This window comes from Anoplophora glabripennis, unplaced genomic scaffold (genome assembly GCF_000390285.2).
Source record: "Anoplophora glabripennis isolate ALB-LARVAE unplaced genomic scaffold, Agla_2.0 scaffold162, whole genome shotgun sequence".
NCBI lineage: Eukaryota > Metazoa > Arthropoda > Insecta > Coleoptera > Cerambycidae > Anoplophora > Anoplophora glabripennis.
In genome coordinates, this window is record NW_019416272.1 from 899,089 (window position 1) to 968,528 (window position 69,440).

At 31.2% G+C, this 69,440-nt stretch overlaps 3 protein-coding genes across 4 annotated transcripts; all 3 read left to right on the forward strand.

Annotated features, from left to right (window-relative positions):
- Positions 1–6,688: 6,688 nt before the first annotated feature.
- On the forward strand, positions 6,689–45,426 carry LOC108908675 (influenza virus NS1A-binding protein). 2 transcript variants are annotated; one of them, XM_018712789.1, is made up of 10 exons: positions 6,689–6,808; positions 7,125–7,158; positions 37,242–37,408; positions 38,033–38,236; positions 38,292–38,468; positions 38,525–39,033; positions 39,096–39,253; positions 40,682–41,053; positions 41,233–41,577; positions 45,103–45,426. In XM_018712789.1, the coding sequence occupies exons 2-10, from the start codon at positions 7,137–7,139 to the stop codon at positions 45,339–45,341; spliced, it is 2,193 nt and encodes a 730-aa protein (XP_018568305.1). In that variant the 5' UTR covers positions 6,689–6,808; positions 7,125–7,136; the 3' UTR covers positions 45,342–45,426. The 2 variants fall into 2 exon arrangements, with proteins under 2 accessions (XP_018568305.1, XP_018568306.1); XM_018712790.1 differs by lacking the exons at positions 6,689–6,808; positions 7,125–7,158 and adding an exon at positions 21,866–21,934.
- A 9,427-nt stretch (positions 45,427–54,853) lies between these two features.
- On the forward strand, positions 54,854–57,027 carry LOC108908666 (nuclear inhibitor of protein phosphatase 1). The gene is made up of 4 exons (XM_018712777.2): positions 54,854–54,974; positions 55,065–55,279; positions 55,338–55,555; positions 55,607–57,027. The coding sequence occupies exons 1-4, from the start codon at positions 54,946–54,948 to the stop codon at positions 56,168–56,170; spliced, it is 1,026 nt and encodes a 341-aa protein (XP_018568293.1). The 5' UTR covers positions 54,854–54,945; the 3' UTR covers positions 56,171–57,027.
- A 7,391-nt stretch (positions 57,028–64,418) lies between these two features.
- On the forward strand, positions 64,419–66,596 carry LOC108908667 (argininosuccinate synthase). Its single transcript, XM_018712778.1, has 5 exons — positions 64,419–64,640; positions 65,195–65,440; positions 65,561–65,965; positions 66,020–66,260; positions 66,348–66,596. The coding sequence occupies exons 1-5, from the start codon at positions 64,458–64,460 to the stop codon at positions 66,503–66,505; spliced, it is 1,233 nt and encodes a 410-aa protein (XP_018568294.1). The 5' UTR covers positions 64,419–64,457; the 3' UTR covers positions 66,506–66,596.
- Positions 66,597–69,440: the final 2,844 nt, after the last annotated feature.

Consider the following 69,440-nt stretch of genomic DNA (forward strand, 5'->3'; position numbering starts at 1 on the left):
GTATGTATTTCCATGAAAGACTTAGGTGTTATTGAATGGAATATATACATACAAAAACTATTGTACCTAAAGAAATATTTTATATTTTTCAATAGATTAGTGAAACAAGATTATTTTTTAATATTTGCAGCATTATCTAAATTATCCTTTCGTGGAAACAAGTAAAGAGTTAAGGATCACATTTTTCTTTAAAACGATTCCTAACTACGTTCTGACCCGTCAAAGATTGGTTGAGAAAATAGTTCTTGATCAGTTCAGTTTTGCAATTTCCTTATTGCTGCTTTACGTAGAATTTGAAGAAAAAAATAACCAGTCTGTAAAAAAAGTATAGTAACGTTTACAGACTTAAATGAGCCACATAAAATCAAAACTTTTGTGCATCTTAAGCTTTTGTTAGTAAAACAAACAAAGCTAAAATCTATTATTTTGCTACATTTAGTAATAATAAGGGCATGTAATTATAGAAAGATGGAATCCATCATCTGATCTCACATTCAAACAAAACTGAAAATTATTCTTCCCTATAGTTCGCTTTTAGCACTCAATGAAGATAAAATAAATTAGAAATGGTCCAAATCTGTAAAGCAGTGTTTTTCAAACGACAAGTCACTTTGCGACAGTTGAAAAAACACATAGCATTCATCATGTTTACAGGCCACGTGACCGCCGAACTTAGGCAACCAACATTGTAGTACTGTTAACGAAAAATCTCTAATTGGCGTCACTGATATTAATGATTCGTTTACAATGAACAATGTCAAACCGTTACGTCAACGCTCGTGATAATGCAATCGCTGATTGGTTGAACAGAATCTCGTGAGAAATTACACCAATCATAGCCGGTAAAACAAAATGTTGTATTTTACCTTGATCTTAATTTGATTTTAATAATTTTTAACTTTCCCGAAAATTAGTTGCCAACATGAAGGAAATAAAGTTACTGGTCATGTGGCTTGTAATCATTTATGAAGGCTCTAAATACTCCGACTTTTTTTTGTTTTCTTTACTGAAACCTTGTCAATACACCGCGCACACTTTGTATAATTCAAAATCGCTCTTTCGTTTTATTATTGTCAGTATAATAATTTTATGAAGATACTCATAGGAAGTATTACCGCAAAATTTCAGCGATCCACCTCAATATCCTCTCTGGATGTGTACTACTCATATATTTGATTAGATAGTAAGTTGTTAGTATGAGTATGAGTATGAGTATTTAATATATTCCATACATGCACATAAACCATACAGGGTATTCTGGGTTTTGCACAATAAACTTTACCTGGTAATGGAATTTTTTAAAATAAGAAAATAGCTTTATATAAAATAATTAGTCGATAAAGTTTCCGATATACAAGGCCTTGAATGTTATTTTAGACATAATGCTAATGCTAAATGCCTAAATATAAAGAACAAAATTTTACGCAACAAAATGATAACTGTAAAGTGGAACCATTTAAAAGCGAATAAATTTAGGAAACTTAACACAAATTTAGCCGTGTCTCTAGGTATGTAACATATTTTTCTTCAAAAATATTCAATACAAAACCTGTACAGACGCCACTGGCAAAAATAATAAAATTGTCTGTACATCAGAAAATGCATCTCGATGAATAGAAGGCGTGTACCAAATTTGAAAAAATATACCAGTTATCATAAAAAAATGTTTTTTCATAAAACTTTAACACCCTGTAGTTCAAAAGTTAAGACTTTTAGGACATATGTTCATATGAAGTTTTTTTCTTAAAATGGACCCAAGAATAACCTCGTTAAATATTAGCACGTTATTAAGAAACGCCCTGTATATTACTTTCTTATAATTGACGTCTAGATATTTGGAACTTTATGACTCCATGCTTTAATCATGGGAAAATTCGAGATCGATGATGTGATCAATCTCCGTTACCCAGTTCAAATCAATAACTTAATTGCTTTGAATTTTAATTAATGCTTATTTTTATAATATATTCTTGAGTTCAATCAACTTATTTCGTTTTACTTATAAAATTATTGTTATACTTTTGTTATTGAAATTTTAGTTATTATTTTCTTATGTATCAAACTGTTCAAGAATTATTATAAATTTCATAAACAATTATATTATTTACTACAGTCAATTACATATTAATTAACTATATTTCATAAAATCGTGCAATGGGCTTTTCGCTTTGTGGTCGCAACACTCGTAACTTGTAAAAACACTGTGCCATCTGTCAAATACACATTTCAAGTTGATTTTGTAAGAATTCAATACATATTAGAAAGGAGGGGGTCTACCCAAAACAGAAAAAATTGGCACGTGGTCTAAGAGACAAAACAGTTTGGGAATCTCTGATCCAGATGATTATTAAAATTTACACTATTTATACAGGGTTTACTTTAAATACAGAAACTGCACAACTAAATTCATTACCAAAAAATAAGTAAACTTTTTTCCTAGGGAACGTGGTATTCGAGATACAAGGTGTTCAAGTTTCCAAAAAATAAATATTTTTTTGTCATATATTCATAATGCGGCAAACGATTTGGATGAAATTTACTACAGCGTATTCACTTAATTAGACCTTTTATTTAATGTAACATTAACCTCGTGAAATTAACCAGTGGCGTGCCGCTAGTCGCTGAAGATGTCGCTTTGTTTTCCCAAGAAAAAAATACGCTACTGGTGGTTTTTTGTAGAAATAATGTTAAAAATTCAGGTAGGTACTGTTACGATAAATAAATGAAAAGTGTTTCTTGCTGGTTTTTAATAGTAGCAGCGGTTTTGGAGATAATTTACTTCTTTTCCGAAAATAATATGCAAATCTTAGTCTACTTATTCATACTTGTTTAAAATTCATCTGCAAAAATTGATTATTTTGTCTGTATTATCAGTTAGTAAGCTTTACGATGATCTCGTTGTATTTTCCAGAATACTTTTTGACTTTCCGCTATAAAAACCAATTTCTTAGGCATTTCGCAGCGCGTAGTTTGAACTAAAATAATTACCCGGGGAAAAAATTATATATTATTATATATAATTTTACGTAATAGTGTAATGCATATTTTATATTGTTATATAAATTATATAAATTATAGATGATTTTGTAATCATATATGTTTTTACATAAATATATAAATTTATTGTATTTATTTTTATTTGTAAATGCATACTTTTTGAAGATAGCTCAAAAAAATTTTTTCTCAAGCTCCGAATTTTGCCGCCTCTGGGAAGTTGCCGGCCTGGGCACTAGCCCCTAGTGCCTCTAGTGTAAATCCAGCGCTGCAAACATCTGCACATAATATAGTTCTCTGCTAATTAAACATCAGAAATATATTTAGAATATTGTCAATCTGTTTTTTACTAGGACTTTATGTTTGCAAATTCTGATTTTCAAGAATTGTTTGAGGTCATCAAAATAATTATTATTCTACCAGATAACTTTCTACATCACTCTTATGAAAAAAGGCGAATAATACTACATTGAATTCATGAGAATCGCCTACATGAACAAACAAGTTATTTTTAAATATGTGCATTTAAGTAAATAAGTGCAGCGGGTAGCTGGTAAAATTATTTTACCATCACAATGCAAAGACAAATTCATGTGGGTACTGGGTTTGATCATAATTTTGGAATAAAGTGTCCTGATACATATTTGGGTATCAGAAGAAACTGCTTATATTTTTAAATATAAAATGAATTATTTTTGAGTAAAATTATTGAAACATTTATTTTTAATGTCATCTATTTTTCTGTATATGTTCTTGAATTATCGAGAATCCACGACCTTGCTAAAATCAAGTTTAAAATTAACAATGCTTGTAAATAAAAATGTCTTGAATTAAATATATTTTCTATAATTTATATTTGTAGTGACTTTATACCTACTAAAGGTAAAGTTATCGTAGATAATAGAACTACTAAACTACACATAGATGTAGCATTAGACATTTAAATTTGACTTATCAAGGAAGACTTCTTAATTTAAATTCCTTTTGATTGCTACTAATAATGTCCGTAAACTGAAAAAAAATTCTTGAATTAAGAATTAATTATTTATATATACCTAGCCAAAGAAATTTATCTGTTATATTCATACGAGGACTGTTCAGAAAATAACCGAACTTTATTTTTTAACTTTATTATTAATTTTACACATTATTGGTCCTTGTCTCCTTCAAAGTACTCCCCCCCCCTTATTTTCACACTTTTCCTAGCGGTGTTTCAATTTCGCGAAGCAGTCCTGGATAGCTTTATTTGAAACGGCCTTTAACGTCTGTGACGAATTTGTTTTGATGTCGTCAAAAGTCAGAAAGCAGCACAGATTTTATTTTCGGAAATAAGAAAAAATCATAAGGAGTCAGGTCTGGCGAGTAAGGAGGACGAGGGAGGACAGTAATCGTACATTGGCGCACAACTGACAAATTGAGAAAGCTAAGTATGTGGACGCATTATCATGGTGCAAGAACCATGAGTTGTCTTGCCACAACTCTGGTCTCTCTTTGCGGATTTTTTCACGTAACCGTTGTAAAACGTCTTGACAGTACACGCATTAATGTTGAAAAAAAACATTGAGCATCACTTTGACATGGATCGAGACTGACATGCTTTCTTGGGGCGTGGAGATCTTTTGCCAATCCATTGTGATTATTGAACTTTTATCTAAACCCAGCTTTCATCTCCCGTTATGATCCTTTGAATGAATGTTTCATCGTCATTGGAATGTTCACGGAGTTGTCGACAAACGTCCACTCGATTTCCTTTCTGTTGGTCGGTCATCAAACGAGAAACAAATTTTGCTGCAACTCGATGCATGTTCAATTTTTCAGTCAAGGTTTCATAACCCAATTGAGGTGCTAACTTCTTCTGCCATTTCTCTGACAGTCACTCAGCGATTTACACACACCAGATATTTAACTTTCTGAACATGGGAGTCATCAGTTGAAGTCGAAGGTCTTTCTGGTCGAGGATCATCTTCAATTGACTGATGACCACTTTTAAATCGTGAAAACTATTCGTAACATTGCGCACGACCCAGAGCATCATCTCCGTAAGCTTGTTTCAAAAGTTGAATCGTTTCGGTGAAAGTTTTCCCCAGCTTCAAGCAAAATTTTACGTTGGATTGTTGTTTCAGAAAATCGCACGTTTCAAAAATTGTCACTAACACGTTGCACTCAAATAACAATATCACGAGATGTCAAGAATCCAAGAACATGTGGTTCCAGAGGAGGTTATGCGCAAAGCAATGCTGCCAACCGCATATCACTAAATATCTCCATTAGCGCGTAAATAAAAAAGTTTGGTTATTTTCTGAACAGACCCCATATATCATAATCTTGAAATAAGTAACTGACCTAAAAGTTTTTAATGTATTAATCATTTATTCTTAATTCAAGAAACTATATAATATGTTTCATGTAGATTCTCTAATTTCCGGATTATATTTAATAAATATAATACATTAAACTTATAATCTTTTGCATTGTTCTCCGCAATAACAGTTATTGTTGTATCCAGTGGCTATAAATTATGAAAATAATAATAGTTTTGTTAATTTGAAATGTAGGTTAAGCACATGTTTATCATTAATTGGTACTGGTACCATTATTATATAAGTATTTAACATTTATTTTTGTCATAAAATCTGATGGCAAAACCTCTAATTTACCACTGTTAATGTTGGCCATGAAATATTAATAGATCTCTTAGCACATTTGTAACAGAACTGAAAATATTTTTTGCAGTTAAAAGTAATAACTAGATATATAAACCAAATAACCAGATCAACTTGAGCATATTTTTAATTATATTTTTAATTAAAATTATTCGTTATTTTCTATATTTTGTTAAAAATTATAAAATAAATAATGAATGACGTGTTAAATAAAGATATGAATCTATGAATTCTATGTACATCAGAAATAATGTCTTAAAATGTTTCACTATCGAAATTAATAGCGTCGGTCGTTTAGGAAGTACCTACAAGAGGTAATTAATAATCAAGCTACCGTTAACGCATCTGCATTATTCAAATCACACCTGTGAAGTTCAAGTGAAACAAATAAATAAAACAGAAGTAAAATTCGTGATTTCTTCGGGGCATTAGGAAGTGGCCTTTATTATTATTGCCATTAGTTCATTACTTACCGTAACAACTGAACCGCTAACATATCCCAAAACATTATTTATTGTGAGAATAATTTACTCACCGCGCGTTAAAAAGTGTAGACTTTATAGAAAGAGGGATAGTTTGGGTACTCGCTCTCTCACTCGCTCTCTGTCCCTGTTATTGCCAATCATGTGCCTGCGCGAGAGAATAAGATTGTACCCAAACTATTTCTTTCTCTCTCTGTCACTCGACTACACTGGCGCCCATACCCCATAAGCGTGTTTCCTCCATGCTCTAAGGATGCACGCGTTAGACAATAAGTAGAAGTCCATACAGATGTCTTCATTATAATACTTAATAAATCGGTTATTTTTTATTTTAATTTTCATGAATAATACAAAAAATCTAATAATTAATATCTCTGTTAAAGGTCAGCATCCGAAAATGTTTAACAGTTGCACTATTGCGCCATCTACTATCCGATAGATAAACGAGAAAGCATTGGAGACGAATTGAATTAGAAAACTCGATTGTTCTGGAATAAGGTGGAAATTATAATCTGACTGCGCATGATCCATAAAAGCGGTTGTTTAATATGGCAGTTGAAGTGTACGACCACATTTCTCTTGTAAAAGCGCAATTTTTCACCACGTGTATGTTGTAACAGTGTATTTACAGTGAAAATCTGTGATTTTCCACCTTTTTTAATTGACCAGGTAAGCCGACTAGCTATTACTTCTGTACGACTGATATTTCTTTATTTCACAACAGTGCGTTTGCGGCAAATATTACCGTTTATGATATCGCTCACATGTCTAGCATCTAATTAAAAATATTTACTTTACCGGGAAACTAGACGTAACTGGTAATTTTAAAACAAATTTGTATTGATTTCCGGAAATATTACGCCTCACATTACTCGAACGGGTCAATATTGTCGGTTTACATTACGGGAAACGAGTTTTACTTTATTGTGCAACAGCCTGATGCGTTTGTTTACCTGAGATTTTTAATTCGGGTGTTATTTTTCAGAATTCCACATCAATGTCCGGGGCAGCCATGAACGGTAAGAAAACCCATTTTTCACTGTCATTGTTATATTGTTGTGAGGTTCTATAGAATTTCAAACTTGCTACCTAGGTGCCTAGTTATAAGAATCCTACTACAGATATTTTCAAAAGCAGGTATGCAGCTACCTTATGTTTTGAATCTAAATTATTATCAGAATTTCCCATACGGTTTGGACCAAAATGTAAGTTTTTGTCATGTCTAGAGAACTTGTCATAAAAATATGTCAGATTTCATACACATACAATTTTGTGTATGAACAAAATTAATGTCTAGTTTTAAGAGAAATTTTTATATACTGTCGGCCGGTATAAAAAGAAAGCTGAATTGTAACGTAACCGTAATAATCTGTAGTAATAAATATTAACTGCCAACCCATCACATAAGTGATGTATGCAAATAGTTCAACAAATAGTCACTTAAATGTACTACTCGTGTTTAAGAGGAAATTTAAGGAGAATGTAAGCATATCTACTGTTATAATCCTTTCTGAGAAAACTACTGTTTACAAAAGGTTTTTTCTGATAAAAATTAATTTCAATTATCAACGTTACAGATCAGTAAAATTGCCTGCTCATTTTTTAAAAATGTTACATCATACATTCTGCAAAAGCGAATTATTGCGGTTTCTGTGTATTATATGTATGTTATAAAAATCATATGGAAAGTATTCAACGGAACCCCATGATACAGCGTTTTCGTGTTTTTTTTTAATATTCAATCTTCAAAGTTTATTTTTGTAATCGTCTTCCGCTTTGGTTGATCTGATAAATCGTCGTGGTTCAGTAATAACCGCAATGACGTTCAGGGTAAATTTCAAGGCGTTGCAATTGCTATTATTTTTTGAAATTGTTCCAATGATTCATTTTTCCAAGGAATCCTAGTACTTTCAATAGTATCTCGAATGTCATAATGGTCTTTGTGGTTTCTTATTTGCAACAGACCAACTGACTGCTGATGATTTGCTATCTCTGCTAACTGTTCTAAATAATCCACTAGATCAGTATAAGAGTAGCCCCGGATCCTCATTTCAGTGTCACTCCATTGAGATTTGAAGTGTTAAGAGCAAAATTAAGAATGCTTAGCTTTTCATGAAATTGATAACGCAAACGGCGAAGCAAAAGGAAATTTAGACGCATCACGTCAGTATCCGGAAGAAACACTTACGAAAGCTTATAAGGCATGAAGATGGTAATGAATACCTACATTTAAATTATCATTTCGCATTGTTTGCGGATTTGAATTTCATTTCTGAGCACGTTCCCTATTATCTGTCATGATTTTTTAGTAGCTGCTAAGACATTAAGCTGAGACAGATCCCTGTCGGCATTTATTACTAATTTTACGTTAGAGCTGGAATTACTCATTAAACATTTGCAGTATCTAGAAATATTAAGATATAAATATATTCACGTGTTTCTGATAATGATTTAATTTAAAAATGAAACATGTTTACTAGTTAATTTTGATTTTGACTATAAACATATAAGTATTTCTATCATCATACATATTTAAGTATACATGTTATTTGCTCATATTAACGTTTAAACTTATTCCTATTGTGTTGAAACATACTGTATATTTACATCTGGGAATCGCAATATTCGTTTACATGCTTATGCTATCAAAATATTAAACATAAACATTATACGATTATACAATGTCTAGGATATACCTAGGTAGTTTTATAAAACGTAAACATCGTTCAAATATGCTGTAAACTTTTTTCCTTTCACCTGCGTAAATTATTTGTCAACGAACTCAATTCGTGTGAGAACGGAAAAATACGTTTTTTGAGATACGAACAATCTAGTTTATTATTGGCACTTCATTGTTTTGAAGAGATAAAATGTAAGTAATGTATTTATAAACACACCTTCTAAATATTATTGTTTTTAAACCACTGATCTACACAGAAAGCAAAACAAATCTCTTGTCGACAAATATTTTACATTATGTCAATACACCTAAAAATAATGGGTAGCAGCCGAAAACGTGATAGAGAATGAACATCAACGTTGTAATATTTCTGGTACGATTATTTAACATTTATTTATAAATAAAATGTAAAGGATCTTTGTTCGTCTTAAAATATTTGGATTTGATTTATTTTTATATTTCACAAATAAAAATAAATAAATATATATTTTAGTATATTAAATAATTTAATGAGATATAAACTAGCCTAACTAACAAGCCCCCGTTTTATGTAATAAGATATACAGGGTGTCCAAAGCATTGTGCATAATCTATTAGATATGGATAATTGGATAGGCCTTGTAAAAATAACGTCGCAAGTTTATTTTTATTAACTCTTTATTACCTTTTCAAGTTGGAAATTAAAAATTGATTTATTTTTCATTGTAACTTTTTTATTCTTCATTAAATTTTCGGGTAAAAAATGTTATTTGAAGCTATTTGTATTAATGTATCCAATTTACCTATAGCAACTTTGGCGGTCTGAGAGCAAAGCACCTTGACCCCCTAAATATTATAGACCTTTTTTAATTTTTGTCTTATTTTTAATGAAAAAGATATACTCAAAAAATTCATCTTCAATGTATATATATATGTTTATTGAATTGAACTCGTATGTGTCGTTAGACCCTGTTAAATCCACCTAGTTAATTAAAACAATGAACAACCAAATCTCCAAATGAATATTATACTTTAAAAAATTACAGTAATTGTTCAAAAACGTTTCCGTTTTGGTAAAATGTTGAAAATGAAGATAAAACTTAATATGACGCGAATTTATTATACCTGCAATCGCAAGTGTGAAAGAGCATGTCAGATGTATTTGTATGAATATCCTGAAAAAATAATAGATCGAAATTTGTTTAAATTTTGAGCATTCGAGAACCCTACAAATAACTATGAGCAAGGGGTTAAAACTCTTAATTTTTTATTGTAACGTGTGATGGTAATAGTTTAAATAACTAAGTGGATTTCACAACGTCTAACAATTGTACGATAATTCAATAAACATAGAAATAAAAAAAAATTTTGATTTTGCAACGATACGTTGAAGATGAATTTTTCGAGACAAAATGTCTGAATCTGACTCTAGATGAGACAGTACAATATCGGGGGTCATGAAGGCTTGCAAAAGATGTAATAAAATTTCAAAGGTCGTATTTAAAAAAATGAAGTTGATGATGGTCCTGGAGAGATGAAACGTTATATATAAAAATTGATTATGTCATTCGATAGATGGCAACAAGTTGCCATGAGAGTGTTCTTCTTTTTTCAATATCACCTCAAACAAGGCTGAAATGAAACAAAAACGGATTTCCAAAATTTCAGTTTTTTTTCAAGCTACTTGGTATCTCTTACCGTTTCCAAGATCCCTGTAGTGAGAAGCGAATTTGTAACAGCCTGTATATCCGACATATGCGAGGACATATCTTAATAATAATAAAAACCGTAAAAGAATAATGAGTTGTTTATTTAGCAAAATAAATGCATAGTGTCAAATGGGATTTGTTGCTACATACTTATTTTGCAGTATAAACGCTAATTATTGGTTTCGAAAATTGTTTCTTACATCGATATTAAAGAAGTACACTTTTTTTAGTTAAAAAAGTACGAACATTTTAGAGAGAACTATAAAAATTAGATAGGCGTATGTGTAGTTAGTAACCCCAATGTAGCTAATAAATTAAAGTAATTAGTATAATCTACCCTAAATAACATAGCTTTTACCCAAAAATTGTCCAAATTTAACAAGAAATAAAAAAGTTATAACGAAAAATCGATCTAATAAAAAAATGTATGAACTTGTGACGTTATTTTTAAGATGCCTGCCCAAATTCGAGAGATTGTCCAGGATTTTCGGGACGCCCTGTATGTGTATATAAAAAAATATATTTACCATTTTTTTAGAAACCTACTCGTATATTGAATTCTGCAGTCATCAAAATTATATTCATTAAAAGTAATACAATATTAAAAGTATACGTAAGTAAAAAAGTGTATCATGGGGTTATCATGGTGATTAAGTACTTCCTGTATAGTTAAAAATAATAGAAAACATTCATTTATTTCTAATATGTTAAAATGATTCTTATTTTTACTCTATACTTAAAATGTGCTCTTGTTTTTGGTTATGGGATGTACCTACTTTGCGGAGACTCATTTGAAAGTAATAAAAATCGTATGCTACACTATTTGTAGGGCGTACATTTTTTAGAGGTTATAAGGCTTTGACAGCCTGTTCTGATATTTAACACACTTGAAGTACCATGATTTTACGCGTTATTACTGTATTATACCTATGTACCAGTTATAAATCTTTCCGAAGTCAGTTGAACATGCAAAAAACGCCTGGCAATAAAATTTAATGAGTTTCGTAGGGGTCCCTAAAAAAGTTTTCTGTTAAAGGTAAAAAATTATAATAATTTGTATATAAGCTGTAGAAAATTTGGCCAACAACATATTTTAATTATTTATGTCCTCAAACAGTTTTATTATATTGGTGATAAATTTCGTTTTGTTCCGTTTCAAAAGGCCTCCAAAATGCCATGTTGTGATAATATTAGTAAACAAAATATCCCTCTTATTTCTCCCTTTCGCAATTGTAATATTAATGATTGAAGGTGCCTATAATAAATTAAAATTACCTGAATTACACCAAATTCCGCATTGCTGCACTGCACTGCTGGCCAATTTATCAACCACTTGTCAACTGCTGAGATTTATTGCTCAGTAGCCCACTGCAACTGTGTTTGTTTTCCTTTGCCCGCGCTCGCATTCTTCAACTGGACGTATACATTTCTACCATCTCCACGTTTAGTTCGACCAGACCTGTATATGGGTATGGCTAAATGAAATATGGGAAAAAGTTTTTCAAATATTTCAATGCCGAGTACATACTGTCAATCTGTTGGTTCTTCAATTGATATCGGAAAGACTTATACAGACTTAGGAAGGAATCTTTGACCAGTCCTTGAGGTCTGGAGGTTCCGATAGCGGTTTTGCCTCTGCAGATCCTAGACCTAGAACAACAGGGGTAAGTCAAAAATTTCCAGCTAAAAAGGGAAAGAGGGAAGTAAGTTTGTGACGGGTGGAAACCAAGTACATCATAGGCCACAGTACTGTATACCCGTAAAAAAACATGGTACTTTAAACTTGTATATTTTAGTTATCTGCCAAATCCGTTAAACTCTAACACGGCATTATTGTGCTTTTCAAGTTTCATAGTTAAAAAAGTGTAATTGGTAGTAGACCAACATATTGAAGAAACTGATGGCAGTAAAATAAATACAACAAATACAATAACAATACCTACAGTCCCATTCAAGTCACTGGTTACAGTCTATACGTAATTGGTAGTTAATTCTTATGATCTGGTTTGAAATACCATGGGTAATCAGCATATTTTTGCCTGTTGCAAAAATAGAATATAAAAATCATTCGTAAACTTACAAAGAGTGACCTATAAAATCAGTAATTGTAACTGTAGAAATATTAGTATAAAAATAATAAGCATAGTAACTTTGATCAAACATTTTAAGTTGTAAACGATATTGAAAAATTAAAAAAAGAGATATAACTGGATCCAATGGATTTGTGTATAACTGGTTTAGATTTTAAAAAGGTGCAGTGAAGTAGATTAGAGTGAGAGTCTTCGCCTAATTAAAATAAGAAACACTCCACGATGGAGGGCAGTGAACGTTTTGGTATTCCGATTTGTCACACTACGGTTGCAGCTTTGCACCAGATCTAACGATGATAGATACTGATGTTATGGATTTCTTTTTTTACTTTGTTGGCGCAAGATTGAAATTGGATTCGTCAAAGTACCTTCACAGTAACCTCTATTAAATTGCCACTATTAGAACTAAAATATAATAGAAAATATGATCAAATGTTTAACTGTTGATGAAAATCGTGTTAACAAATTTCTCGGACTTGTACTTAAATAAAATCCTATTTCACAATCATTTTGAACACCTGTGGAATTAAGTTCTGTTTTTGTTGCACAATTTGTAAAACCGCCAAAGTGTCTGGCATTCAGCTATAATAATTTTCGCGTTTCTAAAAGGCAATGAAAATCTAATAATATAACTATTAAGATAATACTTATTTATAGTTATGACAGGTAGATCTATAATACAAAGAGATTATTCCTTGCCATTTTAAACTAAAAAGTCTTAATACCAGGGTATAAAACCACAGATTTTTCCAATGCACTATGTTAAAAGTTAAAAAAATGATGTAGGTTGATGAAACTTGGGCTATTGGTTTAACTATAAGAAAAAATTCACGCATAGGATCTTTTTCTTTCGTGAAATTCCATGTTACATAAATATATAGTAATTATTAAATAAAGTCAATAAGTACCCAAATTACTTGACTTGGGGTGACATAGGCAGGATCCTCCATAGCAGAATCCTAGAAAAGGTAGCAAATTTTATTAAATAGGATTCTGCAATTCAAAAAAATATATATGCAATGATTCGTTAAATAAATTAATAAAATACCTTACTAGTTACTACTGCTCAAATCCAGAGCTGTCAGATATGTATTGAGTATATTCTTGTCTCGGACAAATTGAATCTAAATGCTCATTGAGTACTATTGTGGTAAATTAGCTGAGTTAAATTTAATGCATTTAACAACATCAGCTCTTGGCATGCGTTTCAGCATGTAAACGATCACCTGCCCGCGCTAATGAAGTTAACATTAAACAGACAAAATACAGGACGTTTCTAAAATAGATCCACAACACAGCAGGCTTCTCAAAATATTCATCAATCATTCCCTTACTGAGTTACGGTTAAAGCTATGCTAATTTGCTAATTCAATTAATTCTAATACTTTTCCTAAGATTTTCATGAAATGACGTCAGATATGCTCTTTGATACCAAATATCTTGGTACGATAAAGAAATAACTTCTTGGACATACAGGTCATTAATAAAAAAAAAATACGTACCTACCCAATATGTGATATATTGAAATCACTCAAATAAGTTAACACCTATTTATTGAGCTTATTCTTGTTTCTAACAACTGCAGCTTGATCAAATTCATATTGACATCAGATGGAGAAACATCGGTATGCAAAGCATTACACAGATGATACCTGCCCTACTATTAAGGTATCCTGTCTTTGTCACTCCTATAGCGGACTCTCTTCTTGATCTGAACGAACAAGATGAGTGGTCAAACTTGTACATATCTTTGGATAAAGATTATGATGAGATAGCTAGATCATTTTTGTATTTTAATAATTGCATTTATCAGCGACTTCCTTAAAAAATCCTTGCGCAATGATGTGGTAATAAATATTTTTCTAGCTTTTTGTAAGAAGAGATACTTATGTACTGATTCTAAAGCTGTTTTAATGTCTAGTAAAGTGACGTGTGTGATATAAGTAATTATTCCAAATCTACATTAACGTTTTTACATATTGTTATGTGCAAATTTTTCGCGTTTAGTTTAGTTAGTTAGTCTTAATGTTTGTTTCTATGTTTGCATCCTTTATCTTGTAATAATTTCTGTTAGAATATATACCCAGAATTTTTTCAGACAATACATTTCACAGGTGTTGGAAAATGTTCATGACAAATACCTATTGTGTACATTTCACAAAGGTATCTGTACCTTAATTAGCAACCAATCGATTTGCACGTATTACATATGTGATTGTAGTGATAATTAGTTCCATTCTATATTGAAGTTTTATTTCTTAGAAAAGTCTTGATGCTAATATTTATTAGGTGTATAATTTTCACCATGACATATAACTTTGTTGGAAAACAAATCACGTTCGTTCACATCCATGGTCTTGTTGCCTAAGGTATGCTATTTCACTGTATATTTTCCTGATGACATTTTCCACACAGCCTTCAATTGAAAACTCTGGTGTGCAAAAAGGGCTTAATTAAATTTTTTTGGAAAATTATATTTCTGCAAAAATTTCTAGATTTAAAAATGTAGTCTTCTGGAGCAAATATGAACATTAACATTAGAGGTTAAAATATACTTTTTTTCCCTTATTTTGATTGTATTGTCAGTTGAAAACTTGTATAATAGATACAATGAGGAGATATTGTTTCTAACTTGCTTAGATTTTTTTAAATGCAGGACAAAATATTGCATGTATAAACGCCCCCCTTAATAGAAGCTAAACTACTAATTTAAAAAAGTTTGAGGAAAAAAGTTCACATAAACGTATGTCGAAATATGCTTCGTTTCTAAGATACGGTGTTTAAATTTAAATATTTTATTTATTTTTATTAATAATTTTAAAGTTTGAAAGATATTGACTCGAAATTTGATAGTTGTATTTTATTTAGAAATATTGACAGCAACCTACAAGATAATAAAAACTAAAAATGCACGTGCAATAAAATATGTTTTTATTTTCTTCTTCAAAAACGGTGCATGCTACGAAAAAAACTGAAGGGACCAATTTCATTCAGAATTGATGACGGATTTCTAAAAAAAAATCAAAACGGGAAAAAGTCAGTGGCGTACCCTTTTTTATTAAAAAAGGTTGTGGCATTCTCACACGAACGCCACTGGTGCAGGTAGAAATATTCGGATCACCCAAAAAATGCACATTTATCCCCCCAAAGCGTTTTTTAAATTTCGAGTCAATATCTTTAAAACTCTGAAATAATTAATAAAAATAAATAAAAAACTAATAAATAAAAAATTAAACACGGAAACGAAGCATATTTCGACGTACGTTTATAACGGGTTATCCATTTTTCCTTGGGAAAGTAAAGTTTAAAAAAACACACTGAATATTTAAATTTCGGCGGTACTTTTATTTCACAATAAAGTTTGGGCTATGCCATTATGCGTGAAAAACAATATCATTCAAATATCCTCCACGGAACCGTTTGCAGGACTCAATCTTTTTGAGGTAATTTTCGAAGACTTTTTGACACAATTCGGGCAATAATTTGGCCATAACTTGACGTATCTCGTCCTGCAATTATTCCAAAGTTGTGGGATTGTTCGCATAACCACGGTCTTTCGCATAGCCTCACAAAAAGAAATCCAAAGGCGTTAAATCGTAGGATTTTGGTGGCCAAGCCACATCGCCGAATCTCTAAATTACGCGTCCTGGGAATTTCTCGCGCAATAGAGCCATAATTGGCCGCGTTGTGTGGCATGTGGACCCATTTTGTTGAAACCACATATCGTCCAGATGAAAATCTTCAATTTCAGGCTAAAAAAAGTCGATGATTATGGCCCCACAATATGCCGTATGACAGGCCCAAATGCTGAGCTCGACTTGAAGTTGAAAGATTCGGGTCATCGTTAACACTCTCATTCACAGCGGCTATGTTTTCGATTGAACGGGCAAAACGATGATGCACAGGTCTTACGATGTCTGTTACCCATCCAGTCTATTGCAATTTCCTCACTGTATTGGTGGTTGTTTGCTGGGATGGACGATTATGTCAATCATAATTTCCGCGTAATGCAGCCACCGAAGATCCACCATTTTCGTAGCATAATTTAATAATTTTAATACATTGTTCTTTCGTAAAACGTTCAACATTGTGAAATGGCAAACCTTTAACTAAACAAATACCAGTCTGGATGATAGTAACATTTGACAAATATCAATTGGCAGAGCTTTACTATCGCAAGCTGGAAATGGATAACCCTTTATGAACTTTTTTCACAAAATAACTTCGGCAACCACCCCTAAAATATTTCGCACTTATTTACAAACAACCTGTATATTTGCGCTTACAACAGGGTCTACAATAATTATTTTAGTTAACGTTTCGAAAAATCGAAATTTTTTCATTATTAAAATTTTAAAATTATCTTTTTTTAGGTTTTTGTTAGTTTAAATTTATTTTTCTGGGTTTTATAACTAGAAATACCATATTGTTCCCTGCCTCACGCATAGTATCTAACAAAAATGACAAAACTCCTTTACATGTTCTCACATACGGTCGTATCTAGCAAAAAGGACAACATTCTTTTACGTCATTATTGCTTGAGAAAAGGACAATATAATGTATGTGAAACCCAGCCAACTATGTGAACTAGCCGCTAAGGGGTGGTATGATGTCACAACAGGGGTTCTTTCAATAATTATTTTGAGAGAGAAATTGTTGATAAAAAATTCTGATTTTTTATACACCTGCTAATTACAGTGTGTACTTTCTAGATATGAATTTAAAAAAATATGCTAACCCGTTGTTATAGGTTCGGGTATAAAATAAGGGAAAATCGAATTTGGTATACAAGCTTGACCAATATTTGGGAGAAATTTTCCGACTCGATTTTTTTTTATTCAGATTCGTGAGATGTTCCTTAACATGAATCAAGATGATGCCGGTCGGAAATCTGGTGCCCATTTGTTTAAACAAACTTTTTTTAAGCAAATTATAAAAATTGGTTTTGTCACTCCGGTTTTTTGGCACATTATACATAAAAAAGTTCCCATGCACTCACTATGCCTCTAAAATTGGTAGTTTTAAAGTTATAAACAATTTAAGTTGCTAAAAATGCGAAAATGACGATTTTCAACGGCCGATTTCCGGGTTAAAAATTTTTATTTTTGATGTTGCCAGATACCTAAATTAAAGTTTAAACATCCCCCTACAAGATGCTGAAGAGTTTTTGGGAATCTCATTATTCTAAAGCCTTGTTTTTTAATTGTTGATAAAGCGCTATGAGCCGCGCGCGCGCCTCTCTCATACGCGAATTCGCTATTTCGTCTAGTATTCGATGCAAAGTAGAGCAAAAAGTGTCATCATTTTTAGGAGGCGTAAAATGAACCATTTCAAATTTAAAATGAAATTGAATGCAAAATCTAAAATACCGCTGCATACGCACTGTGTTCTGGTATTAGCTGTAGTCGCCCAGGTGCATCGTGTGTACGAAGTGGTCGGTTATACGTCAAATACTAACCTGGCGAGCTTGGTCGTAAATCACAGAACGACTCCAAAAAACAAGTAAACAGTGGCGCGTATAGAGGTAAAATGTAGTACATATGCGGAATTTAAAAAACAAATTGGATTTATAATAAATAACTTTTAAAATAAATGGTTTATGAGAATAAAGGAATTTTTGTAGGAACAAGGGTGCTAGACGTGAACTGATCCCTTCGTCCCTTCATAATGTATAAAGAAATTATTCATTTTCTAAAACCCTTAAGAGCGTATGGCACTGAATCCCTTGACAGGCAATGATTTATTACTTTGCATCGAATATGATCCTACTATAAGTATTATTTAAATAATTCTTGGGTAATATTTAAGTATTAAAATTTGTCTCACATACGATGCAGGCATATCTAAAGCACCACCCGCTTCCTGTGTTGCGTATCATATACTGTGTATTATCATATAAATACTTAAAAGTATGTACGAAAGTTCGCAATAAGTATACAGGGTGATTCAAAATTCAGTACAAAGAATTTAGTGGCTTATTTTTGAGGTCAAAATAAGTTTCCTATGAACGTGTCCACAAATGCTTAGTTTTAGATATAAAGTGTGTCAGTTTTTTATTTTTTTTTTTCGATTTTTAAGGAATATTTTCGAAATAGATTGGAATGTACGCATAAAACTTGGGGTACGAAGGTGTTTTAGGATGCTAAAAAAATATGTCATTGCTTTTGACGCTGCGACCTATAAGGGTACGCTTAACTTAAATTGGCCCTAACTTTTTTGCTACCCTGTACATTGACGTTTCATATTAGTTCGTTTATTCCCCTATCAATTTGCACACCATATTTTCAAATTTTACGGTGAAAAATTTTAAATTTTGGACTCAAGTTTATAGGAAAAAAGTCTTATTTTGACCTCAAAAATACGCCTATAGATATATTTTGATGAATCGCAGAAATTACAGAGTAACCCCAGCAATTTAAGATAAATTTTCTGGTCAATACACGAAAATTCTAGAAATGTTTATTCTCATTTTGAAATACGTTGCGGATTCTCAACTATTCGATCGATAATCGGTATTCAGGTACGAAGTATGAAGCCATAGATTATGTTGTATTATAAGTTAATTACGGAGTTCAGGGGCAATCGATCTCCAAAAAGGATCGGCGACTTTCTTTATCGTCGCCAACGCAAAATTGGTCCATTAATAATTTATTGTTATTTTCTATTGTTGCTGCGTTGTAGGTATCAGATTAGAATACGTGATTTAGAAACTAACGCTTTCATTTATTCTTTTGCATGTAGAAAATAATTTTGAAACTAGATTACGCCATATCTTTTGATATTTTGAGCATTAAACTTTATACAGGGTGTTCCAAAACAACAGATGGACATCATCTACACTGATTTCTCCAAAGCATTTGGCAGGTTTGATCTTGGTAAACTATTTTTACGTACATATGCTAAAATCTTATATTTACCATAGGATTCAATTTGTACAGTACCGTTGTACAAATTGGAGTTATTTAATCCAAGATCCGGTGTTCCGCAAGGTTCATTACTTGGTCCATTGCTTTTCACACTTTTCATTAACGATATCGCCCAAGTTCTTAATGTTCTTGCTATATGCGTACTACCTAAAACTACATATATAATCAATAGCAACAGCAACTGTAACAGAGTAACCAACTTTCCTTAAATGCTTTCAAATATAATGTTACGTCTTTTTTTCGTAAAAATAATCATTTGCCTCAGTACATTGTAAATAGCCATATACTTGATAGGCCAAAGTTTGTTTAGATCTCGGAGTTATTTTTGATCACAAATTGATTTTCACTGCCTAAACATAATAATGTAATATAGAAGAGTGAGTTTACAAGAGTTTGGGATTAATTTTATGCTCGATTTTATGTAATAGTAAGGGCTTCAAAATATATTTACAATAAGGATATTATTTAATATATTTCTTAGATCCAAACTGGAAAACGCATCGGTAATTTGGTCTCCAAATCATATAACATCTTTGGATCAGCTACAGAATCCCTAGAATGAATGCTTGGTCAAACAATTCATTTTTTGTCCCCTAGACTTGCATAAATATTTTACAATCGTCCTCCCTTGCATCAATTAAGCTAACATAGATCTGCTTGACATATTTAATTGCACACTTGCAAATATAAAGCGTACTTTTCTATTTCAATAATTTTGTTTTGTCTAACATTTTATATCTATTTTCTTTGTATATTAACATCGTTTTGTTTGTTATTTTGTACTATTTACATTTTTGTTTTAATTACTTTGACGTCGTTTTATCTGCTGTTAATTCTATACTATTACTGTTGTGCTGCTGTGTCACAAATTCATTTTTGTGTAAAAAACTTTGAATTTCCAAATTTAAAAAAAAAAATAGCCACAAAAAATTTTGGCAGAGCATCACGGACCTCCTTTTTACCCGCTTATGATAGTTTTTTTTTTATAATTTTGATAAATTTCATATTGGAAGACATAAACAGGTTAGGACTCCTGCAAAATTTCATTTATACATATATTATTATCTTTAAACGTTTCGAAAATATTAAAAAGATACCATTCCCAGAGTTCAACTGTGAACACTCTGTATATTGAAAACTAATCATTTTATACGAAATCTTCTTCATAAAATCTGCTTCGCCACCGCCTCTTAAAACATCTACATGTTGTTTTAGAACAAACTTTATAGCTCGCTTTATAGTACATTCATTTTTTTGAAACATTTTTAAAGGGTAACCTTATTATCTGGACGAATTATTTATTCAAATTTTTAAAAAATTAATTGCTTGAAACTTCCTTAATCTTAACGGTTTATTCCTAAGGAAGATAGTATTCAGTCATAACGTCATTAATTTAACCACGTATTTGGAAGGCCTAATAAAAACGGAAAATCGAAAGAAAAAAATTTTACTCGACCTTTTAAAAGATAATCAAATTACCCCTTAACTCCCGCTCACATTTCCTGTGCGGGAACGCCAGCGGACCACAGAGCGTACGAACGTTGAAGCGAAACGGCTGATTTCTCCAATCGTCTTGAATTTTGCAATTGGTTTCAAAATGAAAATGTACCGGATTCCTACTTTATTAAAAAAATGCAATGGACGGATGAGTGATGTTTTAGCCGCACTGACATTTTAAATAGGAAGGTACCATACTACTCTTTGAAAAGCAATAAGTCTCTAGTATACGTACTATAAACTGAATAATTAACTGAATTGATACTAAAAAATCATATTCAATAAAACGTTAACAATACCACTAAAAATACTAAATTGTAACCTACCCTAACATTCAAAAACAATTATTATCGAGATTATTATCCTTATACATACATTTATTTTTATTAACAAATAAATAACACTTGTTAGCGTAAATATGCCTTTAAATTTTTATTAATCGCGTATTCATATTCTATTCATTTTTTCCTATCTTCCCTTAAAGTTAATGACATTGTGACTGAATCACCCTGTATACTAAAAACTGTAACATTTTTTAAGAATGTAATCTACTATCCTATTTATTTACTATCAACTTCATTGAGTCTGAATCCAATCAAATTCAGTCATTAAATTGTTTAAAAATATATGTTTTCCATTCAACTATATTTCAGAACTGTGTCTATTGTATAATTTTGTTAGCATATTGGGAATCTTCATTATTATTATTTTTTATTTCTAATACAGAAAACACTTTTGGCTGGTACTTACAATTAGTAGATAATTAAAACTTATCACAGTCTCTGTCTTAACTTGTGATAATCTTACCATTTGTGATATCATTTATGACAACGCGTAATTATGCATACATAGACACACATTTGTGTGGTTAACTTTGTTGAAGAGAGAAATTAGCGTTATAACTGTTTTTATAGGTATGTGTTGTTATAAATTATACCTCTATTTATTAAAAAGATATTTTATATTTGTCGCATTGTAAAATTGGATATCAATGGCCTTTAAACAAACAAAGTACCTAAATTGCATATTACATAGGTAATTTCAATGAATTTAGCTCTTAATTAAAGTACGTAAGTTTAATTAATTAATTAACAAACATAAAGAAAATAATTTTCTTGTTTTGATTTATTGAATGAGAAAGGAATTGAAATTTATAGACTATTTATCACTTTTAATTCGACTGATTTTAGACATTGGGATATTAGCGATGGAGTGGGCTCAGATTGTTTGGTTCAATCAGAATAATATCTATAAATAAATATCGTAATCGAGCATTTAGTATAGATAAAGTTCGGGCAAAATGTTTTATTTATTTTAGTTGAAAATTTGAAGAGACGTAGATAGAAATACACAGTGTGCTTGAAAATCGACACTATAAACTCGTCTTACTATGACAAACGGTAAAATAGAAGGGAATTTAGAGAAAATCAAATACTTTAATCGTTTTTTATGTTTAACTAGAACTGGCGTTGTTTTAGTTTTCATTGATTTTTTTTCTAATTTTCTTAGTTTTCTTATTACTAAGAAAGGGATTGTTATTAAGAAATAATTGAAATAATCAAAATTCAGGTTATAAATTATACAGAGTGTTACAAAATTCGCGGACGCGGACTGTGGAGTCATATTAAGCTAGATAAGGTGATAAAAAAGTGTTTTTATGATTTTTCAATCAGACCAGCATTTTTCGAGATAAGCAGTATCAAATATCCAAAAATAATAAAAATATACAGGGTGTCCGCGTTTTTTGTAGCAGGACTTTCACAACTTGTACTAAAAGTCCTTTAAAAAAAAGTTCATGTAAACATATATGTATAGATGCGTCGTTTTCGATTTATAGAGTGTTCAAGTTTAAAATGAGAATTGATATTTTATTCGTAAAACGAAAACCCCTTTTCAGACTTTGTTGAAACTTGGCAACTTTGTTTGTAGTAATAATACTCATTTTCTCACATAATTTAATTTGTCCTATTTTCTCCAGTGGCGTCACAACAAGATATCAGCTTGATAAAAATAGAAAAAAATATGGTACGCCACTGCTTTTTAGTAAGTTTGAAATTTTTCTCAGATTTAGCTATCAAAAATACAACTTTTTGTATTATTTTTTTTTCCTATCTGGCTTTGTTTAGTCAGAAATAAAATATTTTCATGAATAGGTTTGAGATTTGCTTAATTTATTTATTTACTTGTTACAAAGTGTGCCGTGAATATGTCTGTTTTTGAGTTGCCAAGGATTTGCCAATAGATTAAGCGGTCAATTATTTCTTGATTTTTTAACTACCCAGCATGATAACATAACGATGTTCCTTTTCAACAAAGAATAGACTCGTTTTGTTAATTAGACAGAGTATCCACAGAGATGGGCGTGGAGGTCCAGTTGGGTGGCCTCCGCGATCGCCTGATCTAACACCTTTAGATTTTTTTTGTTTGGGGATTTATTAAGTATGCAGTTTACTCTACGGCTGTTAACTCGCAAGAGGAACTTGTACGACGAATCCGGAACGCTGCTCTCAGAATAACTCCAGATCAATTGAGAGACGTTAGGCGGTCTTTGATACGTCGCTATAATTTGTGTGTAGAACGAAATGGCGGGCATTTCGAACAGCTCCTTTGAGAGGTCTATTTATACAATACATAAGTTGTTTTTCCATACCGTGTTGTTTATTTTTTTATTATCTTACAATAAACTGTGTGAAACAAAAAGTTTTATTTCTGTCTAAACAAAGCGAGATAGGAGAAAAAGTAAATAACAAAAAAGTTGTATTTTTAATAGCTAAATCTGAGAAAATTCAAACTTACCAAAAAGCAGTGGCGTACCATATTTTTTTCTATTTTTATCAAAGAAAACAAAATATTTGCGTTGAGCTATTAGTGTTGCCTTGCTTTTTATTTTTAAATTGTCTTACATAGTTTCGGAGTTATTAAAAATAAGCCAACTAAACAATAATAATAATTTACTGCCAATAAAAATGTATAAAAATATACCTAAACACCACAGTGCAAATACTTTTATTTTTATTATACTCTTCCCTCTACTTTGTTAGTCTTGTCAGCCCAAAAAAGCATAATAAAAACGTTTTTTCCCATATTATTGCAATTATGCATTTTAATGGAACCAAACCTAGAAAGATGAAAAAGTTATAATATACAAATTTTAAAATTGTATATGAAGTTAATTTATGTTTTCAAGCCACTTGTTCTGCTTTTAACTAATGATATTGTGGCAAACAACTACTCCACTGACTACATACCCCGGCTGGCATTCAGTTACACTTGCAATATCTAGTAAATTAACTAAGTTCTTAGCATTTACGGATTAGTAGGTCACTTTAGTAGTTGTAATAGGTACATTTGGCAGTAGACATAAAGAGCAATGACATAGGTACCTCACAAATTCTCGAACCACTTGTTCTGATAGTGTTTATATGTACATCGCTATAGGGTCCTGCGTTTTATATTTAATCCAGCAGTATAAGATTATAACTAAATACAAGACAGGTCTAAAGTTCATTGAGGCTTCCTTTACTTGGCATTAAGCTAAAGGTTGAAGAAAACGGATTTGAAATGTTATACATGCTTCAAAAAAAAAGTACTTTCCACGTTCTTAGAAATATATTAAACCATAAAATCATTGGTACCTATCAATATACATGTTTTTTTAACCGTTTAGGGGAAATACACAAATAATAACCATTAAAACATGTTTTAAGACCTTTTAATAAAATTTGTGCTATAATACATGTCATTTTTTTTGTTGGTCTGTGCATCAATAATTGCTATTGTTTAAATAGAATAAAACCAGTAGTTGCCTCTTCATGTTCTAGTAATGGCCACTAATTTATACTTAATTATTTAATGTACAAGGAGAAACAACATTTTGAGTGCACTGGAAGAACTTTTTTTTGTCTGCATGCTTTTTCACCTGTAGTAACCTAAGAGTTGCCATAATTTTTAACCATTAATTGCCACATTAAAGAGAAGGTGGGAAATACTGTATATTTTAGAGATCTTAGCCATATGTTTATCCGATAAAGTATAATTTATACCTCGGACAATAAAATAAGGACAAAATTAAGGGTATATTGAATTACTTTGAAATTTCTTATAATAATTGCTACTAATTTCAAAGAGTGTTTCAATATAAAATTTGTGTAATGTTTTGTCACTGAATACTATTTTATACAAATTTTTAATTAATTTTAAACATTTTTATTCGAATCGTACGCCATTGTTAACTTGTGACGTACTATTATACTAGACTATGAGCATATTATTACAGAAAACTTCTGATTTACACAGTTTTGATGGAATCTGCTGTTTGAACCGATGACACAAACATACTGTCACTTCAGACGTAATAATTCCGCTTCTGTTCGTCGAAATGTCAAGAAATTTTGACAGGACGTCAGTGAAGAATCTACCTTTCCAAAGCATGTAATTGCCAGCAGATGGCCTTGCTAGAAATACCTAGTTTTGAAAAGTCCCTTTTACTTTGGAACGCACATTAGGCAAGTTCGGTATTAACATCTAGATTCTAAACGCTCCAGATGTGTTTTGTTCTTTTCTAGTTGTAAGATGAAAAGACAAAGATATATATCTAGAACATCTATCTAGATCTCAATGCCGAACTTGCCTGTTGTGCATTATAATATATACATACTTATTTATTGATTTTTTTTCAGTTACTGCATTTTAAGATTTATGGAAAATTTGATATAATTTACATTTTATAATGATGTGTCAGTTCAGTGTCTGTACAAAGTTAATCCAGATGAGAAATCAATTAATAACGTTATTTTCTACTTCCATTATATGCTATATTTAACCAACAGTGATCTTGATTTTATTACTTGTACAATAGCGAAATCGGATATTTGTTAGTATTTTTCCACTTGTTAAAAAACAAATTTAGATTTAGTCTCGGATATAGTAAAAATAATATAGGTACATACCTATATTTTCTTTAAGTAATAAAGAACAGGGTTCATGTTCAAATGAAAGCGATTGCATTTTGTTGTGTTCGATGTAACATTCGCTACAGTCCATTTGTATCTAATTCTGCGTGAAATTGTTCCACATTAATAGCTTTAAAAAGATAAAGTTTAAAGTCACTGGACAACAGTTCGAACCATGAATTTATTTTATGTGGACAGAAATAGTTTCTTACTATGACAACCTGGAAGTCCATTTTCGTTGTCTAAATATTGTTTTTCAAATTCTGTTGGCACCATCTGAAAGAGCATCCCCAAAAACATTAAGTCTAGAATGGTGCCTGTAGTTCAAAGATACCGCTTCGAAAATTCGATTGTGTGCGTTGATTGAGCACTTGTTGGGAATTATCTAGATAGTTCAGTGTCTTCAATCACCTCGCAATAGTGTTGGTAAAAATTATTCTAGTGTTTTTAGTAGTATTCCAAAAATACCTTTTGGCATTTCTTCTCGATCCAACAAAAATTTTCACAGCACAAGTTAAGGGGGCGATTTAGTATGTATATTTTTACCATGTAACAGAGCTTCAGATGAGGACACAAATCAACGAAGAAACTAACATAATTGAATATTATTATATATCAATGTATTCGCAATGGTTCCCGCTAGTGAGTGAAGAATAATTTAAATAAATGCCAAAGTACCTCAATTTTAACCATACTGTTAGTCTGCCAATATATTGGATTTACGACGGAACTCGGTCAGGCACAATAACCAAACTACTTCACTCACTAGAACGGACACTTAGGATCATTTGTATTTAATGTTCAGATTAATATTTATTAACAATTCTATAATTTGTGTCCTCAAGTAAGATGACAACATTTTACACACGACTCCATGTTATATTATATTATATTATATATTTAAACCAGAATTTTAGCGGTTTCTATCTTCTACAAGAATTTCTAAATAAAATTAGTTTGTGTACTCTGTCACAGGTGTCGCTACCCTTGAAAATGAAAGCGAAAACACAGAGTTGGTTTATTGTAAATTGTATTGGCCGAGAAATAGTGAAATTTCTGGCGTTTTTAGGTACTGAAATCTTTAAAAGTAAAACGTGTAAAACAAAAGTAGGGGTAAGCACAAAAATAAAATCCTTGATGTTTTGTTTATTCATGGTTACCGTTTAAATTTACCCAAATAAAATAATAACTAAAAAAAAGCGTTTGCAAAACATGCGTTTGCTATTATCCTAACCCCACATTTTAACAATTATTTTCACGTACTTATAAAAAGTAAACAATTTTATATGTAGGACTAAGCAAGTAAATGTTATAAGAATATTTACATGTGGAATTATATATAAAAAAGATATTATTTTCGTAGATTTCAGTACCTAAAACCTTAATGGTTTGATCGTTTTTTGCATCTGTTTATTCGTTTTACTGCGGCCGGCGTCTTTGAAAATACTCAGGTGGCATGACATAACATTCCTATTATTTGATAAGCTTTAGATTATTCAGTTATTAAATGTTTGAAATTATTTGTCTTTGCGGAAAACACTATTTACAGAATATGGGACCCATAATGGTCTGATATTATCTTTGATATATAAATATGGGTAATATTTTAAAAGTAGGTAGGTACCTAAGTAATAAGATTTTGTAAAGCTTAAGTAGTACGAAAATATAACGCATAAAAAACCAATAATATGTACTAATTTTTCTTTATTAAGAATAAAGATTAAATTTTACGTACAGGGTGTCCCACATAAAATCGTTATTTATATTGTAGCCTTGGTAGTTTCAAAATAAATTTACAGCTTAAAAATTGGTCTGGCTCAGGTAGATTTCTGTTTCAATCTACAAATCAGTAGCTACTTACCGATAAGAAGGAAACCACTAGTCTAGTCGAGAAGTGAGTTTTTTTTGCGAAAAATAGTTATTGTAATCCTAAAAATATGGTTGTTAGTACATTGGATTCGGAATTATATTCAGAGAAAGAAGTATTTTTAAATTTATCCGCAATTAAAAATAGCAATTGTTATAAATAAAAAACGAAGAGAAAAAAAGGGAGTCTCCGTTTTTTAACTATAACTAAAAAAATATTGAAGATAGCTGAAATTTCAAAAAAGATCCTGAAAGAGGAGAAAATTTCAGCAAAATATGTCAGGAATTGTAGCTCCATTATTTATAATTTTAATTTGACGTTGAATATATAGCTCCGCGCGGCGGCGGCGGTTTCCGCGTCGTCGTGTCGCCGCCAAGCAAAGTGTGCAACACAAAATAATTTTTTTATAGTATTCAATATTAATTTAAAAATCTAAATAAATTATAGTGTCATCTAGACACTTGAAGGAACACAGCCCAGTTGGAAAATAATTTTTAACTTGACTTATGTTAAAGTTATTCAATTGTTAATGAACTAATTTTTCGTGGTCCTAATCTTTCATAAAACTTGTTGTAAAACTTTAAATAATGTATCTAAAATTTTTTTTCTTTCTGGGAGGTCTTTTTATATACATAATAAACAAGATTCCGTTGTAAAAGTTTATAAAAGTTTTTTCCTTTGTTTATAATGATTTTTTTAAATTAACAAAAAATGAAAAATCCGGGAAATGTTATAAATTTTTTTTTTACCAAATGTTTGATTTTAGTTGTTTTTCTATTAATATATTGCGTTTATTAGCTTAGCTAAAAACTTTTTAACGTTATTTGTTTATAAATTTGTTATAAACAAATGGACAAGTTTAATATTTTTGAAACATTTTTTTTGCCATTTTATTGTCTTGGTAATCTGTTTTTTAAAAACAAAAATTTTTCTTAAATACATTTTTTAATTGTTTATAATCGTAATTTCCCTGGGAACACGATGGTGCAATAATTTTTTTGCTACTTGCCGTAGTTTACGAGATATTTGCGAAAAACCTTATTTTTTACGAGTTTTTTGACCTTTTGACCCCTTGCCTGATCACCTAGGTCAAAAATGTTTGCGGATTCGGATTCCTGAGGGTCGAAAACATATTTGCGCCCAGGTTTGATCGACAGAGGAAAAAATGGAGGTTCAGCCTTCATTTCAATGGACTAAATACATAATATACATACAGTAATATTTTATTTATATATTTTATGCCTATACATATTATTCTCCAAACGTATTTAGTAACAAGTTTCTATATATTTTAGTAATTAAGCAGTGTTTTTAAGTTAATACGACTCGCCAAAGTAAAAAAAATATTTCAGGTTAGGTATATATTTTTTTTACTGAAAATAGCAGTTAATTTACATTATCGGATTGTTAATGTGAAAATATAAACATTAGACTGTTGACTATTCCATGTTTACGTGTTTTAAGGTCACTTTTGAAGAAGAAACTACATGTAATTTTAAAAACCGTATTTCTGTTTTTATAATGAAGGAATAGTAATTATAAGATTGTTTAAGCTTATTAACTAAAAATTATTGCCTACTCAATAAAAAAATATTATTGTCCTCGATAATCTATTACTGATTAATAAAATATTTACTCTCTTTCCTTATAAGATTGTATGTACACAAATTGGAGCCGTTCCTGAAAAATCGGACGAATATCCGGTGCAGCGGAATTATTAGACTTGAAGCGTTGGCCGCTAGAACAGCACCTGCCGGGGTCCCGTTTCGTGACTCACGCTGGGCGATATTTTTTGTACAAAATCCCGTCCTTAACAAACAATGAAAACAATAAAGTAAGAGCTGCTAAGTAATTAAATCCCGAAAGTGTTTTCAGTGCTTGGTTTAGGGGAAGGAAGCGTTCGTAATTTTCCTTTACAAGTATTGTAATTTTTACAAAATATTGTGTATTTTTTATTGTGCTTATAAATTGTCCCCATTCAAGATTGTACAGAGCCTTCATACATGACTACAAACCACGTGACCGCCGAGCAGCTTAGGCAACCAATATTGCGAGGCTGGTACTGTCAACTAAAAATCCCCAAGTATTAGGGTCACCAATATTAATGACTGTTTTAAAGTGGTCTTGGTCTTATTGCGAAGGAAATAAAATTATTGTTCCAAACTAAATTACTGGTCACGTGGCTTGTAATGACTTGTGAAGGCTCTGTACTTTCTAGTCTAATTTTTTAATCATTAATTTATCAATAAATTGTAATTTAAATTTAAAAATCAGTTAATTTAAACCCGTCAATATTCCGTAGTAGCAAAAATGTGAATTTTTCCCATAAATCTTAATATTAATAAAAGGACAAGGAAACAAGGCCTTATTACCAGGTCGACGTACTTGCCGTCACTTTTTGTCTCTCGCGTAACCTTGGTAGTGTGATGATGCAAAACTATTTATTTTCTAATTTACATTATACCTACTTAGATACCATTGTTATTTGCTCGTTAAATCGACGATAAAACCAAAAAATCCCGAATGCAATTTATACACTCTCAACGTTACTCTACTGCTTAAAATTTAAGTAACATATACAGGGAGTACGCAAAAAGCCAAAAATTCAATTAGGAAATATGTTTAAGTTTATACAAAATCTCTTAAGCTTCTGATACAAATGGTTATATCTATCTATACTCTTTTTTTAATATGAACTTATTTAAGAATTATTCCCTTGGGTGTATTAAACCTGTTTTACATTTACCAAATTTTGACATAATAAAATTCTAGAAATTGTAACAATTCTCTATATTTATTGCTAGAAAATTAGGAAACCAACATAAAATCTGCATATCTATTGTTCTATTGTCTCCAATTTATATATTACGTGTAGTGTAATAAATAACCTGATCAATTTATTGGGCCAAGCAGGTTTCAAAAACCAATAAATTGGTAAATTTATTGTATAAGTAATTGTATTGTACAATGCAATACCTAAATACAGTGCGTCCAAGATAAGGTTGGGATAGCATTAGGATCTAGTAAACGGTAAGAGATACGGGATGGCTCAAATTAGAAAAAGTTGTGTTTTTTTATACCTAACAATATACCGTTTAGAAAGTTTTAAAATTCCGGGTAGTTCCGAAAATATCGACGTTTCGTCTTCGCTGCTATTTTTAATGCAAAATCTAAATTCATTTTTAATTCTGAATTAGATGATATTACTATTGTAATCGATAAAAAAGGTTTTTAGCTTGTTTTAGCTATCATTTTAGATTTTTCCTGAGTACGGCTCTGAACGCTTTCAAAATATCTATTGGAGAAAGTCATAACAGTATAAAAGTCAGTGCAGCACAAATTATCCAACAATTTTTTTAATAAATAATTTTAAAAATAATAATACGAATTTATGAAAGAATTTATTATTTCTAATTAGTATTGCTAATAGTAGTAAAACAAATTGTTGGATATATTGTGCTGTATTGGCTTTTATACTATTATGATTTCCTCCAATAGATATTCTGAAAGCGTTCAGGGCCGTACTCAGGAAGAATTTTAAATGATAGCTAAAACAAGCTAAAAACATTTTAAATTCCAATAGTAATATCATCTAAATCAGAATTAAAAATGACTAGATTTTGTCATAAAAATAGCAGCCACGTATTTAAAAAAAATAACCTGATGATGGCCCCTCGATGACGAAACGTCGGCAATGTAAATATGCAATTTACTTTAAAATTCGTTTTCAAATAGCCAGAAAAAAATAAAACGATTTTGCAACATTTCGGGATTTTCTGGATATCTCCGGAATTACCCGGAATTTTAGAACTTTCTAAACGGCATATTGTTAAGTACAAAAAAAAACACAACTTTTTTCTAATTAGGCCAACCTGTATCTCTTACCGTTTCCTATAATGCTAATGCTATCTCATCCTTATTTTGGCCAATCTGTATATTGAATCATCTTAAATGTATTGATTGTGAGTTAAAAATTGGAAAATGTAAAACAGGTTTTGATAATATAATTAATTTGAAATTACTTTTATTAATTGAAACCAACTTAGTGACAAGTCACATACGTAAATCGATAATTTTAAATTTTACATAAATATGAATTTTATGTTTTCAGCTAGAAGTGCAGACTAAAACGACTATTTTACGAAATTATTATAGGCATTTATTTTCATAAACCGTTTTTGTATCGAGAATGAAAAGGAACATTAGCATGCACCACATCCATGAGAAATACAAAACTCGAATTAAAATTTGTAGCAGGTTCGTTTGTAAATGAAACGAGTGTAAACTGTAAAAAACGATTATGACGTATTTCCTTTAGTTTCGTAAAACAAAAACAAACATTCCTACCACGTCAGCTATTAACGATGTGCATCATTAACTTTAGCTACCTTGTTCTGAAAATAGATACCATTAGCCGATTTTAAAAAATCATACTTACAAGGCGAAACCTCACAAAATACGTATAAATAAAATATAATCTAAAATGAACATAAATTGTTATCTTTGTTGCACTGCTGTCTATAAATTAACTCTGAAGTGGCTGAACAGTGAACTTTCGATTGTTCCAAAATAACAGGGCTGCAAAGATTCAGGCCAATTCTCACTTGGCAGTGTGTTGCGTCATTTTGCTGCGAAGCCCTTCATGATTTCCATGTGATAGCGCATCACATCAGCAGTACAATGCGTCTTGTCACAATTATTGACACTGGCTCGTATGAATATAAATGGAGCACTTGTTCAAAGTATGTGCTAAGTAGTAAAATCATCAACTTCTACTGAAAGGTCGAATAAAAGGAAGACTTTCAATTCATTTGAACAATGAAATGATTTTACTCCATAGCATCTTAACTTCCGGGAAGCAAATGTTCTGCTTCTCAAACATCATCTTATTGTATACAGGAGTTCATCTTGCTCTTGGTCTAACGGTAATAAAACTCTATCGTTTAGATTCGTTTGTTAGCAGCCGTAGCAGAGTTGTCTATGGTTGAACAATTTTCGAGCTAGTTCTCTTTACCAGAAATTCTGCACACTGGAGATTAAATCTCCTGGCCGGTATTTACATTAGCTGTGTCGACTGGTTCAGGTCATCTGGTATATACACAATTCGAAGTCACTTGGCTGTTTTAAAGTTGTGAACATACGAAATGTAATTCAATAAAACTAGATCCAAAAACAGATTTTGTGTTTAGAAGTAGATTCTAACAAGTATTTTATTAATGGCAAGAAGCTAGAAAAATTCTCTAATAAGCAAGAATCTAGTTTTAATTTTTTTCTCACTTAGCATGTCTGTCATAAAATTATGATAGTTATACCATAAGTGTTAAACATTGTGAATTAAGTAGCAAATAATATTTGTAGAAATGATATTCATCATTAAATTTATCCGAAGTTTCTAATAAAATATAGATATCTCATCAAATTTTGGCATATAGCATTTTATTTTCTGAAATACTAATAATACCTTTCTATTTTTTAATTTGTTATTGGAATTACAATGAAATGTTGACAGCAAAAAGACATTAGATGTCACATCTATCTTATTCATCGTACTCTTTGAAAACAAATGGTAAACAAGAATATGCGTCAGAAAATGAATATAATTATAGAAAACTTTTTTTGTTTTGTTGTAGTAAAAATATATTTGTATTTAGAAAGATATATACGATCTTATTTAAGAAAATAACAGCAAATTCCCCATATTACAGAAAAATAACGCCTTCTAAAAGTTTCTATTGGAAACTCAGGAAGTGAAAAAAGTAAGTAAAATTTTTCAACCGTGATAGGGATAATGGCGGCAAACCTATTTTAGAAGACCAGATATAATTTTTAATTAATGATATTGTAAGAAACAACTACTGCTACTCTGCGGACTACAGTTTCGTCCAGCATTGAAATACACCCGCAATATCCAGCAAACGGCTAAGATTGTCAACAAACTTACCAAGGATAGAGCGGATGTTTATCTAGCGACATCTTTTCCGTATGGATGAGTTATAGTCTACAGAGTATGGTATATCTTAATTGTCACTACATTTTTTGTAGCTACATCCAAATAGCTAAATCTCTCGCCGATTGCCTGTGGCATACTGGTGAGAATAATTTCGAAACCTGTGTAAGTCTGTTGATAGCAGACGTAATTCAGTACTAAGTCGAGCTGTAATCCGCTGAGTAGTTGTTTCCCATGTTATAGTTAGTCCGAAGAACAAATTAGTCTCTGTCAGTAGCTCCAGTAGGCATTGAGTATTAGACAATTAAGAACTACGTAGGTAATATCTTACCCACACTGTAGAGTTTGTGAAGTTGAAAAATGTATAAGATCGATCATGATTGCGACATATCACTTGTAACTCCAACTGAAATATGATTCAGATTTCAGCTTACGGTTTTTTTTAATAAGCTTTCTTACATTTTCTAGGAATAAATTTATTTTTAAGTTTTCACTGAAACAATAAATAGGTCTCTCTCTGCCACCAGATCCAGTAGGCATTGAGTGCAGTGACAATTAAAACCTACTTTATAGGTTATATCTCACCAATCCTGAACATAGAAGTTTTATGGAGTTGAAAGTTTTATATGATGATTATTGATAGAAATTAGCATATCTTTTGTATTTCCAACTAAGATATTATTGTCTGTTATTTTTTGAGAAGCCTTTACATATTTTTTTTGGTACACTTTTCACTGAAACAATAAATTGTACTTTTTTACTGTATTCATCGAAATCTGTTTTTTCTAATGTTTCCGAAGGTAATATAAAAAATGTTGACTTATTTACTGTATTTTCCAAGTAGATTTCGTGATGTAACAAAGTTTTATTGTATTGAATAAAGGATGAAAACTCATTATAACCCTACATATCCGTCTTGGACCGGAGAGAACTGGTTCATCAACTTCATTTGGGCAATAGTATCGTATGACCAGTTCTATGAATATTGAATAGATTCCACGTAACGCCTATCTTAATCGCCGTTCTCCTGCACACACAAACTTGGTAGTCAAATTGATCGAAATAGATGACGGAACGGAAACTATTTGAAATATCCGCACATATTTTAAAACACATTCCTATAATTTAAAACATAAAAGTATCATCATTGCGCGTTATGAATTCTTATCTTCAAGCGTTTATGCTAGTAAATTGGAACTGGTACTTAATATAAATTATTTAATATACAGTTAAAGCCACTATTGATTAATATTTATAGACCGTAAACTAGATATATTTTTTATCTCGCCAACAATAAACAGGTTTCCTTTTCGAAATAGGACGGTAAGTATTTTTTGGCTTGCTGTACATTTTAATTAATTTCTTATAAAATAAATTGTTTAATTTCGTTTCTTCCACATTAGCCCATAGGATCTCGGAACCATGAGGTTCTCCACAACTTCTCTGGGGAGTTCCGCGACTTCAAAATTTAGAAATTAACATTATCGATACTATAAAATTAAAAAAAATTTATACTCTTAAAACTTTTTATTTTTATAAGTACACGCGTATAAATAACTATAAAAGCTTAACGTACGTAGCGACAAAAACAACGTATCGCAATGCGCTTAATGCAGAGTTTGAAATCCGATTGCAACTTAACGACAATAACACCTGATTTCAACATATTATGTAAAAATATTCAAGCACATCCCAGTCATTGATTATACATACCATTTACTTTTTTTTTAATTCAAAAAATATTTACTTTAAAACTTAAACTTTAAAACTCTTATTTTAATTTTTACATAATGAAATATTTATTTTGTTAATCGTAGTATTTATAAATATAGTACTTTTAGATGTGGGGGTTCCTAAAAAAAATCGAAATGTTTTCTAGTTTCCGCAAGTCGTAAAAGTTTGAAGACCACTGGTCTAGATTATGCGTATACACATAGAGCTTTTAGCAAATGAAAAAATATAACATTTTACTGATAACAGTCACTCATTCCCATTTTATTTATTGGCCTTCAGTGACAATTCTGATTATTATAAAGATAATTGCGGCGGTATTAATAATAGAGCCTAATTTGGCTAATCCACCCAGTTATTTGTAAATATTTATAATTTCTTTTGAAAAGAAATAGTATAGTCTTTGGTTTTATAAGCTTATTGTTATAATATGTATTAAGTATTGCGTTATATATTCTAACATAAAAACGCTGCCACCAATATTTTCCCTTAAATAAGTTATTTTGACCACTTTTTGTTAATTTTTAATTTTTTGTTAACTAATTGTAAGAAAATTAATAACTAAAGAGTTATAACTATTAAATATACCGCAATGAGGTGATCTTATTGATTGTGAGTATAGTTGTTAAAAGGTCTCCACGAAGCGAAATAATTTTAGCATCTTTTTTTTAAACAATTATCCGACTTTGAACAAATTTATAGTAAATTAAAAATGGTCCTATTTGTTGAAAAATCTATGAAAAATATTTTCTCAATGGATTTTTTTTTATTCAAGTGCCTAAATATTACGATACGATAATGTTTTGAAATTTTTATATTAACATTTAATATAATAAAAAATTATGTCTTCGGTTTCGCGGCACCGTACGACGATAAAAGCCCTATTTTCAACATTAAATTAAAAGTATAAATAATGACTATAGAGATTCGGGAGTTGGATCATTTTTTTAGGAAATTTCCTCATTTAGGATTTTTTTTTCAAATTGACGTTAATATTTTCGAATTATTTGCAAAAAAACGAACCACTTTTCTTAATCTTTATTTATTTATAACTTTTGCAATTGTTTATGTGAGAATACGATTTTTATGCACATTTTTCTAGACGTCATCGTCATCCTAAATCGAAAAACCATCCCTTAAAAATGGTAAATCCTTTGGAAGTACACATTAGCAGTGTTCTTAAATCATTTTCAATAGGAATTATGAAATTCAAAAATTTCCGCATTAATGTTAATCGATTTTTTATGTCGCACTATTATCTGAATTTATCTTCTTATCAGATATAATTTATTTTCAAATACACATTTGTTTATGAAGAACCGTTTATTTTCTCGTAACGAACTAAACCACCATATAAAGATTATCAGCTTGGCTTCCTAATTTAACTTCTTTTGATTATGAAATCATTCAAGAATGGCTTATGAGCTTTTGAGTAATTGCTAGGAAAAACGGTAGCATAGAACTATCTAGTTTAATACAGGGTGCTCCTAAATTAGAAAAAGTAAGAGCACTTTTTTATATAGTAATTTTTTCCAAGAACAAACAGTCATGGAGGTAATTAAACCCATTCAAAGAGGGATGATGGATTTTTTATGATATTAATCGAATTAATTGAACCGTTTATTAAAAAATCCGGTTCGTAACATAAACTATGAAATGGGAGTAAAACTGCTAGGAACTTTCTATTACCAATAATGAAGTAATATTTTTTATTCTTATTTCAGGTCATCAACATTCAGTGAGCACTGAAGACATGCAGGAGCTGAGCAACACTGAAGACCAGGTGCAGGAACTTCAGCTAGAGTTCCTGGATGACGTCCACCAAGCTAACATGTTGCATTCGTTAAACATGATGAGAAAGAACCGGCATTTCTGTGATGTCATTCTTCACGTATGTGCCTGACTGTACAACCAACATATTTTACAAGTTCCAGATAATCATGGCGATTTTAATAATAATAAAAGATATTGCATTTGAAAAGCCAATCTACCCATACATAATGATTGTGATTATCTGAAACATTGTTAAAATTGTTTTGTTTACGGTCAGTTACACTACTGGGCAGCTCTCAAAATCATCATATTTGAATTTAAATGACCAGTAGTGAGTAGATTTTAAGTCCTTTTAAAGTAGTAATGTAGTTGTGTTACAAAAAACCTGGTGCTCCAACAGAATTATATTAGTTTATATTTAAAATGTATTTTCAAATTTTCAATTGTGTGTACTAATGTGAGTTTATTGGTGCAGTGGGTTATTAACATTTTCTTGCAGAAAATCTGATTTTTAGACCAAAATTAGGTAAAAAATTTTTCATTATTATTATACCGTTCTTTTCTGTAGAAAGGACGTTTTAATTTTTTCTGTTTTACAGAACATTACATGAAGTTAGGTGATGGTAATCTTATTTTTTTTTATTTTTTCTTTTTACTTCAGTGAAAATAAATCCGTAAACATGATAATTTTGAGCACAATTCCTTTACAATTGTTTTATTGTCGGTTTTGTTTCTCATATAGGCTGGTAATTTGGAAATACACGCCCATCGGGCTGTATTGGCGAGTGCTTCACCCTACCTCTTTGAACTGTTTACAACGGATCAAGATCAGAAAAGACCTGAGAATTCCCTCACATATAAGCTAAATGGTGGTTTCGATACAAGTGCGTTGCAGGTTCTAATCGATTATGCCTACACTGCAAAACTAATTGTTCCGTATTCTGAGGTAGGCAAATGTTCGTAACTCGTTATCTTACACCTAAAATACAATTAACTTATAGGTTAAGACTGTATTTTTGGTGGCCAACAGTTTGAAAATGGAACGAGTTACTAGAATTTGCGCTCAGCATTTAATAAAGCATCTGTCTGTTGATAATTGCATTGAAATCCGATCTCTGCCTGGCATTGCCAGAAATAAGGAATTCATTCAGCAAGTTGATGCATTTATCGGCAATGAGGTAAGAAGTAACCAGAAATCATTGTACACTATTACAGTTTTCAATATTCGTTTCAGTTTTCACAAATAAGCAAAACCAACAACGTTTTAAATCTCTATTGTGCTCGAATAGAAGTTCTCAATCAGTCTCGAGAGGAAATGTCCCTCGTGAACGAGAGCTCCTTATGCAGGCTAGTCCTAGAGTGGATTAAAAGACAAGTAAGCGAAGATAATCTAAACATGTCGGCTCTCTCTGAAAAAACATTCATGTTGTACCTTGCAATCGACAATTCCCTTCAAGATTGCTCTAGTCTCCCCTCCGGCGACATAAGCGATACTGAAATTGTACAAGACTACAAGAAACTTTCTCTGAAGGACAAACAAAGCAACACCAAACCCAAGAGGAAGGTGTTAGGTCAACCATCGAAACCGAGAGTGTTGATATATAACAGAGAAATCGGGGAGGAATTGGAGAGCGAGGTTGAACCAGACTGGAACCTAATAGCCTCAAATAGTGTCGGGGAACACAGCTTCTTGGCTCTCGTGACTCTGGGTGGCAAGTTGGCCACACTTTCCATACAATTAAGGTACGAGAGAAAATAACGTTTTAAAGCGAAGCAGTTTCCAATTGCCTCTATATACTTTTTAGACTGAATACTCCAACTACACCTTCCCCCATACAAACTCCAATAAATAGCAGGCCGGCTAGCGAGGAAAAACCCGATCTCTATTGTGCAGTTGCGAATATGTCTTCTCAAAGATGTGCTGTTGGCTGTGGAAACTTTCTTAACACCCTTATTGTCTGTGGTAAGTAACTAGAACTTCCTGCTAGTTTAAAAATTAAATTGCTCCTAATTTTGAACATTAGTATTTATTTTGTTTTGTTTTTTTTTTATCTATTTTTATATTTTTTACCAATGTTGTTTTGAAAATTTCCTGCCACTTAGCCATACCAATAAAAAAAAAAACAATTTTAAGGCCAGTCCTTATTTCCTCATCATCAATATAGGAACTTTGAATAGGTTTTAGCTGTTTTCCAACAGATGGCGCTACCAGAACTGCAAAAGTGTAGTTTAACATGGTAACGCACCTCCTACTTGCCTGAAATTCAGTGTATACTATTTTGCCGAAGTGTAAACAACTTTTTTTCATAAAGTTAAACATGTCAAATTTCATGCAGAAAAGAGTATTTGCGGAGAATTTTACTGCACTATTTTATTCAAAAGAATACTGCTAATGCCGAAGCTTATAGAATTCTTGTCGAGATTACAGCAACTATGAACTGTTGCAAACAACTTGCAGAAATTGGTTTAGATGGTTCAAAAATAATGATTTTGTACAGTACAGTATTGGGGGTTATGAAGGCTTGTAAAAAATGTAATAAAATTTCCAGGGTCATATTTAAAAAATGAAGCTGATGATGGGCCTGGAGAGACGAAACGTTACATATAAAAATTAATTAAGCCATTTGATAGAGGGCCATAAAGTTGGTATGAGAAAATGTTTTTCTTTTGTCAATATCACCTCGGACAAGGCTGAAATGAAACAAAAACGGATTTCCAAAATTTCGTTTTTTTTCAAATATTTCGAAAATTGATCATGTTAGCCTTGATTTTTTAGAGGCATAATATTGGTCCCCTGATTATACAACTTTACCCCCATTTAAGCTACTTCGTATCTCTTACCATTTCCGAGATCCCTGTATCCGCGACCCTTTTCAAGTGAGTGAAGATGTTTACCTATTTATTATTCGCAACGGGCTCCAAAACTGTTGTTTCCCTCTAGATATGTCTCTGCTCTTTTCAATGGCAAAAGTATTGTATACTTGAATGATCACACCCAATCAGAGTCACGTACATTAAATTCTTCCATGTTTTCAAAATAAACTTGGTCCATCGCAGACCTAGTATATATAAGATCGATACTTTAAACTGTAATTTGATAACTGACAGAAGTTGAGTCTGAAGTTTGTTAATATGAGAATTTACAGAGAGGTTAGGTGCCTAAATGAGTCCATAAGATACTGCCGTGCTAAAACTTTTTAATTTTTTTATTTTTCATTGGCTGCTGCAATCAAGGCGAGTGAAGTCATATGCCTTAAATTTTTAAACTATGAATTTTCTTTAATATTCTCTGGACAAAATATTGAAAAAAAAAACTGTAGACTTAATTTGTCCAGTACTGATGGTAGATTGAAATAGTAGTATTAATTTACAAATTATTTTTTCCTACCAGGCGGTTACGACAGAACCGAGTGTCTCCGATCCGTTGACCAGTACATTCCAGAAACGAACACTTGGCAAAGTCTGCCTCCTATGAGGGAAAGTAGGGGTCGTTTTAAAATTGCCGTGCTCGGCGACAAAGTTTATGCCATTGGGGGCAGTAACGGCACCACTGAACTGGATTCGGTAGAGATGCTAGATTTGGCTGCAGGAAAGTGGGTGAAGATGCCAAGACTGTCCTTGGCTAGGAGTAATATGGGAGTGTGCACTATGGACGGGTTAGTTTATTGTATAGGTGGGTGGAATGGACAAGTGGGAATTAAGCAAAGTGAAGTTTTTGATCCTGAGACTGCTACGTGGTCCCCTATTGCACCACTTCATACAGGTAAATACTTTTAATAATAAACCAAACAAAAAAATATATTTTATAAACGCTTCTAATTAGGAACTTTTTTCTTAGTTTTCGATTATGAATCTGTAGCGATAGCACGTTTTTTAAAACTACATCATATTTCTAAAATATTAAGAAAATATTCGGTAGAAACTTTTATATTTTATGTTCAGGTCGGTATCAGGCTGGCGTGGCTGCCTACAACAAATTGGTCTACGCCATTGGAGGCTGCGATGCTTGGAATTGCTTAAATTCGGTAGAGGTGTACAATCCCGAAGAAAACAATTGGCAGCCCTCGAAATCCATCATCACGGCTAGGAGGGGGTGCGGCGTTGCAGTATTTAATAACAAACTATACGTTGTTGGAGGTTCAGACGGCTCTCATTCTCTAAGTTCTACTGAAATTTTTGACGAACAGACCCAGACATGGAATGTCGGTCCGAGCATGACAACTCCTAGGGCTAACGTGGAAGTGGCCGTGGTGGGAGACCGGTTGTATGCCGTTGGCGGATTCTCAGGTATTTTTAAGCATTCTTATCCTAATTCGCACATATCATTTCAGTGATGGGCATTTTTTTGTCAGTTAATGAGTCGATACTAAATCTAAACTAAAGATTGAATGATTGAATATTAGTTTCGTATCTAATCCCGGGTGGGGCCATTTATCTTCACAGAGAGACAAAATAATATCTCGGTTGGACTCGATTATTCCGAAAAAACTTTCAGACACGAATTTCAATTGAAAAACGAAAAAAACACATTTCTTATTATTTTTTTGATTTAACCCATATTTTGGTCATAAAAAAAACAAAAAAAGAAACAAGAATCGAGATAACGGATTACCTTGTTGGGATCACTTTTTTTTAAATGTTCATACAAAAGTTATAGGGTGAAAAATGGGCTATCTTGACATGACCTTGAAAATGACCTTGACTTCAAGGTCGTTTGAAGATCAAATTCAAAATTTTAAATGGGACCCTCTTTTGACCTCGGAAGTTTTAAATGTTTCATACAAAAGTTGTAGGGTGAAAAAGGGGCTATCTGGACATGATCTTGAAAATTACCTTGATTTCAAGGTCATTTGAAGATCAAATTCAAAATTTTAAATGGACCTTCTTTTTTGACCTCGGAAATTACAAAAGCGGGGAGTTTTACAATAAGATATGAACTTAATAAGATATGTTTTCGGTGAAATGTAGAATTTCTTCAGATTTCTGAAGATTTTTATGATTTGCTGAAGTATGTAGGAGCAATTCAAGGTCAAGCTCATTTTCAAGGTCATGTCAAGGTAGCACAATCTTTTTTTAAAAAGTGATCCCAACAAGATATTCCGCTGTCTCAACAATCTTGTTTTTTTTTTTTGTTTTTTATGGTCAAAATAAACTTAAATCGAAAAAATAATAGCGAAAAATATTTTTTTCGTTTTTCAATAGAAATCAGTGGTAAAAAATGGGCGTTTCCATTAAAAAAAATCAACTTCCGGTCTAAAAACACCACTTCCGGTCTATACCGAAAGTCGTAATAGGGACCTTTCAAAGGCCTCCTCCCTACAAACTTTGTCTGAAATTTTTTTCGAAATGATAATCAAGTTCAACCGAGATATTATTTTGTCTCAAGATAAATGCCCCTCCCGGTATATCTGTATTTATTTGAATAGATAAATAAAATACATTAACATTATCTGTATCTATATTGCTCATTCGTGATTATTCTGTACAGGGTGATTCATAATTCTCATTTCATGTGAAGATTGCTTTTTATATTTCGGGTATAGACTGTGTGTAACTTTATTGCTTTTCAAAATATTCTCCAACAAAATCAGTACACTTTTGCATACATTTGAACCAATTTTTAAAGCAATTTTTCCATTCCAATTGAGGTACTTCTAAAACTTGAATTTAGAATGCATCAACCGCTTCTTCAAACATTTATTTTCCATGTGCGGAAATGAAAAGTCATTGGGTGCCAAATCAGGGCAGATGACTCATCAATTCGACTTTTTCAGTTCAAAAATGTCTCTTGTTTGAGTTGATGTGTGAGAGCTCTATCTTGGTGGAGAATAATGCATCTTCAGTGGTTGGTTTCCCTCATTTTTCTGAGGACTTCTGGCAAATAAATGTCCAACCATTGTACTAATGGTACAATTGCCACATGTCTGATTTTTCTAAAAAAAGATAGGCGACAATTTACTTAAAAGTGCTCCGTGCACGGACAACCTTTGATGGATTTAGCTCATCTTGAAAGACCCATACAGTCGACTGCTGTTTACTTTCGGACTCATTCGCATAAATCCATGATGTAACCTGCTACGATGTAATAGACATGTTTTAAAGCACCACGATCGTATATCTTAAGTATTTATTTCGACCAATCGACTACATCCAGTATTAAATTCTGTATACCACTGATATACAGTGGTTTTTCATGGTGCTTCTTCGCCAAAAGTTGAATTAAGTTTATATATGCACTGTTGTTGAAATCTTCTTCTTTTTCTTTTCTGGTGGTTGGTACCATGTCACCACAGCCTAATTAGGCCTATTGTGTGTCCCACTATTAGTCCTATTCAGCAAGTAGTTTTGTCCTTTTGATAAAGTCCAAAAGCTTCCTTGCTGACACTTCTCTATGTTCCTTGGGTTCCAAATAAGGTGACCTCAGGAGCATCATTCCACTACGTGCAAATCCCGGGCACTCGTCCAGGATATGCAGAGACTGGACTGTCTACAAGCTTTAGCTTGTGTAGATGTTTTCTAAAGTGACAGTGTCCCGTTATGAGCCTCGTCACTCTCCTGAGCTGGATTTCATTCAAGCTCAGTAAATCGTTTGCTCTTTCCTTCGAAGGATACTCCATGAGCTCCTTAGAATGGCTATGTCCAGGCCTTGAAGTCCAGTATTTCCTATGTTCTGCCTCAGTCCATTTGCCCAGACCTCGCCGTTGTTGAAATAATCCACGTCGAAAGTTGTAAAAAATAATTACACGGAAATGTTCACGACTTAATTATATTTTTTGGCCAAAATGAATTTTTCATGTTACTGTAAACAACAGAAATAGCGCCTGTACGTCAAACCGTTCCGAGTAAGCATAATGACAAAAAGTTGAACTTTACAATAGGGACGTTGTTGTCAGATAGCCGCACCAGGATCGTCCATTCCCAAAATATAAAAGGCAACAATCGTAGTATCTGTGTCTAATTGCTTATTTATGAGGAACTGTGACTTCTTTGCTATTAAAGTGTTTCAGTGGGATAAAATGTAGTATTTGTAAAATGACTTGCGGAATCAAAATATGAGACAAAAACAACTTAAAATGTATTTAAAAAGATAGACCCAAAAACCAATTTTACAAGTTTCAGGTAGTATTTTTTAATACTTGTAAATGTAACTATGTATTTGAGCTTGATCGGCGTAATAGGTTATTTTGTAGAATGTCTAGAAAAACCACTTTAAAATTTATATAGGTACAATTTTTTAAAAAATAGCCTCACCCTTAATTAGTGATGCCTGCTGCATACATTACGCAATCGGCTTCTTCAAATGTATAGTCTTCTTCTAATCTTGCATTCCTAATGGCCACCCTGTGCTCCTTAGAAGCTTCCGTGATGTGTTTATCGGCAACTTTACGCTTGACACGCTAGCGCATCCCTACTCTTGTCGCAGTTTTCAACATGTACTCGAATTTTCCAACCTAAATAATGATCTCTATAGTATTTTTACGTATATTTATGACAGGAATCTGCAGTATTTTGAAAATCTATTTTTTTTTTGAAAAAAGATTCCAAAATAATGCCTCAAACACTTTTCTGTAAAAATCTGCAAATACAAGTATTTTATTCCAACTTTTTTGGTGACATTGATATTATTTTTTACTGGCACATGTATCTCCAATTTTATTTAGATTAGTTGTGAATTACCCTGTATATGACAAATATAAAATAACTTCCATGACTGTAATTTAAAAAGAGCAGAACATTTTTTTCATATTAGTATTTGTCACTCGCTGTCCTTTTTGGGATTATTTATCAGAGTATGTAAAACATTTTTTGCAGGTAAAACATTCTTAAACACCATCGAGTACTTGGACTCCAAGTCTAACGAATGGACTACTTTCGTACCAAAAGGAAGTTGTGACTCTCTGATAAAGCGAAAACCTCGAAGCCGCAGAAATTCGAGGAAAAGCGTATCAGAGGAGAAAAAGTCTGTGAACACTCCGGAGGAGATAACGGAGATAGCTACGCAAGCTTTAGAAATCGGGACCACACAACACGGGACCGTGGAGATATCATAACCATTCGGTTGTGTGCTGATATAGGTGTTATTTATGTATTGCTCTAGATCGTAAGGTATAACAATAAAATTTAAATCAAGTATTATATCCATGTTATGCTGGAGTAGTTTCGGCGTCACCATTTCATCTTTGACTCTGAATTTTAAGTACGTCAACAAACAATTTGGTGGCCATGTAATTTAAAAATAAACATTCTTTGTTTTGTTAAAATTAGTTGATTGAATTAAGCAGAAAGGAATTTAAACTAGTAGTTTTTCTTAAAATATTAACACTTGGCAATAATTGATGTAATAATTTATTAATGGAGACATGAAGTCGGTGGGCAAATATATTTGCTTTTAAGATGCAGACGAGTTGAAAATGAAAAATGAGCCAATGTGTAATAAAGTACTAAGCCTTATTTTTTAATTTAGCTCATTTGCCCACCAATCAAACTTGACGTGCTACTAATATAATTTTTTTTGATACAAACATTGAAATTGTTTATTTTACATTTCAACGCATTAACAATTAATATTTTCTATTTATAATTATCGTAATTGTATGTAATAAAATTAATTATTACAAAGAATTTAAAAAATTGTATCGCTGCAACGAGAGAAATTTTGATTAAAATCTTTTTTATCAATTTCATAGATTTTCTGCAAAAGATACAAGAATTTTTATTAGATATTTTGTAGGGTAACATTCCTATTGAAAAAAAGACAGTAAAAAGCTTCGAATATAATTAAAAATTTATAGGAGATTGGAAGTTTTATTTGCCATTTTTTAAATACAAATATAAATCTGTAAAGATTGTTGCAAAATTAATCAGGAACGGAAATGGGGCCGAGGGAAAAATTTTATGTAGACACGAAAATTAGGCACGGAGTATTAACAACAATGAGGAGTCTCTCAAGATTAAACTTTTCTAAAGTTGTGTGGGTGCCTGATGCCACCCGGACCGGTCTAACAGTTGCAAGGACAAAAAACAGACACAGGACGCAACAGGGTTCCAGAAAAGGTTCACGGCAGATTGGCGCCAAGAACCAGATACCTACGAACGACTGCACACCACGAGGACTCTCCAGCAAACGCTCGCCCCGACAACACTTCCTTTTCAATAACTTGTTTTCAATAAAAATACTTTCATTTTTCCATCGATGCGTTATGTGAAATAAAAACCACTCTAGTTGCACAAATCGCGTACTTTCACTGAGTGACAGTTGAAAAATCACGTCGGTTGAAAAAATCACGTCAGTTGAAACAAATACGTTGTTTGAAACAATTACGTCGCTGTCGCCACTTGACGGTTGCTTTCGGTGTGCAGCAAATAAAACTCGCTCTCAACGGAAAAATAAAAGTTAGTGATAAGGAAGTGTAGTCGGTGCGAGCGTTCGCTGGAGAGTCCTCATGGTGTGGAGTCGCTCGCAGGTTTAATATCTGGTCCTTGGCGCCAATCTGCCGTGGACTTTTTTTGGAACCCTGTTGCGTCCCACGTCTCTTTTTTGTCCTTGCAACTGTTAGATCAGTCCGAGTGGCGTCAGGCTGGCGCTCTTGACGTAATACTTAAAACGGGTCACTTGCAGACATGTGCACCCACATTTATTTAATTTTTCCAGTTTTGTTTTTCTATTATATTTTGCCACCTGTAAAAAAAAGATAGAAAGCAATTAAAGAATCTTTGGCTAACCAAAAATCTTACACTGAAAAGCAGACAATTGAAAAAATTTCACTCATTTTTTGACGAATTTTTTGAAAATATATTCCAGTTTTTTATTTCTCTTCAACTGACAAATTCGTATGGTCCCACTGGAGTCCATCCAAGATAGATTCCACTATAAGTAATATTTATTCTATTATTACACAATACTTTTAATATTTGCAACCAAGTGTTCAGGTGCATAGAAAAGTTCAACACACTTTCTCCGTTTAATAGAACAGTCACGGTTTCTTTTAATTTTATTTCATCATTGGTATTTTCCTTTTCTAAATGAAATATAAACTGTCAAATTCATTTAAAAAGAAACATCGGTTGTAGGTTTGAAAACAGAAGTTGAAAGTTTCTATTGTGCAGGTAGCGTTATAAAATTTATAAATCAACGTCTAGTAAACACAACCTCAAAATGTAAGTAGCAGAAAAGTATCCAGTATTCACAATAAATTTATTTCACTCAAACGATAGGGAAGGTAGAAAGGTATTGTCTACTAGAACAATACCGCAACTATTTAAAGGAGAGCGCAAGCAGGATTGTGTGCAATTGCCAAATGCTACTGATTGCGACCGCCTAATGCGTTCTCTCTTTATTTGTACAGTTTACATCCAGTTGTCATTCCTAGTTAATTTTGCAACAGCTTTAGAAAACTACCACATCTGTCAACCACGCTGCTATCTACTACTGAAAGATATTGCTCTGGCCTTTTCTTCCTCTAGGTGTTAGACTGTAAAACACAAAAATAGCTTGGTGCTGGCGCCGCTATTCTACTAATTATTTATTTATGTTAGGGTGTATACCAATCTGGAAATATGAGGGGATTTCTCAAATTTACCTAATTTTTTTTTTAAATTTCAGTTGTAATCTTTATTTATGAGTACTGCCATTAATCACGAAATTATTCTGTTAGTATTGGTATTTTTATCTTTATTGTACACAAGGTGTCTCAAATTGCATAAACTAAACTTTATCTGGTGACAGAACTCTTCAGAATGAAAAAAGTTCTCATAAACATCAGTTCGAAAAATGCTTAATTTCCATGTTTCGGTGTTTCAAGTTCAATATATTCAAAATAAACACGAAAATTTACAGATATTTCACTTTTTATCTTTTATAAATCAAAATTGGGTCTAAGTAAAATATTGCGTTATTTTTCTTTGAGTGATATTTCTCCATGGATATTGAAGAATCAAACTTTGAATTTTTTAAACAATTCTGCGTTATCTTCTAAATTATCCATTTTCAAGTACAAATGATTTATAATATGTTCGTTGTTTACGTGGAGTAAATAAAATTTAAGGGGACATATATAATTAGGCGGAGGAAAATGAGTTGATTTTGAGGAAATTTTTAAACTAAGAAATATTCATTCTACATTCATCGGACTGTAGGTGTGCTCTAATAGGATATTCAAGTATAAAAAATTAATTTTTTGAATTCATCGTCAAAATGGCGGAGCTGTGGTAGAGTCACAGCAAGGTTCCGGCGCGACTTCCAAAACGTTGTACAGCCTAAATACAAAAATTTTCTTATTTAAAACACGCGGTTTATATGTGACGTTGAACAAAATGGAAAAAATGCAAATTTGAAAAAACGGCATGCCATTAAAGACAAAAATCGAATTTTCATGCGAAATTTCTGCAGAATTTGTATAAAAAAATAGTTTTTTCAAAATTTTCCAAAATCAATTTCCGTCATAGAAGGAATGTTATCAACATTTCTACCAAGAGGGAACTCGATCGGTTCAATAGTTTTTGCGTAATCATATACACCAGTTTCAGAAATGTAGTTTCGAGAAAAACGCGTTTAAAGTTTTGACACGTGTAGAACCAGGATAAAACGGCAACTATAAACCGTAACCAAACTGGGGCAGCTATTTTCTGAAACTCCTCGGAAAACGGTTATTTCTCCTACAAACATTTGGTCGACGAGTATACCCCTGTGCGCTCTTGCTTCTACCTGTAGCGTGCACTCCGAAGCCAAGCGGATATGCACAACATTTATGGGCTGTAACTTCCAGAGTTTTTCGAATTTCGCTTTCAAACTCAAAATATATTCTTCACATACAGTTCTATCGTTTAAGAATATAAAAAAATCGATTTTCTGATCGTTGTAACTGTATATGTCCCCTTAATTACAGTATTCCTTATTAAATAATATGACATATTTTTGTGTAAACATGGAGAAAAATGTTGCCCAAGCTGATTGCCCTGAGTGATTCTAATTGGCAGTAATTACTATTTTTTCTTGTATAACGTATAAACATTTAAATATTTATGTGAAAGACGTGCAAGAAAGAGTGACCGCAAAAAACCTGTGATTTTTGCCCGTTTTTTCACAATTCGCAGAGAATTATAAAAATACATAAAAATATGTTTTTGGTCGCAAATTAGTTGTAAAAAACTGAAATGAGCATAGCTTTTAGTATTTTGAAAATTTAGAAAGTCACCCCTACTTAGGGGTTGAAAAAATGCTAAAAATGAAGAATTTGAATATTACCAATTGATATAAAAACTATTAGCATGTGAATTATCTTAATATATCTTTTTTGGAATTTTTACAATTATTTCTGATATTCTCTATTTTTGGGGATGATTCCATCCCTTGAGCGTGCTTAAGGGTGGATTTTCTTATGCATGCTGACATGCTTATTTCAGTCAGAAAATAAATCTTTGTATCAAGAATCATTCGATAGAAAAATTCACATGCTAATAGTTTTTATATTTATTGGTAATATTCAATTCTTCATTTTGGGAGTCTTTCCAACTCCTAAATAGGGGTGATTTTTGAAAATTTTCAAAAAACTAAATGCTATGGTCATCTTAATTTTTTACGAGTAATTTGAGACTAAAAACATATTTTTATCTATTTTCTTTAGTTCTCTGCGAATTGTGCAAAAACGGCCGATTTTTGCGGTCACTCTGGGAGGTGATTGAAAAATGAGAACTAATTTAGAGAATATATTTTTGCCTGGAAAATTTTTCAAATCCACCTGGAAAACGCTGAATTATTGAGAAATCTTTGTTCAAAATGTGAAATACACCCTGGGTTAAGTATTTTTTATGTGCGCAAAGTTCTGTTCATTTTCATTTAATTATTTATTTTCCGTTTGGAAAACCATTTTCATTATATAAATTATTGTATAATACGCAATTTCAAAGAGTTTAGCAATTGCTAAAATCAATTTCGTGAGTCCAACCTAAAGGAAGAAAATTGGAATTAATAATTTTACGTATGTCTAAAGGTCTAAATCTAAATAAAATTATTTAGTATTTATATAAGAATTCTAAGGAAAATTTGCATTCAGTTTTGTTGCAAAATATACAGTATTAAGAAACATACTTTCTCTCTAAACACTCCTTCGATATTACATTTATTGTTTATTATGCTGTCGTTTCAAAAATAAAAGTTAAATTATAAAAAAATTATTACTACAGATCTTATCCGTTTGTCTCCAAGTCTCTTTTATCTTAAACAAGGCCATTCTTCAAATCACTAGAAAATATTGTTGATCCTTCTGAAACATATATTGCTTATTAAATAAGTGATCGTTATTATGTAATTTAGAAGTAGGAGATAGATTTAGGTGTAATTTAATTTGCTCATTACCGTGTAACCGTCACCATAATAAGGAAACAGTTTTATATGGATTATATATGAAAATATATTTTAAATACTCTTTTTCACTTGCAATAAAAAGAATTATATAACAATAATGAAGTATTAACTACATTCTTTGTAAACCTAATATTTTATGGAGTGTTGTTAGCAAGATGTTTGTGATTGATGAAACGTGTGTCTGGTTGGATATTTAATAAATACCCCATGATTACTTTTTGTATGGCCTAGAAGTATTTTAGTTTTCCCTATACAATAAGAATATTTGTATTTTGCCATATCTTATTAATGATAATCTATGGTTATTGGATAAAATAAATGTATTATTTATAAACCTGATTATTTTTTTTCCTTAAGGATGTGTCATTTTTTAAGTAGGTATTCTTAATCATAAAATAAGACTACCGTGGTTATTATTATACAGGGTGTCCTACTAAGGTCGTTGCGGTATAATATTATGAAAAGTATAGGCCCTAGAACACCGGGAAAAAGATTTTGATTAATAAATCAAACAAGAGAAATCAATTGCTGGAAATAGTTTTCAAGTTCAAGTACATACCAAAACATAGAGTTGAATTTTTCTCAGAAATGTGTCCTATTCAGGCATTAAATAGTACAAATATGGATAGCCGCATATATTACGCATAACTTTTGTTATTGACATTTTGTTCTCTCTCGACAGAAAGGGTGGGGGAAGCACCTAATGTCTGATCAGAAAAATGCATTTTTCAAATATTGGCTAATCAAAAGCCCATAGTGTTATACCTCGTTGGAAAGGTCTTTTAATACTTTATCTCGTAGTGAATGCGTAATGTCATTTATCTCAATATGGAAACATATAGATGGCGTTATTTCAAAAGAATGGATTTTTCTCAAAAATTTTAAATGCAATGCTATAGTTTTCTTTACATAAATGAATTCAGCACAAAAAATTGATGAATATAGGATAAATTTGAAATTTCTAACGAAAGTGTTGTTTATGTATTAGCGCGCTATTTATCGAAGTTTAGGTTGTTTCATGTTTTCTTTAAAACGTGAAATAGCAGAATAAAACTTTTTATAACTTAGTTTGAAGACCATAAAAATAGCTATATTATGACGCCAAAAAGTGTTGGATATCTTTTTTTTATCAAGTTATTCGCAAATTAGTGAGCAAAAAATAAATAATTATAATGAGGTACACGACACTAACGAAAAGACATTTAATTATCAAAACAAAATGTGTTGATAAAAGAACCTACCTACCTAAGCACGCAGCGAAGGTTAAATTCCTGCACTGAAAATAAGGGAATGCATTTCGAGCATTTATAAACATTTTTACTTTTGTTAAAATTTAATTGTTCTTTCGTTACATAATATCAATTCTGTTTGTTATTGTTTTTGTTGTTATTTCCAAGTTTGATATTGACTAATTTATTTGCGTGGGTTTATGTAGGTTCTTTTATATAACATCACAATTCATTTATGTAAAGAAAACTACAGCATTGCATTTAAAATTTTTGAGAAAAATCCATAAAATGGCATTCTTTTGAAATAACGCCATCTATAGGTTTTCATATTGAGGTAAATGATATTATACATTCACTACGAGATAAAGCATGAAAATACCATTCCAATGAGGTATAACACTATGGGCTTTTGATGAGCCAGTCCTTAAAAAAATGCATTTTTCTGATCAGACCCATTCCGTTGAGAGATAGAACAAAATGTCAATAACAAAAGTTATGCACAATGAATCTGACTATCCATATTTGTACTATTTGATATACCTGAATAGGAACTTCTGAGAAAAATTCAACTCTATATTTTGGTATGTAGATAGCGCCCCTTAGCGGACGAGCTACGAACTTGAACACTATTTCCAGCGATTTCTCTTGGTAGATTTATGAATCAAAATTTTTTCTCCCGAAACTCTAGGACCTATAATTTCTCTAATACCATACCCTGCCGACCTTACTGGAACACCCTGTATATATTAAAATGTAACTCTGCAGGTTTACAGGGTGTTCCTATATACGCGAATATTTAAGGGTGTGATTCTACATGGAAAATTAATGATCGATAGTTTGCTTTATAAACTATAGTCCAAAAATGTTCCGTTACGAAAATATGAGTGTTAAAATTTTAGGAAGAAGAAGGAAATTAATTAATGTTTTCGGAACTGCTTAAGATATTTCAGTGATATTTAGTAAGTAGTGATAGTTAATAAAGGCACATATTTTTCAATACAAACATAATTTTTAGCTCTGACAGGGGCATGCGTACGAGCACTGACTGATATTTTTAAAGAAAAATGGTTTATGGTAATGGTTTTTTTCCAAAATAAATTATTTTTGAAATCCACATTCAATTTGAAACATAAGAGCTCTCATGAGTTTATATCCCGCGATGTGCCATTTTTGAGTAAAAAAAATAAAACCCGTTGTATCGTCACATGCATCTCTACATTTTGAAGTAAATCAAGCATTTCAAAAATAATTAATTTCCTCCTTCCTAAAATTTTCGTAACGGAACAATTTTGGACCATATTTTATAATGTGAATTTTAAAATATTTGTGATACTGTTTTTAAACTGAGACTATTTTTTAAGTGGGGAGATGTACACAATTGCAGTCCGAGACCATTAAAAGATATTGTTAGTTTCCATGATATAAAAAAGAAGTTAAAGAATATTACAATAAAGTTTAAGATTTCATCAATATATTTTAAATTATTTCTATCACGCGAGCTCGCTGTGGGACCTATAGTGTAGGGGGTTAGGTGCACGGAAAGTGCTAGATAGTACAACAGCGTCATGTGATGAAAATAACATCATGCTGTTGTACTATCTAGCACTTTCCGTGCACCTAACCCCCTATGCTATAGGTCCCATAACGACTCCCACTTGTGATAGAAAATAGTATGTGCAACTCGTTCGGAAAAGTTGCCATAGCGCCATTTGGGCGCTTTCCGCACTCGCTTCGCTCGTGCGTCAACTGCGTCCGCGTGGCGCTAATCGCTATTGGCAACTTTTCCCCACTCGTTACACAATGTACTATAATGACACTGTTTCTTTATCTGCTTGACTGCTTCATCTTAATATTAAATATGTGTTACTTTCTTTAACTATTTAAAAAATAAATTAAATAATAAAATATTATACAAATATCTATTTTACTTTCTGGTCATTTATTATTAATTTTGTGTGCATTTTAGTTAAAACATTAAAATAAAAGATATTTATAACTAGAAGAGTCAAAGAGTTCATACAATAAGTTTTTAAAAACGTGAAAAATATAGTACAGAGCCTTATTTATAAATGATTACAAGCCATGTGATGACCGCCGGGCTTAGGCAACCCAACATTACACAATTGATACTGGGTAACAAAAATTCCCTAAATCTTGACATCACTAATATCATTTACAAAAATGCTCGAGTAGAGATAATGCGATTGCCGATTGGTTGAATAGTATCTCGTGAAAAATTACACCAATCACAGCTGATGAAACAGAACCTTATGTTTTAATGTAACTTGGACTTACTATTTGAATAATTTTTAATTATACCTAAATTTAATGACCAACATATGAAGGAAATAAATAAATTACTGTTTCAAACAAAATTACTGGTCACGTGGCTTGTAATTATTTATGAAGGCTCTGTAACATCTACAACATATAGGTATGAATAACCGATTTGTTAATCACCTCTGCAGTGATTTTGCTATTCGTCAATAGATGTCGCCTACTTTGGAAATTTTTCTTCAAAGCCGACATGATCTAGCTGATTATGTCCAGACCAAAATAGTATTCTATATTTTGTTATGTATATGTTTTGTGAGCTATATACTCAAGAATATTATCTAGAAGAGACAGGCAGCCCATTTTCCGCTGAGGTTTCCCATATGCGCCCTTTTCTAATTTTTATTAAAAAAATTAATATTGTGATCGGTTTTTTTATATAAAACGTAGAGGTAGATCTATATCGTAAAAAAAAATCCATAAAGCTATCTCTACCCTACATCATATAAGAAAAATGCATGGGGAAAACCCTAAGCAAAGCGGAATAAGTGATAAGTGGACTATGCGTGTCCTAGACTTTTGTGTCATTGCCCAAGTATATCAATAATCTTATCTTTTGAAGAAGAAGAAGGAGACTTAATAAATGGCATCATCTTTTTTTTGTTTTGTGATTTGTGATTCCATGATTGGCATTGGCAAATGGCAATTAGCATCTAATGGCAGGTTCATTCATTCAGTTTGGTTTGTTGTCAATATTTACATGAAAATATACAAGAAATGTAACAAATAATGGCAAATCACTACGAAGTTCCAAACTGGTACTTTTTTTAATTTTTAATATGAAAAACACGTGTCATAACTTTTTTAAGGTATTGTTGTTTGTGGTTATGTTTATTTAATAATTTTAGGGCTGGCAAACCACCCGTTGGTTTACATTTAGACGTATTAAAAGGGGAAAAATTAATTCAAAAATTGATGATAGATGAGAAAAAATGTTATTTGTTCGGAAGGAATGCCCAGATGAATGATTTCTGCATTGATCATGCTTCGTGTTCAAGAGTTCATTCTGCATTTGTCTGGCACAAACATTTAAACAGAGCATTTTTGGTAGACCTCGGTAGTAGTAAGTATCTTATAATTGTAATTTTTTGTAAATATAATATGCTTTTCAATTTATAAAGCTCATGGTACATTTATCGGAACACTGCGTTTAGAAGCATATAAGCCAACCCAATTGCCAATTGATTCCAGCTTTCATTTTGGAGCATCAACCAGAAACTATATAATTCGTGAGAGACCCCAAACAGGTATAAGGCCTATTATAGATGAAATCGAAAAAGCTGGAGAGGAAACCGAAGGCGGCTTGCTGGGTTTACCTGAAACAGAAACTGAACTCGACGTAAGTACTTTGTAACAAATATAGACAACCTTTTGAACTCCAGAGTTTTAGAATTTAACAGAATTTAACACGGCACATAACAGAAGGATATCAATGTTGGGAATATCAGATGATAGTGAGAAAAGAAATACAAATAGGAAGAGGAAAAGACATTGTGTTTCTTTCAATGAAGATGAAGAAATTATTAACCCAGAGGACATAGATCCAAGTGTTGGCAGGTTTAGAAACCTTATACAGACAACAATTGTACCCACATCTTCAAAGAGAGCTAAAATAGCGGAAAGCATAGGCATACAAAACACTGAATTTAAAATTCCTAAGAGTGTACACACTTCTCATGCAACTACTCCTGATCTCTATAACGATCTGCCCCCTGAATCACATTCAACTAATACTGGTACAAGCAATATGAGCATATACAGTACACTTAGTTCGCGTTTGGGTATGGTATTGCCGAATCCGGCGCCTGATGTAGACATTGGACAAAATTTCCCAACTCCCACACCTTTTGTACCTCCACAAGTTCAAACATCAGATTCTATGGAACCAAAGAAAAAGAAATATGCGAAAGAAGCATGGCCGGGGAAAAAGCCTATTCAGACTTTATTGGTTTAAAACAGTATAATAAGATAAGTATCAATTTGTTGTATATCATCAAGTGTTGAAATAATTTATTTTAAATGATTTTTAAAATGATCTAGATGAATTTTTAATATGTGAGGATGTAAAAAAGTTAATACAAGAAAATATATTATTTTCTAGTTGTTAAATATTAATTTTGACATCTACCAAAATGTAGAAGAGATACAATTGACAGTTTGAAACGTACATAGATTTTTATAGAATAATTATTGGTGGAACCATCTTTAATTTTATACAAAATTAACCAAACCACACTTTTTACTGTATCTCATGTGCCGAATTTTAAAGCAGAAAATTATGTATAGAAATACTTGCTCAAGAAGAATTTTTCTAGACACTCAGTTATAATGGTATAAACTTAAGATTTAATTTGTGTACCATAGAATTACTTATTTTATTTATAATTTCAAATAAAAGAGGCATAACATATCAAAATTGATTTTATTACCCTTATCTATCTTTTATCTATGATAATTTAAAATTTAATTTTCTTAAAAGCCACAATTTTTGAATCCAAAATGTAATTCAGGAAATCTTCACAAAAATCGGTTAAGCCAGGCTTATGTTTGAATTGGTGATTCTCAAATGTAAATGTTACCTGAAAATAAAAATGAATGCTTGAATTCCTCGGTTAAATTCGTATATACAGGGTGTCCCTCAATAGGTGTTACAATCTATAACATCTTAAAGCCGTTATTTTCTTTTATTACAGAAAAATAAGCCGATAGCTATCTCTTTCACACACAAGCGGTAGCAGAACTGCTTCAGTGACTTTTTCCAGTTTATTTACTTATATTTTAATTGTTTATTGTTGTTTATTATCAATTTTAGTAATCCCTAGCATTATTTGTATTATGTGGTTTTGTAAATAAACTTATTATTATTATTAAAAATTAGAAAAAAATTGTAAGTAAACCAACCGAATTCTTTTCATTAATTATTGTTCTGTTTCAGTTGCAAAATATCATAGAAATTGTATTCACGGTGTTCCATGGATATAAAATAAATTCAAAATATCTTCATTAGAATAATCATTTTGCATTTTTCTTGTCAAGCAATATTTGATACTTGTAGAATACTGAATGAATCAATTTGCCATTCACGGCACATTTGGCGATATTTTTAAAATAATATTTTTGAGACTAAGTAAACTGCAAATATCTGAGAAAATTGAAACTAACCCCTACAATGCCTATATCGGTGAAAAGAGAATTTGTTTTTTTTTATAATATGATGCAGAAAAATGGTGTTCCATTTGAATTTAAAAAGTTTTGTCGGTATTAAGTTCTCAAAATGTAACATGATAAATGGGACACTTAGTATAATTTTCGTCAAGTAATTTTGATAGCGGAAGGTAGTGCATTTTATGTTCTTTGTGTACTCACTCCCAAAAACAAGTGAAAGCTCCCAGAACGAAGAAAGATAGATATGAGGAATTTTCGAAACGCTTGCATATGTCAAAATTTTTATAAAAAGTCGATTATCTCGAAAACGGTTAGATCTAGGTGAAGAGAAGCTTTAACATTTTTGACTTATTTTTAATTTATCTTGTCGATAATGCAATAATATATAGGGTGTTTCATTTAAAATAACAAAGTTGACGACTACTTCCGGTATAACATTGATGGCATTATTTTCATTGAACAGAAGATATCTGATAACCCTCGTAAACAAAATTTCATTATCTTTGGATTATCTGAAGAGTTCTCTTTGCTGTTAAAATTTGTGTATCCAATAGGCTGCATTTCTAAGTACAGAATACACAGTCAGTGAATATAATTACAAATTAACAATGGAGTAATAAACAAAAAAATTGACAAACATATGCAATAAAATTAAAAAAAAATGGAAAATGGATTTTCGTTAAAAATAAAAAAGAACTTGTGCAACTGACCATGAAGAAAAATGTTTTGTATTGTACAGGGTATCGCACTTAAATATGATACAAGCCTGTAACTTCTTTATTTTTTTGCCGATTTCAAAAATTGTTATTTGGAAATCTAGGATAAAAAAAAACTATTTAACTGTGATACTGCTGTTTTTATTAATGCAATTCACGGCCAACTAGGACGCGTTTTCTTGACATCAAGACAGCTTATTGGTATTAGTGATTTTTTTTCCAAAAAACATATTACATATTCTCGTTCAGCATCCGTCTTACAACCAACTTTCATCAAAATTGATACATCTTCAGGTGAAAAAATACTCTATCTGACTGTGATACTGCTGTTTTTTATTAATGCAATACACGACAAACTTGTGCTCGTCTGAAGGTGTATCAAATTTGATGAAATTGGTGATAAGACATTTTAAGGGATGAGAATATGTAATCTGTTTTTTGGAAAAAAAAAATCGCTAATACCAATTATCTGTTTTGACGTCAAAAAACGCGTCCTAGTTGGCCGTGAATTGCATTAATAAAAACAGCAGCATTACAGTTAGACACAGTTTTTTTTATCATACATTCTAAAAAAAAAATTGAAATCAGTCAAAAAACAAAGAAGCTACAGGTTTGTATCACATTTAAGCGCGACACCCTGTATATGTATGTCTTTTCTGATATCTCAACATTGCCACCTCCATTTAAATTTATTATTTTGCAAATTTTTTTGCCACATTCACTATCAAAATACAAATTTTCGCTTGCTGTCACTTGTTCATATTAAAATGCTTGAGGTAAAATAAATAATCTGTGTTGTTGGTTATTTTATCCTGGTATTTTGAACTAAATATCAGATTAAATTACCATAGTTAAGAACTTTGTAAAGCAAAATTATTATAGAATACATTTTATATCTTAATTCTAGATTAAATAATTCAGTGAATCCGTTCCATCGAAAGCATCATAAGATTAATATTAAACTCTCAATGTAACTAATTATGTAATTTTAACTGTCCAGAAACTTTTAAAAAGATTCCATTTCATAAACAAATTATCATTGATTCGTATTCAACTTTTGAGGTAATTTTAACTATCTGAATATTTTTTTATAGTGTTAACACTACTCCATTTCACAAATAACAAAATATGTATTTTTAATATAGCCATAAGAAAATGTATTACTGAAATGAAAATAATTACTTTTACTAAGCATTCTGGTGGTAATACTTCTGATACCTCAATGGTAAAAAATACGCTTGCAGTGGCTTGTGCAATGGGATATTCAGGTGATGGTAATGACCACATAGCCTAAAATTAAGAATCATTTTACAAATCACATAAATTAAGACTATATTGTGTATGAGTCTAATATTCATTTTATTCAAAGTACGTTGTATTTAAAGACGAATCATACACTACTGCAACAACTTACTTGATATTCATAATTTTTAGAAGGATAATTATCCTTAACACCTAAATAATATATTATATATAACCATTCTTCGTTTGTATTAAAGGAGGCAAGGTATTCATCTATTTTATCGGCACCCAATGCTATACAAAACTCTCCGATTAGTGGCCATCCAGTAAATTTTGGCCTGTTATACTCAATTACAGGATATTCCCCAGAGTATCTTTTTACAAGTCTCTCTTTGGAATTTGATTTAGACGGTATTATTTCAATGTGTGCATTTATTAAATCTAGAAAGAAAAGTTTTGAGAAAATATTGTTTTACTTTGATAGCGCAGATAGAGCAGTACCTTCCGCTTCATTTATAATTTCATCAACAAGGTTTTCTGCCAATGACACCATATCCAAATACTGAGGACATGTGTTAATAACGTCTTGAAATGTTGTGCTATTATATTGTCGGTTCATTGCATTTGAGTCGAGGGACATAAGTCGAACAAATCTTTCTTTTTGTGGTTCTTCATCACTTTCTAGTGTTATAATATCATCTAATGAAATATAATGGGGAGCTGAAATCGTAGTATCCGAAAAGTCATCTGATAGTGATGATGTGGGACTTGAATCAGGATTCATAATTAAAAATTTGTGTTTAAAATTTAATGTTAATGTGTTTAATTTGTTTTAGAGCACTTTATATTTTTATCCATGAATTTTCGCATATATTTATGGCATCACCAAATTTAAAACAGGACTATTTCAGACTGATCATGACAAAATTAAAATGCAAATGAAATATGTCAAAATCCAGGCTTACTTCGTAAATGAGGTACAGTTTTATTTTTTAGTAACAACCTTGAGTTGGCTTATATAACCAATAGTGATAATTTGTACAGGGTGTCCAGAAGGGTTCGAGGGTAGTTTACTTAGACCAAACCAATTTAGAACAAGTTTAGTACAGTACCTCCGAATTCTTTGAAACTGATTGGATTTGCATGAAAATTTAGAATAAGGTTCATCTTAGGCTCAAGTTCAAAAGTGACATAAGCCCGATTGACGCTTTTTGTTTTAAGGGGTAAAAACTACCCCTAAGTGAAAAAAATTGAAAAATTAAGTTTTAAGCATCTTATTGATAAAAATTGTGGTCAAGCACAAAGATTAAATAATGTTCCATGTTCTCGAACATGTTTTATGATATATTTGATCTTTTCGACCCTTTATTTAACCCTTAAAAACTACCCCTATGTAAAAAATAATGATAAAAAATTACTTTTAAAGATTTGGAATGATTAAATTGTGCAATTATTTAAAATAAAAGTTACCTTATAGCTAATAAAAGAATTTTCCCCTTTTAACCCCTAAAAACCACCCCTGTATTGACGAAAATGATAAAAAATTACTTTTTAAAAGCTTGGAATGCTTTAATTTTATTTAAAACAAAAATTCCCTCATTGCTTATGAAAGAATTTGTATCTCATAACACTTTTCAACCCTATAAATCACTCCTGTGCTAAAAAAATGATAATTGTGCAATAATTTAAAATAAAAATTTCGTTATATTGTTTATGAAAGAATATTTTACTTTTGCCATTTTCAACTCTTATAAACTACCCTTTTACCAATATTAATGTAAAATATTTTTATTATAATCCATTTTTAAATATAATCAATCAAAAAAAAATTGCTACGCTGCATATAAATAATCACACTAAATTTTTTTACATATTTTATTTGTATAATATAATATATAACATACAAAAATGAGAAAGCCTATTTTGCTCCGAAAAAATGTCATTGGTTTTTTTACCATAACTCGGTTAATTTTGAAGCTATAGTATCCTATAGAAAAGCATAATTTCAAGAGTTGTAAGATCGTTTGCATATAAAACCTTTTAAGTCCTTCATTTTTTAAAGGGAAAGGATCGAAGGGCTCGAGACAAGTCGTTTTTGCACTAAAATGGATACTTCAAGCCTCCTTTATTTTTTATGCTATAGGAATAAAAAAAAGCAAAATATTTGTTGGAAAAAAAGCTACATTTTTGTTTATCATTTTTTACGTATCTTTCATAGTTTCGGAGATATTATATAAATAAGACAATCTCTTTTGAATAATGAAAAATACGTTTTCAACTTTTACGGTACATTATTCAAAAAATACGCATTCTAAACCGGTCTAACTTCAGGATCGTATGAAAAACACTAAAACAAAACTAATTGTAAAGGGTCTACGATTAATTTTAATTCTGATGGAAATGGTACAGCGTTTACTGCTCATTTTTCCTTAAAAAATATGAGCAACCCATCTGTTTTTGACGATAACTCCTTCAATTTTGCTCTAATTAACTTTTATAAGTGCTCATTTTGAAGGTCTTTTTGAGTACTACAAAAAACTCCAGGAGCGTTATACACGTAAAATTAATCCTTTTTCCGTTATTTGACGTTGAATACATCGATTCGAGTATTCCCCCCAAAACAAGTCCCCTTCCACTAACCATATTTCGCTTTGTATAGGACGTACAACACTTTTTAAAAAACGATTTTCTTTGTTTATTTATAAGCTACATTTTTGTTCATTACACTTTTTTTAATAAAATGCGTAGTTTTTGAGTTATTCGCGAAAAATACTTTGAAAAAGTGTTTTTTTCACTCAAAATTCTAAGTTTTCAATCGTGAATAACAAAAAAACTATTGATTTCTCGATAAAATTCTTCGAATATTTTTTGCTCAAAATTTGATTCTCTATCGATTTCCAGCGTTATTTTTGAAAAAAAAATTTCCACCCCCGTGAAGGGGTGTCTACCCCCAACAGGGTGGAAGCGTCAAACGGCACTATGTCACTAATGTTCATTGATCTTTTCTCTAACTATCTGCTAAATTTCAAGTCGATTGGTTCAGTTTCAAAGAATTCGGAGGTGAAAAACTTCAATGACTGTTATAGTTACCTTATTAGTACAATAGATACTTTTGCCTAAAAATTACGAGTCTTTAAAGGAATTTCTTTAATATTTTTTAAGATAACTCATTATTTAAGATATTTAAATGAAATTTTGTGAGAAAATTTTTATCTAAAATATCTTTTTAGCTGAAGTTGGACATATGTTTATTTCTTACCTAAAATATATGTAGAGAACACCTGTTTTCCCAACACTGGTGGATATTTTGAAGAGAAAACAGAGTTTTTTCCTAAAATCTCACTCGTACTGTAAGCATGTTACTAAAATACATTGTTCAAAAAAAAAAAAATTAATTTTAACTTTCTACTGCTATTCTTAGTTATGCACCGCTAAGTTTTTTTGGATCATTCCATATTAATTAAACGCAATATTTTTGATAAGTAACTATATTTACTACTTTTTACAATTTAGACTAACCTACCTGTGTTCAAACTTCAGCATTTAATCAAGTAGAACTCTTAAAATATGATTCTGCAAAACAACATTTAGGGGTCAATATTTAGGTAGACGATTACATTTGAATAAAGGTAAGTTTGTCCAAATTTTAAAAAATATTTTCTATAGCACAAAAAGAACCTCATGAATGTTATTTAAAAGGGTTTTAATGATAATTTGTGGTGATAGTTTAAAGTAGGCGAAATTTCAAGTTGAGCATAGTTCTTGTTTTTAAGATATGATGAGTTAAACTCGTTATTTGATTCATCCATACCAAGGCGAATACAACATTTTCGGTGACCTCTTGCATTATCTTAAAATTTGCAACAGATACAAGCAGTAGGTACCATTTCTAACATGAAATTGCCAATTCATCTTTCATTAGATTTTACCAAAAATGTACTATAAGAAAGTTACAAAATATTTCTGTAGAAAATAATTAGCATTTTTGCTATACATCTTTAATCAATCGGTATTTTTATACTGAAATCAAAGCAAATCTCGATGGATACAAAGCACTTATAGGAGTCTCTCAGCTTGGTTAGCCTTTGCTGAATCCAGATATTTGTAATATATCCACATATTTCTATACGTAAAGATGCATATTCCCATACTTAAATATATTTGTTATTAAGATTTGCTTCAGAAATTTATTTTTGAATGTAAAAAAAATATTAATAACCGCTTAAAAAAGATAGTCAAAAAAAAATTAAATAAAATAAAAAAACCTCTTCCTGGATTAGTACTGTGACGTGGTGAAGAGGCTTATATATTATTGAAATATATTTCAGTAATATAACCAAACCTAATCTGTCTTAGAAGTGTACATTTACTTTTGAATTCAAATACCGATGAATCGAATATTACCAGTACAAAAAAAAGCTTGTAGGGTACGCCCCTGAAAGCTCTGGACCAATTCTAATTGGTCCAGTTGATGTATGATAATTGTTTTAATAAACTGTAAAAATTTAATACAAATCGGCTAAAGCGTTTTTTAAAAAAACTTGAATTAAAAAAAATAATTAACACCCTGTATCTCATATGACCTTTTTTACATATTTTGCTGAGCTGAATCTCCCCTAGGCTTTTGTCACTTCAACTCTGAAATACCTGATATAGTAAAAAAAGACTGTTTCGGGTATTTTGAGCGACCTCTATATTTTAGGTATGGAATAAAACCTGCCTATACCAAATTTTATTGAAATATCTAAAAAAAACAGCAGAGTTTTTGAGCCTGATAATTTTTTAAGCAAGCAAAATTACACTAAGGTAGCTTGTTGCAAATCGGTTTCCTTATATCCAAGGAAGCTACCCTTGAAGTATGTCTCAATCACGTTCACATACTTTCGAGAATAACTACAAATTTTTGTTTAATGTAATATATTTCATTATTTTTCAAACACATTTCTTGTAAAATAATTTTAAAAACAAAAACAAAAAGGATAATTGAAGTTGTGTTTATCGGTCATTAACATGATTATTTTTAATAATGCAAGATGTTTGCTTGACCTTTACCATGTAAATGATATAGCTATCAAGATTTAGAAACAAATCCAGAACTTAAAACTCAATAAAAATCAGATGGAAAACGAAATGGTTCAAGACAAAGTAATTTTAGCCTATTCAGGTGGGCTAGATACTAGCTGCATCCTAAAATGGTTCCTTGAGAAAAATTTTGAAGTCATATGTTATATGGCTAATATTGGACAGGATGAAGATTTTGAGGCTGCTAGGCAGAAAGCTCTGAAAATAGGTGCATCTAAGGTAACACACAAATATGGAAAAACATTTTTGACACGGTTTGTATCAAAATTTTAAACCAAATTTGGTAAACATTATCTCTACATGTCTATTAAGCTTCTAAAAAATATATTCTTAGAATGAATATGATTTATCTAAGCTATATTTTTTCCAAGATATTATTTAAAACTAATATTAATTACTTTGACAAAAAGTTATATTTAACATATTTTAAAGTATTTGTTTTAAATTATGGGTTTAAAATACCATCTACAGGGAATCTCGGAAACTGTAAGAGGTGCAAAGTTAGTTAAATTACAAAAAAATACAAAACAGATAGGTGCATTTGAATGGTCCCTTTAGTTTTGCAATTTTCATAAATTTCTGACAAAAATGTTTGTGAAAACCATTTTTTTATTCATCTCATCATTTAACAGCATTTACCATTGTGCAATTTTTTTGTAATAAATAATTTGCGGTATCCAAAATTCTCATGGCAAGGAGTCTTAAATAAATCAGGTTGTTTAGGTACTTTTATTACATATATTATGTAAATTAGTAGGTATCTTCATTTACAGGTTGTCATAGAAGATGTTAGAGAAGAATTTGTAAGAGAATATGTATGGACAGCTATCCAAGCTGGTTTAATATATGAATCCAGGTATTTATTAGGTACTTCTTTAGCAAGACCCTGCATTTCCGTGGGATTAATAAAGTGCGCTAGAGATAATCAAGCCAACTATATTTCCCATGGAGCGACAGGAAAAGGAAATGATCAAGTCAGATTTGAATTATCCTGTTACTCCCTAAGTCCTGAAGTTAAGGTAGCATTTTTTACGATTTATTTAAATTTTTAAGAAACACCGATTTCAGTTTTACACAGCAGAAGGTTTATTAAAACATTGGATTTATCATATCTATGTTAAATTAATTTAAATTCTTAGATAATAGCACCATGGCGACTAGAAGAATTTACAACCAGATTCCAAGGAAGGCAAGATCTACTGAAATATGCATCTGAAAATGATATTCCTGTGTCCGTTACTCCCAAAGCCCCATGGAGCATGGATGCAAATTTAATGCACATAAGCTATGAATCTGGAATTTTAGAAAATCCAAGTAAAGAGCCCCCAAAAGATTTGTATTTGATGACCAAAGATCCTAGATCTGCACCCAACGAACCAGTTAGAATTGAAATACACTTTCAACATGGGTTGCCTGTTTCAGTAAAAACTGACGGTAGTTCTTTTAATAATCCACTGGATATTTTCTTGTTCTTGAACAAGATTGGAGGACAACACGGTGTGGGAAGGATCGATATCGTGGAAAATCGATTTCTGGGTCTAAAAGTAAGTAAATCCAATCATTTTAGTGTAATATAATGCAATTTTTTTAACTTTCAGTCTCGAGGTGTGTATGAAACTCCAGCCGGATTTATCCTACACACTGCGCATACTGATTTGGAAGTGTTCTGCTTAGATAAAGAGGTTTACAGAGTGAAACAATCCCTGCGAGACCGTTTGTCTGATTATGTTTATAATGGTTTCTGGTTTTCTCCCGAAGGGCAATATGTTCGGAAATGCATGGCGCTGGCAGAAGAACCAGTTACAGGAGTGGTGAAATTAGAAATATATAAAGGAAATGGTAAATTGTCAACTTTAAGAAAATAATCTTACATCAAAAAAATTAACTGTCTAGAAAATGTTTTAAAGTAATTTTTTGTATTTTTAGTGTTTGTACTAGGAAGATCATCAGAAGTTTCTTTATATAATGAGGATCTAGTTTCAATGGACAAGCATTCAGACTTTTCTCCAAACGATGCTACTGGTTTCATCAATATTCATGCCATTCGACTAAAGGAATATAATCGTTACCAAAAGAAAGTTTAAAATTCATTGATTTTTTTCAAATTTAGTTATGGTACCTTCACCTGTAAAATATATAAATAAAGTTGAGTATATTGTATCGCAAAATTTTATATTTTTTCGAAAATTATTATTCCAAGTGTGGGTGAGATACAACCTACAAAGTATGCCATATCTTAATTGTTATTGGTCGTCTTATATATTGCATATTAATGATGAAAACCAATAAGTCCTTAATTGTTTCCCACTTTATTGGTTAAAAATAATTATTTTGAAAAATCATAATTACCCCAGAACTCCAGTTTAGACTGAATAAACACTATAGTTGTAGTCTTTTAACCATTTTTATTTGAAAGTAACTAAGATAGGTACTTATTTTATCTACTTACAAAAGTATATTTGTTCTTTACGTTAATAATAAGTTTGCTTAAAACTGAGAATAACTAAGAATTTTAGAAGCCCCTCTTCCCCAACGAAGCTAGCCTTACTAATCTGAAACCATGAATCTATAAATGTATGTATTCTTTTACTTCATTTCATCTTAGTCTTACAATTAATCTCAGAAGTAAGAAAATTATTTAGTATAAAGAATTCAACTTATATTAAGAACCAACATGACACCCTTAGATGTACTTGATGAACTGTGATCTAATTAGTAATCCAAAGTCAACCGTTATTTTTTAAAATATGCAACGATTTTTTTAAGCCAAGATTTAAAGTTTAAAATTTATTAAGTTTATGCTTTAGTTTAAAAATCTAGAAAGCATTGCAAATGGCTGAAGACACAAAAGTTGCGGAAACTGCTGAAATGATCGTCTATTTCTGCAATTTTAGGCAAGATTGAAAAATTTTGTCATTTTTAAGCCCATATTATGTAGGTTCTATCTTTAAAAAAATGACAGGGCTGTCTTGATTTTCAACATGTCATAGTGAATGGTGTATATTTTTGAAGTGGAAAAAATTTTAATTTGAAAAATATACCTATAGTTTTATGCAACCAGTTATATTTTAAGCTGTAACCGTCTACTAAATAATAGATTTTAAATTTCACCAAAGTTGCATTCATTGTAATTACCTACGTAATTTTACCGCGTAAGGCCATTGCAAGTTTGCTTGAATATTTCATATCAATGCTTTAACTAGAATGTTAATCATTTTACTCTGATTTTTAAATATATTTAATATGTAATAGGTACTTAACGGATAGTAATGTTATGAATTTAACATTACTCCATTCTGCTAATCTATCCTAGGCATACGAGTTTATACCTATATAGCTACTATAGAATTCAGCATATACAAGGTGTTTAAGAAATACCCTGTGTTTTGAACATAACCAAACTTTAATTTCCACTATTATAATTATTTATTTGTATATATTTTTTCGTTTCTAGAGACTATAACAGTGAATTGGAAATCCTTTAAAGATGTAAAAGATGCTTTGTTCCTAGCGCATTAGAATCAGTTCCCAACAATCAGATTTAGTCGAATTTGATTCCAAACAATAAATTTGGATTTTATTTAAGCATTATATCCTTGTAGAAATATACTACATGGAGGAATCACTGCGTGTTAAAAAGGTGGACGCTGTAGAGAATAGAGAAAGAGCGATAGTTTAGGTACTCGCTATCTCTCACCCTCTCATTGAGTAAGGACTTACGTTGGCCAATTACATGCCTGCGCGAAAGAGAAAGCCGATGTCCCATGCATTCGAATTCTGATGTACGATATCCGAAAATATTTTAATTCATACGAATGATAATACTACTACTACTACTTTCTACTATAAACACAAAGATAGATATAAATTGTATGTATAATTCACATGCATCCGAAATTAATCTCATAGGTCCGGTTTTACAATGTTTAATTAAGTAGAGATTAAGGATTAACTGTAAATTAGAGGAAATAAGGTGTTTTACATTCATTAAGGTCCGGTTTTACAATGTTTAATTAAGTGGAGATTAAGGATTAACTGTAAATTAGAGGAAATAAGGTGTTTTACATTCATTAATTAACCTGATTTTTATATTAAATTATCAATTATCTTAATTGCTGGATGAAGGTAGGTTGAACATTCGATTAACAAATTCTAACCTAAAAAAGTATTTTATATAACCCTTAACAATAATTAAAACTACATATTACCATCGTATAAGTTATACAATGATATGACTGCATCATATTTTTTTCTAAAATGGACTATGAGGTATATGCGTATTCTAGCAACAAAGAAGTAATGAGGAGACCAAAAATTATTAGAGTTAATACATAAATTAATAAATACTTTTTCAATATACACTTTATTTCAATTCTGAGAAGCCCAGATAACACAAAATATATTTTCTACACAACTTAAAATTAATTGCCTTGTTTGTCTGCTAATTCAAAAGGTTTATCTCTGCAATTTTATTTTTTTTCTCGAGAAGGGTCATTTGGTGTTCTTCCATGAATTTTTCTTTTTGTAAATTAATAAAATCAAGTTTTGCTTCAATAAGTTTTTCACTTTTTGATTTATAGTTTTTAGCAACAAAGGATTTTGCACCTTTTTCTGAAAAAATTAATACATTAGGATTCATTATTAATCTATAACATATATTTAATTCCGTTTGAATTTGATTTCTCTAATTTTTTAATACATTATAATCTATACGTTGAAGAGCTTTTTTTTATCCATGTTGTCCATTTTCATATATGCATTAACTTTTTATCACCAAAACGGCACTCACAAAACAGGTATAGTAGAACCACATACTTCTATAGGATAGAAGTATGTGAGTTAGTGATGGGACTACTCGAATGAAAATTATCGATTATATCGATTATGAAAATCTCTCGAGATATCTCGAGTGATCATATAAATTCATTCGATTATTCTTAGACGAATGACGAATGACAGTGGCCACAGCATTACTAACGTCAATCGTCACTCGTCATCACCGAATACCGCAAACGCGCT

Excerpts from the sequence above, each read along its gene's own strand:
- LOC108908667 (XM_018712778.1), top strand. The coding sequence starts at position 64,458 with ATGGAAAACGAAATGGTTCAAGACAAAGTAATTTTAGCCTATTCAGGT. Across the intron at positions 64,641-65,194 it reads TGAAAATAGGTGCATCTAAG|GTTGTCATAGAAGATGTTAG; the intron begins GTAACACACAAA and ends CTTCATTTACAG. Across the intron at positions 65,441-65,560 it reads CCCTAAGTCCTGAAGTTAAG|ATAATAGCACCATGGCGACT; the intron begins GTAGCATTTTTT and ends TTAAATTCTTAG.
- LOC108908675 (XM_018712789.1), top strand. The coding sequence starts at position 7,137 with ATGTCCGGGGCAGCCATGAACG. Across the intron at positions 7,159-37,241 it reads GTCCGGGGCAGCCATGAACG|GTCATCAACATTCAGTGAGC; the intron begins GTAAGAAAACCC and ends TTCTTATTTCAG. Across the intron at positions 38,237-38,291 it reads TAATTGTTCCGTATTCTGAG|GTTAAGACTGTATTTTTGGT; the intron begins GTAGGCAAATGT and ends ATTAACTTATAG.
- LOC108908666 (XM_018712777.2), top strand. The coding sequence starts at position 54,946 with ATGGCAAATCACTACGAAGTTCCAAACTG. Across the intron at positions 54,975-55,064 it reads CACTACGAAGTTCCAAACTG|GGCTGGCAAACCACCCGTTG; the intron begins GTACTTTTTTTA and ends TAATAATTTTAG. Across the intron at positions 55,280-55,337 it reads TTTGGTAGACCTCGGTAGTA|CTCATGGTACATTTATCGGA; the intron begins GTAAGTATCTTA and ends CAATTTATAAAG.